This window comes from Nelumbo nucifera, chromosome 1 (assembly GCF_055504915.1).
Source record: "Nelumbo nucifera cultivar China Antique chromosome 1, China Antique-T2T, whole genome shotgun sequence".
NCBI lineage: Eukaryota > Viridiplantae > Streptophyta > Magnoliopsida > Proteales > Nelumbonaceae > Nelumbo > Nelumbo nucifera.
The window spans coordinates 159,927,467-159,999,555 of record NC_142649.1 but is presented as its reverse complement, the minus strand read 5'-3'; the positions used below and the strand labels follow the sequence as shown (position 1 = coordinate 159,999,555).

Here is a 72,089-nt window from a genome sequence, read left to right as displayed (position 1 = left end):
ACCACTCGACACTCGAGGTTATTCAAAAATCGCTGCATCGCATTCATGCTGACTTCCACTACCAAGCTATGAGGGCCTCAGTACGGGACTTTATCCAGAACTGTACAGTGTGCCAACAGCAAAAATGGGAAAATCTGCACCCCGCAGGCCTGCTCCAACCCCTCTCCCTCCCAACGCAGATCTGGGCCGATATTGCCATGGATTTCATCGAAGGGCTTCCCAAAGTCGGGGGGAAGTCAGTCCTGTTCGTGGTAGTGGACTGGTTCTCCAAATATGCTCACTTCCTCCCTTTATCCCATCCTTATACTGCAGTCTCGGTCGCCCATACCTTCTTCACCCACATTTTTTCGCCTACATGGACTCCCTGAATCCATCGTCAGCGACCGGGACCCGATCTTCACAAGCACATTCTGGAAGGAGCTCTTTAGATTACAAGGCACGGCCCTCGCCTTTCCTCAGCCTACCATCCACAGTCAGACGGCCAAACAGAGGTGGTGAACCGGACAATTGAGATGTACCTTCGCTGCTTTGTGGGGGACCAGCCGCGCCGCTGGGTGGAGTACCTCCCATGGACTGAATACTGCTACAATACATCCTATCACTCCTCCCTTGGAATGACTACCTTCAGAGTTGTGTACGGTCGAGATCCTCCATGCCTTTTGTCCTACGAGCCGGGCTGAATGCGGCTGGAAGATGTGGACCGCAGCCTCCAAGCTCGTGATGCCCTCCTGGCCGAAGTCTCCTTGCGCCTACAGCAGGCGCAGGCACGTATGAAACATGCCTACGATCAGCAGCACCGCGAAGTCACCTTCGAACCAGGGCAGTATGTTTGGCTGAAACTCCGACCATACAGGCAGCTGTCCCTCAGGCGCCGGGGGGCCCCTAAGCTGGCCCCCAAATTCTACGGGCCCTTCAAGATTCTAAGGAAGATAGGGAAGGTAGCTTATCAACTCGAGCTCCCGGAGCACAGCAGGATCCACGACATCTTCCATGTATCCCTCTTAAAGCTTTATGTTGGCACCCATCCCGACCATGTGCCTCCCCTACCCCCCTTGCAGGAGGGCAGACCTATCCTCCAGCCCCTTGCCCTCATCCGGTCCCGCATCCATCAAGGCACCTTCGAGGTTTTAGTCGAATGGGAGGGACTACCCCCAGCAGAGGCGACCTGGATTCCCTGGACCGACCTCCACAACGCTTATCCAGACCTCGAGCTTGAGGACAAGCTCGTAGTCCAGGAGGGGAGTGATGTTATGAGCACCCGCACCACACGGCAGCAGTTGAGGCAGCAGCGCGCACACGATAGGCACCGCATAGCAGCGGCACCATGAGTCGCGTGCAGCACCGTGCGCACGCACCGCACGGCAGCGGCACCGCACGCATGCACCGCGCGACAGCGGCACCACGCGCAGCACCGCGCGGCGGCGGCACGATGAGCTGCGCGCACGCACACCAGCAGTAGCAGTAGAGCGGGGCCCACACGACAGCTCATAGGGTGGGCCCACCCTTATCCGGACACGACAAGAGAACGCGCCTTATCCCTTATCGCTTATCCCATTCTCCCTTATCTTATGCCCTATTCTTAGAAGGAATTGTAGTACCATTAAAAGTAAGTAGTCTAATTAGAAGTAGGAGTTTTGAGTCCGTTTAGGACTAACCTAGCCGAATCCAACAAGGAACCCTCCTCTTGTAATCTCCTATTTAAGGAGATGCAATTATTGAATGAGGATATCAAATATTCAGTCAAGAAAGAGAGTAAAGGAGAGTTCGGTGATCTCTTGGACAAATCACCCCTGAGATAGTCAAAATAGGGCCTGTACGCAAGGCCAAGGGCAAGGAGAGATCTGAGGTTCCTGCGGTGGAGCGACCCGTGACGCGATCCTACGCTCGGGCCCATAACATATAGCTTCTAGTTTCAAAAGAACTCTTCATAGGTACTACAAAATTCGGTAGATTTTGTGAAAATTAAACATCTTTAATATAATTACAACCACCAACTTGTCTTAGAATTGATAGACATGAGACAAAGAGAGTTAACTTGTCTTAGTTCTGCAAATTATGATTAACTTTCCTCATGTAGAAAGGCCAAAATAAGGGGGAAAACTATATATTGGAACACAGAGAGTTAACTGAAGTTGGATAAGGTCAGTCGATCAACGTACTGAACCCAATCCAACCAGTATAAACTTGCCTAAATCTGGTCCAACTTGTTTAAACTTGCCTGAACCCAACCCAACCTAACTGAACATAGATGAACCCAACTAAGCCCAATCCAACCTATTTAAACTTGCTTGAACTCAATCCAACTTAGCCCAACCAAACTTAACCTAGCTAAACCCAATCCAACCAGTTTAAACTTGCCTAAACCCAGTCCAACCTGTTTAAACTTGCCTAAACCTAGTCTAGCTTAACCCAACCATAGCTGATCCCAACCTAACCTAGCTGAACCTAGATGAGCCTAGCTGAAGCCAATCCAACCTATTTAAACTTGCTTGAACCCAATCCAACTTAACCCAACCATAGCTAAACCTAGTTGAATCGGACCCAATCTAGTTAAACTTATTGAACCTAGTCCCAAACTTAGCTAAACCTAGTCCCAAGTCACAACCTTAGCTGAACCAAGTCCAAACCATAGCTGGACCCAATCCAACTTGTTGAACACAACCTAACTCAACATATGTAAACTTAGTTGAACCTAGTTAGAACCCAAAACTTGCTCGAACTTAATCCCAATCACAACCCTTTATCCGCTGCAAACTATAACAGTAGATCAGCCTTGAACCAACTATCCACACTCCTTATAAATGTTGCAAGTCATAGAGTTAACCCCGCCTTGAACCCACTACTCACAAACCTTATAAATGTTGCAAGTCATAGAGTTAAACCAGCCTTGAACCCACCCTTATCAGCCCTTCTCACTACTGTAAATTATAGCAGTAAACCAGCCTTGAGCCTACCTCCTTAGACCCCCCTTCAACTGCTGCAAATTACAGTAGTGAACCAATCCCAAAACCTCTCTATCTGCTGTAATTTACAACATATAAGCCAGCCTTAAATCCACTCCCTTTACCCCAGCCATCTGCTGCAATTTGCAGCAGAAAACCAGTAGTAAAACAGTCCCAAAACCACTTCTTTTAACCCACCTTGTATTGGGAACATCTCCCCATGAATAAAAAATGCAAGTACGAGAGATGTTCCTGATGTGTGGCTAGGACATATTGTAAGGTCAGTGTGAGGCGCATTCTATAAGGAGAAGATCCGGGCTTGTTCAAAGTAATGCCCCCAAAAGTTGTCACTTATAATTTGTTACCCAATGACCAGGTCAAGTGGATCAATGGTTTAACTGTCCAATTCGAATGAGTTTTTGTTAAGTTAGCGATTTTCTGTAAAACATTTAATTGTTTATTACTAAAGATCAAGAGTTTGAAACAAATACCTAATTGTCCATCACTATAAATAAAGAAATTGTGACTGACATTAAAGTATTCGTCACTATAAATCAACTTTTATAATTTTGTGACAGACATTAAAGTATTCGTCACTACAAATCAACTTTTATAATTTTGTGACAGGCATTTCTATGTCTGATGTGTGTGCAAATTACACATAAAATTGTGGTGTTTATGCATGGTTTTTGTGCTGATTTGTGTAAATTTTTACCCTAATTCAGCTTAATTTCAGGAATTTATCCAAGAAGACCAGCTTAGAGAAAAGAAAGGACAAAACCAAGGAAAAGGAGCCAAATTGGAGGTAATTCAGCCCGGCTGGAACAAAAGCCTAGCTGAGAGATCAAAGGAGGGCCATTCGGTCCATGAAGCCCATGCTGCATTCTTTGGGTGAACCCAAAGAGAGAGCCCAGCCGCAGCCTTCGTCGCTCATGGAGAACGTGTTTGCTCAAGTTGTAGGACATCGGTCTTCCCGTGATGTTTGGAACGCTCTTGCTAAGTCCTTTGCAAATTACTCACACTCCAGGCTGATGCAGTATAGAAGACAACTTCATAGTCTCAAAAAAGGAGGTACGTCTATTTCTGAATATGTTCAGAAAGCTAAATCCAAAGCCAATAGCCATGCAACTGTCGCAGAACCAGTAAAGATGAGTGACTTGATTCTTTATATACTGGCTGGATTAGGATCAGAATATGATTCTGTATTTTACTGCCATTACTAATAGGTCCGATATAGAGGACCTCAATACTGATGATGTTTTAGGCATTCTTCTTGGCCATGAGGGCTGGCTAGAACAGAATGCTACTATAGTTGATAACTCACCCCCTACGGCTAATATAGCTAATTTTAAAAACAAGAATCAAAATAACAATCAATATCCTTCTTTTGGGAACACCCACGGGAGAGGTAGGGGGCACGACTCTTTAGAAAACTGCATGAATAATGGTGATAGAGGACGTGGTAGTCAAATTGTGTGTCAGCTTTGCAACAAATCAAGACATGGAGTTGTCGAATGTCATCGGCGTTATGATCTCAATTACAAGAATGAGGAACCCAGAACCAGCCACCTATAACAGTAACATTGCTTCCTCTCAGTCTGCATTCGATCCAACTTGGTACCCAGATAGTGGTGCCTGCATCACATGATGCCTAACATTGACAATTTGCAAGCTCGATCTGAATATGGAGGGTTAGTTCAAGTCAAAGTTGGTAACGGTTCAGGTTTGGAAATTAAAAATATTGATTCTTCAACTCTTCATACTACTACTCATCAGTTTTTTTTAAATAATATTTTCCATGTGCCGGAACTATCTAAAAATCTGTTGTCTGTTCAAAAATTTGCTCGTGACAACAAATTATTTTTTGAATTTCATGGTGATTATTTTCTTGTGAAGGATTATACGGGGAACATCCTAATATGAGGAACCAATAGAGGCAGGTTATATCAGTTTCTGGGTGAGGTGACTAACACAAATCAGTCTTATGCATAAATTTGAGATCATGTTTCTATTGATGATTGGCACAAATGCCTTCGGCAATCAACAATGCGAATTGTGAGGCAAGTTGTCACTCAGTTCGGATTACCGTATGAAGGTCAATTGTGTTTCAGCCCTAATTTAATTTATGAGTCATGTCAAGTCAATAAGAGTCATAGGTTATCTCTTCCTTTATCTTCTTCAGTTGTTTCTAGTCCACTAGATTTGGTGTTTTCAAATGTATGGGGACCAGCTCCAATTTTATCTAATGCAGGGTTTCGTTATTATGTAATTTTCATTGATGCGTATAGTAGATTTTCTTGGTTGTTTCTGTTACAATGGTAGTTGGATGTTTTTAATATATTTTTATCCTTTAAGCGTCATGTTGAAAATTTATTTAACACCAAAATCAAGTCTCTGCAATCTGATTGGGGTGGAGAATATCAGAAACTTTCCTCTTACTTGGACTCCGTCGGCATTACTCATCGACTTGCCTTTCCACACACACATGAACAGAATGGTTGTGCTGAACGTAAACATTGCCATATCATCGAAGCAACCCTGTCTTTACTGGATTCCTCGTCTCTCCCCTTCTCCTTCTAGGCAGATGCCACCCTTACAACTATTTATTTAATTAATCGGTTTCCAACTTCCACTTTCCGACACAAATCTCCATATGAAGTATTGTTCGGCTCTCCTCAAGATTATAGGTTCCTCAAAATTTTCGGGTTTGCTTGCTATCTTCTACTTTGCCCTTACAATCGGCACAAGTTTGATTATTGTTCTCAGTAATGCATCTTTCTTGGCTACAATGACAAACACAAAGTGTATCGTTGACTGCATCTTGGAACTGGGAAAGAATATATTTCCAAACATGTTATCTTTGATGAGCATCATTTTCCGGGGTACTCTGCGGCTGCTCCCACCGAACCTGTCCAATTAATTGGCGTTTATCTGCAGCCACCAACTACAACTGCATCTTCACCCTCCACTTCATATTCTTCGGCTCCCACTTCGTCGGCTACCACTTCACTATTGTAGAATAATTCTATTATTCCGCCACCATCTGACGGCCCTCACCATTTGGCAGCTTCCTCAATAGGCATGTCTTCTCCTGAAGTTGGACCTCGTTGCACCCGTCCTGTGCAAGTCATTCTTGATGTAACGGTTCCAGTTGCTCCCCAACAGTTTCGCCAGCATACTATGGTTACTCATTTTATGGATGGGTCTCTTCCTCCCCGTTCTCATCTCACAGTCAAGTATCCCTTACCATAATCACTATTAGTTTAGTCATGAGATGATACTACGGAACCTACTAATTATTCACAAGCGGTAATATCCGCTCATCGGCATGATGCTATAGTTAAGGAATTTAATGCTCTTGCTTCTAATGGTACTTGGAGCCTTGTTCCCTACTCTTCTCACATGAATGTGGTAGGGAGCAAATGGGCCTATAAGATAAAACGAAAGGCAGATGGTACTATTGATAGGTACAAGGCAAAATTGGTGGCACAAGGTTTTACTCAAATTCGCAGGGTTGACTTTACTACTACTTTTAGCCCGGTTGTAAAACCAATGACCATCCATACCATTCTCTCTCTTGCAGTGTTAAATCAGTGGTGTATTCATCAGATTGATTTTGATAATGCCTTTCTGAATGGGGAACTTCGTGAGGATATCTATGACAAATAGCCTAAGGGTTTCGAAGATCCCATCTTTGATGAGCATCATTTTCCGGGGTACTCTGCGGCTGCTCCCACCGAACCTGTCCAATTAATTGGCGTTTATCTGCAGCCACCAACTACAACTGCATCTTCACCCTCCACTTCAGATTCTTCGGCTCCCACTTCGTCGGCTACCACTTCACTATTGTAGAATAATTCTATTATTCCGCCACCATCTGACGACCCTCACCATTTGGCAGCTTCCTCAATAGGCATGTCTTCTCCTGAAGTTGGACCTCATTGGACCCGTCCTGTGCAAGTCATTCTTGATGTAACGGTTCCAGTTGCTCCCCAACAGTTTCGCCAGCATACTATGGTTACTCATTTTATGGATGGGTCTCTTCCTCCCCGTTCTCATCTCACAGTCAAGTATCCCTTACCATAATCACTATTAGTTTAGTCATGAGATGATACTACGGAACCTACTAATTATTCACAAGCGGTAATATCCGCTCATCGGCGTGATGCTATAGTTAAGGAATTTAATGCTCTTGCTTCTAATGGTACTTGGAGCCTTGTTCCCTACTCTTCTCACATGAATGTGGTAGGGAGCAAATGGGCCTATAAGATAAAACGAAAGGCAGATGGTACTATTGATAGGTACAAGGCAAAATTGGTGGCACAAGGTTTTACTCAAATTCGCAGGGTTGACTTTACTACTACTTTTAGCCCGGTTGTAAAACCAATGACCATCCATACCATTCTCTCTCTTGCAGTGTTAAATCAGTGGTGTATTCATCAGATTGATTTTGATAATGCCTTTCTGAATGGGGAACTTCGTGAGGATATCTATGACAAATAGCCTAAGGGTTTCGAAGATCCCACCAAATCGACCCATGTTTCCAAGTTGAACAAAGCTCTATATGGGCTTTGTTAAGCACCATGAGCTTGGTATGCTCGTCTCACTCACCAATTAACGTAGATGGGTTTTAGAGCTTCTACTGCTGATACTTCTCTATTTGTGTTTTGCTCCAAGATTGTTACTCTTTATCTCCTTATATATGTTGATGATGTTTTACTTATTGGGAACTCCCAAAGTGCTATCCATGGCTGGATTCAGGAGCTCTCTCGCCATTTCTCTCTTAAATATCTGGGTCTTGTTGCATTTTTCCTCGGTATTCAGCTTATTCGGCATCCTAATGGGGTCCTTCTCAGTCAGCGTCAGTATATTACAGACCTACTGCATTGAGCTCACATGGAAGCTGCTAAGCCCATTTCTTCTCCTATGGCAGTTCATCCCAAGCTCTCACGACATGGTGGTTGTCCTCTCGATGATCCTACAAAATATAGAAGTATTGTTGGCACTCTTCAGTATGTGGCGATCACTCGAACAAGCACCTCATTTGCAGCAAGCAAAGCCTCTTAGTTTCTTCAATCTCCAGTTGGCGAACACTGGGCAACCGTGAAACACATCTTGCATTACCTTAAGCATACTATTATGCATGGTTTAAACCTCTCACGAGCGTCATCTACTTCTCTTTCTCTTCATGCTTTTTCAGATGCTGACTGGGCAGGTTGCCCAGATGATCGCAGATCTTCCGGGGGCTTTGCTATCTATTTAAATCCTAATTTAATTGCTTGGAGCTTTCCCAAACAAGCTACAGTTGCACGTTTCAGCACTGAGTCTGAATTTCGTGCTTGTGCCACATCAACAACTGAAGTTCTTTGGATTACATCTCTTCTTCGAGATCTTGGGGTTATACTCTCTGAGGTACCTACTATTTGGTGTGACAACATTGGTGCCACTTATCTTACTGCCAACCCTGCCTTCCGTGGTCGGACTCAGCATGTTGAGGTTGACTTTCATTTTCTGTGGGATCTTGTTCTTGCACGACGCCTATGTGTTCATTTTATCTCTTCAAAAGATCAGGTTGCTGACATTCTCACCAAGCCTATCGCCGGTGATCGCTTCTGCTTCTTGAGAGACAAACTCCATGTCCATGATGAGTATGGAGCTTGAGGGGGGCGTATTAGAGTATATCCTATTGTGTATATCAGTTAGGATAGAAGTCCATCCTTAGGATAACAATTATCCTTAGAGATTTAGGATATTTGTTATCCTAATGAGATGAACATTGTTGGTTGTTATCTCTATAGGACACTATCTAAGATAGAGTTTCCTTTCATGCAAAACTCTTCTATTATAAATTCAGTTCAAGGCCAATGGGCAATTCACTATTTCCAATTATTCTTGGTGTTCTTTAGTTCCTAACTGACCTGATCATAATTATTCAAATATTTCTAGTACTAGGGTTCAAAATATTCTTCTGGATTTTATCCTTGGTACATTATTACAGAAATATCAAAGAAGGTTAACCAGAATTTGCACTTTGTTTTGTTTGTTTGAAGTATAAATGAAGTAAAATAAAGTCTGAAGCAAAATCAATTGATACTTTGATTGAGTAAAAGTGAATCAGAATTTAGGCTCCATTTGGGAGGAGTGCAAATACAAATATTTAGAGCGCATAACCTTGTATTTTGTATTATTTTCTATATATTTATAATATACATATTTGTATTTATACTCTTTCCAAACTGAGCTTTACACTCTATTAATTCCTTTACATTTGTATCAGTGAGAACGAAATTGCATCGTAAACAACGGGAGCATAAATCATTCGTTTCGTGGGGCTTTGAGTGGTCAAGGGACCGAGCTAAATCAATATCACCATTCATTTGCTATTATAAAATGTTGGTCCCAGCTATAAGGGGCCTTGCGAGGATATAAATGAGAATATAATGATGATTACCCAAGGGAGTTATTTTCTATACCATTAGGCCACTCAGTTCTAAATAAATAATTTATTATTTGTTTTTGTCCTTTTATTTTTCTGCATGAAAAAGTGGGACTTATGGATCACAAAATGTCGAGAACCATATGGTCCGTGATCAAAAGCTAGTGGTTGCCAGGCGGCCTGTTGGTTATGCATGCAAGGTTATATATATGTGATATTATTTCTGTTGGATGGAGTGTGTAGTCTTGATTCATTCATAAATCCGGTTTATTGTGTCATGGTCTAATTCAGTGTTTTAGAACCGTTGTTGATGTAAATGGTTAGATTGTTCAGCCCGAGAATCGTTCAGGCAACTGATTTTATTTTACCTTAACCCAGTCCTTGGTCAAAAACCATTGATTTGGTTAGTGATTTGTTGACTCGAACAGTTCAATTGTCAACCGAAAAACTGATGGCCATAACGGTTCTGATTCTGGATCTGTTTTTAAAACCTTGGTGTAACTCTAATTCGTGGTTGTTATTAGATGATAGACTCTATCTCGTCAAAATATCTCTTCAAATATGCACACAATACAGTCCAAATTTATTGCACTTGTTTGAAGATATGCACACAATGCAGTCCAAATTTATTACACTTGTTTGATATACAAAACTATCAATACAGGTTCCCTGAACAAAATGGGTATGCGTTCGTTCAAAATGACATGGTAGCCATGCAATGTGAAGAGTGACTAGCTGAAGAGCATCTGTGAAAGCTTTCACTTCCCAATCCACCAAGCCTCTCTATAAATACTGGACCACTCCCTTCGCAGCTTCACCACGGCTTGGTAGTGCAAATTCTCTCTTAACCTTTTTCCATAAATCATGGCTAAATCTTGCTTGCTTTCTCTTGGTCTTTGTCTCTTTATTTTGTTTCACGGTTGCCTAGCAGCTGGGCGATATGATTTTCATCAAGGCCAAGGTCAGAATCGGCCTGATCACCAGTTCCATGGAGAACAAAATGAGTGCCAAATCATTAATCTTGATGCCCTTGAACCATCTCGTAGAATTGAAGCTGACCAGTTCAAGTGTGCTGGGGTTGCAGCTTATCGGGCCCAAGGGACTCTCCTTACCTGTCTATCATAATGTGCCTAAGATCCTCTACATTGTCCAAGGCTAGCTCACTAAATCCCTCTTTACACATCTACTTTATATATATGTTATATTTTATCATATACTACAAATATTTGTTATGACTTGTGTGCTTGTAATCCATGTGTTCAGGTAGGGGAGTTGTAGGATTATCAATCCCTGGGTGCCCTGAAACATTCCAATCATTTCAACAAGATGATCAATTCGAGGAAGAAGGTAGAAGAAGCCAAAGATAGGAGGATGATGAAGACGGTAACAGTCAAAGATCACAAGAACAAGATGGTAAAAGTCAACAGTCTGAAGATGAATGAAGTAGAAGACAGAAACCGAGGAACAATATAGCAGAAGCCAAGGAAGTAGAAGTCAACAATCAGAGGATCAAATCACTAGAAGCCGAAGATCCGAGGGTAAATACAGCAGAAGCCAAAGATGTGAGGAAGATCAACGTAGCAAAAGCCAAAGATACGAGGATTTTCACCAGCAGTTGAGATTCTTCAAGGAGGGAGATATAATTATGGTGCCAAGTGGAGTTGCCTACTGGGTCCACAATGATGGTGATACACCAATTGTTGCATTCGCCGTATTTGACACCAGCAACAAATTCAACCAACTCGACCGGAAAGTGAGAGTAAGGAAGCTAACTCACTATCATACATTATATATTTGTTTTATGCACAAAAGCACAATCCGAGGCTTACAACAGATTTTCTATTCAAATGTTTGTTAAGAATTTCTGGCTTGCTGGTAACATACAAGAAGAAGAACAACATCATCATCAAAGAGGATCTTCGTCATCCAAGAGTAAGGAAATTGGGCAAGAGAGTTCGAACAATGTTTTTAGTGGCTTTGATGGAAAGATATTAGCTCAGGCTTTTGGAGTGACAAAGGAGACGGTGAGAAAGCTACAAAAGAAAAATGACCAGAGGGGACCTATCATCCAAATTGAAAGGGGACTTCAGGTGATAAAGTCAATACCGAGTGAAGAGCAAGAAAGACAACAAGAAATTAATGCAAATGGTTTAGAGGAGACTCTTTGCAACATGAGGCTCAGACAGAATATTGGGAAAGCCACGAGTTCCGATGTATACACTCCTTTTAGGGGACGAGTGACCAACGTTAACAGCCAAAGCCTCCCTATTCTTTGCCTCTAGGAACTTAGTGCTGAGTGAGAACATCTCTACAAGGTTAGGTTCTAATAAACATAATCATCGTTTTTGTATGGTATAGTTTGATTGAATGATTATTTACTTTTACATGTATTTGTGCTTTATGGAACTTACTAAATTGCCTTTGATGCATGATTTGTATAGAATGCGATAATGTCTCCTCATTGGAACGTAAACGCACACAGCGTGATGTACGTTCTTAGGGGTGAAGCCCGGGTTCAGATCGTTGGAAACTCTGGTCAGACTGCCTATGATGGACAGCTTTGTGAAGGCCAACTAATCGTCATTCCTCAAAACTTTCCTGTAGTGAAACAGGCAGGAGACAATGGATTTGAATGGGTTTCAATTAAGACCAGTGACAATGCAGTGATAAGTCCACTTGTTGGAAGGACTTCTGCCATTCGGGCCTTGCCAGAAGAGGTCCTGGTAAATGCTTACCAGATTTCCAATGAAGAAGCAAGGAGGTTAAAGTACAACAGAGAGGAAACGTGTGTCCTAGCACCAAATTTTGAATCCAACGGAAGGTTTTCTGTAATGCAAAATAATAGCCATAAAGGAGAGTTATTTCAAGAGTAATAAAGCATTATAGGCACGGAAGTAGGTACGTATTTATAGATGTTTGAACTCTTCAACTTTGTATTATGAGTTTTTATATCTGGCTTTGGGTAATAAATAAAGGAAAAACTTTCTTTGGGCTGTCCAATTTTGTTTCAATTTTATTAGTTGATTCTTCAGTAGTTCTGTGTGCGGGTAAGCAATGCAGGGGGTGGCCTAGCATGGTTGCATCATTTCATTGCAATCCGATCAAAACACATACCTAAGTAATCGGCTTTAATTTCCTGGATTTGGTTGCTGGCCTCATTGAGGCATTTTTTCGAACAGTGGGATTTACCGGTGGGTAAGCAGGGCAAGGGTGGTCTAGCATGTGGGCTGGGTTTGCCCAAGTGGAAGGATGGCATACACAACTCATGGGGGAGGGGGTCTTTTCCTTATGCTGCACTTGGGGAAGGAAATGTTGGGCCAAGCTACGCAACCTAGCATATTGGGATGAGTTGGTGTGTGGGTTGGAGAGGATTTTTATGGACTTGGTCCATTGATACAATGGCGGCTATCTCTACTTTCCAATCCAGAACAATTTGTAGAGGAAAAGGCTAGGGTCGTGCCCTGTAATCTGAATAGCTCATTCCAGAAGGTGTTTGTGAAAACTGCATCCCTGTCACTGACGATGGACTCGGGCAGCCCATGTAGGCGGAAGATGTGTGTGAAAAAGGCGTGGGCCATAGAAACTGCGCTGTAGGGGTGGGACAATGGAATGAAATGAGCATATTTGGAGAAGCGGTCCACCAATACGAATAAGATGGATTTCCCACCGACTTTATGCAAGCCTTCAACGAAGTCCATAGAGATATTGACCCAGATCTGCGTTGGGAGTGAAAGAGGCTGCAGGAGTCTTGCTGGGTGTAAGTTCTCCCACTTTTGTTGCTGACATACGGAGCAGTTCTGGATGAAATCCCTAACCGAGCCTCGCATATCATGCCAATGAAAATCTGCACGGACGCGGTGTAACGTCTTCTGAACCCCTTCATGGGTGGCGTTGTGGATGCTAGTGAGGATAGCTGGAATCAAGGGACAATCTGTTGGGAGATATACCCTTCCTTTGTACAGCACAAGTCCCTCGTGGATGGTCCAGTTTGGTTTGGTCGTGCCAGACTGCAATTCTTGCACTAGGTCTCTCCATGTTGGTGATTGGGGCAACACACTCCTTAGGTCCTCCAGTAGGGTCACGCAGGGCTGGGAGACTGTGTAAAGGTGTGCCGTGTCCTCTTCACGCCTGGACAGCGCATCAGCGGCCCAGTTAGGGGCTCCTGCCTTGTGGTCTACACGGAAGTCAAACCCTAGCAGTTTGCTTGCCCAGTGCTATTGGGGTGGAGTAGTAAGTCGCCGCTCTAGAAGGTATTTGAGGCTGTAGTGATCTGTCTTAACAACGAAGGGCCTGCCCCACAAATACGGCCTCCAGTGCTGGATGGCCTTGGCTAGTCCGATCAATTCACTCTCGTAGGCCGATAGCTTGAGGTGCCGATCTGCTAGTTTGTGGCTGAAGAAGGCTATGGGGTGCTCTTGCTGTTGCAGTACTGCGCCGATGCCTATGCCAGATGCATCACACTCCATCGTAAACTCTTGGTCAAAGTTTGGTAGCTGCAGCACTGGGGTAGTGGAGAGTGCGTCCCTTAGGTTTGTGAAGGCGGTGTTAGCTGCTTCATCCCATTGAAATGCATTCTTCTTCAACATCTTGGTTAATGGGGCCGCCAGGAGTCCATAGTATCTTACAAACTTGCGATAGTATCCCGTGAGCCCCAAGAACCCACGGAGAGCCCTAATGGTCTGAGGCTTGGGCCACTCCCGAATGGCTTGAATCTTGGAATTATCTACCGAGACTCCTTCTTTGCTGACTATATGGCCTAGGTAAAGGACCTGCGGCTCTCCGAAGGAGCACTTGGTACGTTTTAGGAAGAGCTTGTGCTGTCGTAGCAGCTCCAGGACTGTCCTTAGGTGACAAACGTGCTCCACCCACGAAGTACTGTAAATTAAGATGTCATCGAAAAATACTAGGACGAACCTGTGGAGGTGGGGCCGAAATACCTCGTTCATCAGGGCCTGGAATGTAGATGGGGCATTGGTGAGACCAAAAGGCATGACCAGGAATTCAAAGTGGCCGTGATGCGTTCGGAAGGCTGTTTTCTCCACATCTTTAGGGGCCATTCAGACCTGGAAGTAACCTGACCTGAGATCCATCTTAGAAATGTACTGAGACCCGTGGAGCTCATCTAGAAATTCGTGTACCACCGGGATCGGGAACTTGTCCTTGACGGTTCTACTGTTGAGCTCCCTGTAGTCCACACAAAATCTCCAGGTGCCGTCTTGCTTTGGCACCAACAAGACTGGTGAAGAGAATGGAGAGCGGCTGGGGCGTATGATTCCCTGTTCCAGCATCTCTGTACATTGCCTCTCTATCTCATGCTTCTGTAGGTGCGGGTAGCGGTACGGCCTCACGACAACGGGTCCTGCCCCTGGTATTAAGGGAATCCGATGGTCACACGACCGGCCAGGTGAAAGGCCCTTAGGCTCTGAGAACATGTCTGAAAAATCGGCAAGAAGCCTCTTCATTTCTGTAGTATGCACTTGTGGTTTTCTTGCTCTCATCTTGGTCCCTTTCCAGGTGACCTGTTTCCCATGTAAGTCAAACATCATGGTCAAGGCACTGAAATCCCATAGGATAGGGCCGAGGGTGATGAGCCACTTAATTCCAACATTATGTCAAACTCATCTAGGGTCAGTACAAATAGATCTGCGAGGAATGGTTCAGAATCCACCTAGATTTGGACGCTTCGGCAGATCCCTGGACTGTGAACTCTCTCCCCATTTGCTACAGCCACCTGGAGCCGCTGTCTATCTTCCATTGGTAGCTTCAGTTGGAGCGCAGCCTGCTTGCTAATGAAGTTGTGGGTGCTCCCTGAGTCAACCAGAACCCGTACGTGTTTTCTTGCCACCTAGGCCTGTAGCTGCATGGTTTGGGAGTTTTGGACTCCAGTGATGGCATGGAGGGAGATCTCGGGTTCTACCGCTTGTTCCTCTTCTTCCTCCTCCAGTTTGTCTACCAGAAGGCAGAATAACCGCTTGCAACGGTGGTCGGCTGAGTACAACTCGTCACAGTTGAAGCATTGGCCCTTGGCTTGGCACTCTACCATCTCGGCCCTGGATAAGCGTCTGATGGGAGGTGCTGTCGTGCTGCTACCCATGCTAGTTGCAGATCGGGTAGTGTTGCTGGTGAAAGGGCGTTGCTCCCTGTTGGCAGCCATTGAAGGTCCTCCTGCGGTAGACCTTGGGTTCGCCCAAGTCGTTGCGGGACGCCCCATGCTGGGCGGCCCTCGGCTGATCTGCAGCTTGCGCTCGAAGGCTCGGGCCAGATTCATTGCTGTGACCAAGTTGGGTGGGCTCTACATCTCCACATCAACTCTCAGAGGTTCAGATAGGCCGGCTGTGAACATATCCACCTGCTGGTCTGGCCGAACTGAAGAGGCTCTGGCGAGAAGGGTCTGAAACTGCCGCTGATACTCCGCGACGGTCCCGGTCTGCTTGAGGTTAATTAGCTCCCCCAAGGGGTTGCTTGTTGATGGGGGCCCGAACCGGAGGAGGCAATACGACTTGAACTGGCCCCAACTAAGGCCTGGTTCTTCCTGCTCCACTCGGTAGAACCAGAGTTGTGCTTCATCGGTCAAGTGGAATGCTGCCAGGCTGACCTTGTCCTTCTCTTCCGTGTGCTGATTACGGAAGAATTGCTCACAGCGGTACAGCCATCCAAGTGGATCACCGCTGCCAATGTATGAGGGGAACTCCAGACGACTGTATTTGGGTATGATTGTTGTTGTCGGGGTGTCGTTTTGTCACTCACCGGAGCCCTCTGTCCGCTCTGGGTGGTGGTTGTTGTGTGTGTGGCTGCTCCTTCAGGGCTCCCTTCCCTGGTGGAGAAGTATAACTCCAGTAGACGTCGAAGTTCCCTAACATCCTCTTTAACTTCTCTTACCTCCGCGTGATTTTCCACGAGACGGTGTTTTAGCTCGTGAACCTTGGATGATAGCTGCTCCATGTCGCCCATGATGCTTGGCTCTGATACCAAAATGTTATGGGCCCGGGCGTAGGATCTCGTCACGGGGCAGTTTGTGGGGAAAACTCCTTCCCTTCCCTTGCCCTTCCCTTTGCGAGTTGACCCTATGGTGGCGGACTGAGGGGTGATTTGTTCAAGAGATCACTTAACTCTCCTTGCTCTCTTTCTTGACTGAAATTTTCGATACCTTTATTGAATAAAATCAGCTCCTTAAATAGGAGATTACAAGAGGGTTTCCTTCTTGTATTCGGCTAAGGTAGTCCCTCTCTTATCGCAACTTAAACTTCTATCGAAACTCAAACTCCTACTTCTAAGGGGAACACAAAAATAGGGGATAAGCGAAAGGTACAGCTGGCATTGGCGAGCAGGGCTGCTGTGGCCGGATAAGTGTGGGCCCACCCGGATGAGCTGTCGTGTGGGCCCCACTCTACCGCTGGCGTGTGCGTCTCACCTTGCTGCTACTGTGTGGTGCGTGCTGCTACCGTGCGGTGCGTGCTGCTACCGAGCGGTGCATGCCGCTAGGCGTGCGGTTGGCAGACTGTACAGCGGCGTGCTGCCAGGCGGAGCATGCAGCCTGTACCGCGGCGCGCTGCTGCCTGTGGTTGCGACGCAATGTGTTGCCGGGTGTCGTGTCCGTAACAACATTTAAAAAAATGCAATATAATTAACATATTGATAAATAAATATTAAATAACATATATATCATATATAAATGATATATATATATATATATATATAATTCATTTGACCATAATTTTAAAAACCAATATTCAAACAATAAATTGGAATTGTATTTCCTCTTGGTAAATAAGTAATTTATATTATCTCATAAGTTAAATAATAAAAAATAAAAATATAGAATTTTTATAAATTTTATATAATAATTTGAACATACATTAATATTATATATTCTTCATATTAAAAACAAATATGTTTGAAAAATAAGAATTGTTGTTAGTAAAAATAGAAATATTGCCACGTGCAACACATGTACAACTTTATTAGTTAGATTAAAACATTAAACATGAACGATCTAGATCTAGCAAAGTGTGTGTCTCTAACATGAACGATCTAGATCAAGCAAAGTGTGTGTCTCTAAAACTTTTCATTATGGCACATACATGGACACACGTGCATGGCTCCATTCTATATCTCCTAGGCAAGGATCAAAATATCACAACGTATCAGGGCGCATTGGCTAATACATATCGTATCGGGGGCTTCCCAACATGCCCCTACAGGGAGTGTTTCAGGGTTTGGCCTAGTTCAAGGGATAAATTGACCCCTTTGAACCAGTTTCAAAGAAAAAGTAAAAAAAAAAGCGAGCAAATGTAAATACCGATACACCCCTACCTGTGTATCAGCCTGTATCGATATTTTGAACATTTCTCCTAGGTATTTAAGCAAGCAAGCTCCCGTTAAGAAGTTTAAGGAAAGTTTTGTAAGTTTCTCATGAGGAACCGTGTAAAAGAGAAAAGGGAGAAAACATGATATTTAATGGACAAATTTTTAAATTTCAGAACACTACTTTCACAAAAAAAAAAAAAAAATGCAGGCATGTGAAAGTTGTTTAATCAAATATCACATACCCATGAAATTTAATTATATTATATTCTAATGAAATCTGTCTAGCAGCTGAATTCGATCAAAGTCATGAACTTATTCTTCGCAGAGGTGTTTGGAGGCAATGAATTAAACCAAACATAAAGCATTATACGAATTGTTATCGATGGTTTCATAAATAATAGCTTGCAACTCGGTAGCCTATAGGAATCACGACCTGGCCTGACCAAACTTGAAAATAAGTCTACCAAAACATACTTGTCCACTTCAATCTAAACATTAATTTCCTTATTACATACCTTTGGAACTTGCATTGATTTCTTGGTAATAGTGTAACTAAATCATTCTTATGGTGGGTGGGGCTATGGGCGGCCCAAGAGCTGGACAGATACAAACGCATATGTGTCACCATTCATATTGCATGGCTACCAAATCTTTACGATTTGGCCATTCTGTTCCAAATAAATCATTTGTTCTTTCTCTTCTCTTCTGTGTCTTTTCTGCATGAAAAAGTAGAGGCCTCTGCTTATACTTGCTAGGTTAGGTTATATGAGATGCTATGTATATATTTCTGTTTTTCTTGGATGGTCCCGGTGGTACGTGTCTTTGATTCATAAATCAAAGACATTTTGGGTCATGGCCAAGACTGATGAATTAACGAAACATATCCGTGCCACCATATCTACTAGTAGTAGAGCTTTTTAATTTCAGATGATAAATATATAGAGAGAGGGATTTTATCTTATCATTAAATATATATCAATGGACACAAAACAGTAGTCCAATTATATATTTACACATGTTTGAAGTACAAAGCGATCAATGCAGGCATGTGTTCGCCAAAATGACAAGGTAGAACCATGCAATGTGAATGGTGGCTGAAGGGCATTACTCAGGTGTCAACCTCTAATGCACCCATCTTCTCTATAAATACCTGATCATTCTATTCGCCACTTCACCACGGCTTGGTAGTGCAAATTCTCTCTTCACCTGTTTCTATAAATCATGGCTAAATCATGTCTGCTTTCTCTTGGTATCTGTCTCTTTATTCTGTTTCATGGCTGTCTAGCTGTCAGGCCATACAATTCTCACCAAGGCCAAGGTTGGAGTACTCGGCCTGATCACCAGTCTCGAGGAGAGCAAAGTGAGTGCCAGATCAATAACCTTGATGCCCTTGAACCATCTCGTAGAATTGAAGCCGAGGCTGGCCAATTTGAAATCTGGGATGACAACAATGAACAGTTCAGGTGTGCTGGGGTTGCAGCTTATCGGGTTACTATCCAGCCCAAGGGCCTCTCCTTACCTGTCTATCACAATCAACCTAGGATCCTCTACATTGTCCAAGGCTAGTTCACTGAATCCCTTTTTGCATTGCTACTAACTTATTGTGGTCTATGCATGTTATATTATCATATACCATTCAATTAAACTTGTGTTATGACTTACGTGCTTGAAATCCACGTACAGGTAGGGGAGTTTTAGGATTATCAATCCCCGGTTGCCCTGAAACGTTCCAATTATTCCAGCAAGATGAACAATCCGAGGAAGAAGGTTGTAGAAGCCAAAGATCAGAGGATGAAGGCAGTAGCAGTCAAAGATCAAAGGATCAAGGTGGTAAAAGTCAACAATCGGAGGATCAAGACAGAAGAAGACAAAAATCTGGGGAACAATACAGCAGAAGCCAACAATCAGAGGATCAAGACAGTAGAAGACATAAATCTGAGAGCAGAAGCCAAGGAAGCAAAAGTCAACAATCAGAACATCAAAGTAGCACAAGCCGAAAATCCGAGGATCAACACTGTAGAAGCCATAGATCCGAGGACTTTTACCAACAACCAAGATTCTTCAAGGAGGGAGATATCCTAATGGTGCCAAATGGAGTTTCCTATTGGGTCTACAATGATGGTGATACGCCACTTGTTGCAATTGCCGTCATTGACACCCGTAATAATTTCAACCAACTTGATCAAAAAGTGAGAGTAAGTAAGCTGACTCACTAGCATTCATTTAAATATTTTATGCATGAATGCAAAATCTAACAAGGCTTATGACTGATTTTCTATTCAAATGCTTGCTAAAGAATTTCTGGCTTGCTGGTAACATACAAGAACAACAAGAGGAAGAACAACGAAGAGGATCTTCGTCATCCAAGAGTGAGGAAGTTGGGCAAGAGAGCTCGAACAATGTTTTTAGTGGCTTTGATGCAAATATATTAGCTCAGGCTTTTGGAGTGACAAAGGAGACGGTGAGAAAGCTACAAAAGAAAAATGACGAGAGGGGACCTATCATCCAAGTTGAAAGGGGACTTCAGGTGATAAAGTCAATATCGAGTAAAGAGCAAGAAAGACAACAAGAAACTAATGAAAATGGTTTAGAGGAGACTCTTTGCAACATGAGGCTCAGACAGAATATTGGGAAAGCCACGAGTTCCGATGTATACACTCCTTTGGGGGGACGTCTGACCAACGTTAACAGCCAAAGCCTCCCCATTCTTGGCCTCTATGAACTTAGTGCTGAGAGAGGACATCTCTACAAGGTTAGGTTCTAATAAACATAATCATCTTTTTGTATAGTATTGTTTGATTGAATGATTTTTTACTTTTGAGCTTTATGGAACTTACGTACTAAATTGGTTTTGATGCATGATTTGTATATATAGAATGCGATAATGTCTCCTCATTGGAACGTAAACGCACACAGCGTGATGTACGTTCTTAGGGGTGAAGCCCGGGTTCAGATCGTTGGAAACTCTGGTCAGACTGCCTATGATGGACAGCTTTGTGAAGGCCAACTAATCGTCGTTCCTCAAAACTTTGCTGTAGTGAAACAGGCAGGAGACAATGGATTTGAATGGGTTTCAATTAAGACCAGTGACAATGCAGTGAGAAGTCCACTTGTTGGAAGGACTTCTGCCATTCGGGCCATGCCAGAAGAGGTCCTGGTAAATGCTTACCAGATTTCCAATGAAGAAGCAAGGAGGTTAAAGTACAACAGAGAGGAAACGTGTGTCTTAGCACCAAATTTTGAATCCAACGGAAGGTTTTCTGTAATGTAAAATAATAGCCATAAAGGAGAGTTATTACAAGAATAATAAAGCTTTATAGGCACGGAAGTTGGTACGTATTTATAGATGTTTGAACTCTTCAACTTTGTATTATGAGTTTTTATAACTTGCTTTGGGTAATAAATAAAGGAAAAACTTTCTTTGGGCTGTCCAATTTTGTTTCAATTTTATTAGTTGATTCTTCAGTAGTTCTGTGTGCGGGTAAGCATTGCAGGGGGTGGCCTAGCATGGTTGCATCATTTCATTGCAATCCATTCAAAACACATACCTAAGTAATCAGCTTTAATTTCCTGGATTTGGTTGCTGGCCTCATTGTGGCATTTTTTCGAACAGTAGGATTTACCCGTGGGTAAGCAGGGCAAGGGTGGTCTAGCATGTGGGCTGGGTGTGCCCAAGTGGAAGGATGGCATACACAACTCAAGGGGGAGGGGGTCTTTTGCTTATGCTGCACTTGGAGAAGGAGATGTTGGGCCAAGCTACGCAACCTAGCATATTGGGATGAGTTGGTGTGTGGGTTGGAGAGGATTTTTATGGACTTGGTCCATTGATACAATTCGTTGAACAGGTGGCGGCTATCTCTACTTTCCAATCCAGAACAATTTGTAGAAATTGCTGGTTTTTAGTAGGGTTGAGAAGGGTAAAATGGGGTTTTAGAAAAAAAATAAATAGGCTACATAACTTCATATTTAACTGTTATTAACATTTTTGAAATAGAGGGTATATCGAAGTCTATTGGTGTCAATCCATATGGTAGGTATAGTCCATTTGCAAAACTCAAGGTATGTTAAGTTAGTTAACCAAAACCCATGATTTGTTTTAAGTCTTTTACCCTAACATAATTCAAGACTTGATAACTGGCCCGCTGAGCGGTTCTACCAATTAGGTTGACAGGTTGTTGATCGGGCCAACAGGTTTTAGGAGCATAGTGGATTAGATGCTTACACAAACAATGATTTGTGATGGGGTCAGTAGTCATTGGTTTGGTCTGGTTGGTTGGATCGTCGACAGATGAAAAGATATATAGGATTTAAAAAGATTTGAATAGCAAGTCTTTTTAGGAAGATCCTACAACAGTGTAAATAAGATATTGTATGATTTTGGGGTCGTGTCTCTAGGGATCTAGATCATTTGGTCCTAGTTTACCATGGTCATATGTCCTTTTAGCTTCTTATTCTTTCATTGGTAATTAGAAAAAGACCAAATTTTGGTCGTCCATCCTTTGAAAAATCCCAAAAGATCACACAAATATAATTACCAAGGGCATATGTCCTTGAGGGGAGTAAATGACTTTTAATTTTTGCCTCCGAAAAAAAAGCTTGCGGTGCTTTCCACTCCCGAACTCAAACCTTCAACGGGATGCGGTTTACCTTATATCACTGGACCCAAGAAGGGTGTTCGGAAAGGCAAAGAGGAGGTTACGGTAAGTGGTGGATTAGGGTATTTGGCGTTCCTCTCTCTGTCTGGTGTCCAACGGTCTTCAAGGAGATAGGAAATGCGTCTTATCGTTTGGAGTAGGGCGGTCTACGACATTCCCAAATGTGTTGAATAGGAAGTGAAAGGTACTAGGTACTTCTTGAGGGTTGTTGTTGAAGATCTGGAGTCCCGGTGTTTAGCCGAATCTTGGTGATGCTGCACATTCCGGGCACTCCTATCTGGCAGACGTCTGGCTCCTAGCTGGCGGCGAACGGTACCTGAGAAGAGCAAGGTGAAGGATTCCCAGGGGACTTGCCCAGTGGGAATACTCCGATGCTTAAATTAGAACACTTGAGAGAGCTGTATGGAATGCAGAGAGAGCTAAGAGTGCAGGTCGCACTAGATCAGTTAAAGTTCAGTTTCCTTCGCCCCTTCGACACTACGGTCTTTAAATACAGACGTTCTTGTAAAATCGGGTGTAACCGCCATTGGCCCTCTGGCGCAGCCTTTTTGTGCCAGGGCTGCGCAGGTAACCATTGCAAAGTACTGCCCAATCGGATGAGAGACCCAACCCGGAAAGGACAGACACACCACCACCTGTCGAGAGACGTGGGTGCAGTCTGCTGGGCTGGCAGGGACGGCACCGTCAGTCAGGAGACGTGGTGCAGTTTGACGGGTACGGTCTTGTCAGATAAGAAGCTTCCCGAAAACGCCACGTCGCTTAGTAGCGAGCTGCCTTGTAGCGAGCTATCTAATAGCGAGCTCCTGGAGGTATCCCGAGGTGGTTCCGCCTGAGGTTGCCTTTGTGGTCAGTCCTCTTGCCTAAGTATTGGAGCGAGCTGGTTATCCAAGCTCGCGAGTTGGGATAGACTTGGAGTATTCCCTTTCAACATACTGGGGTCCTTGAGCTCGCGCTGTAGCGAGCTCGTTCCGTGGCGAGCTGTAATGTAGCGAGCTGTCTTGCGAGGATCTTAACGAGCTCGTTACTCAGTCGCAGTCTGGCTATCATGCTGAGCTGTTGCTTATGCTGAGTCACGTCCACGTGTCGCCTTCTTAGGAGGTCGGGTCAAATCACACTCCATCAATTGCCCCCCACTCCTCGGGCTAAGGATTCTACTTTAGCGCGAGGAGTTCATGGAGTGTGACAAGTGGATTTGACCCGAAATTCAAACTTGGTTGACTGATCGCATTAAATACACACGCGGATGTCAGGCGATTTCTAGACTTTTCGAATGCCAAAAAACGCGCCACAACAGATCTCAGTTCTAGAAGACGTGCAGCCGGCATTACCTTAATCATGGAAGACGTGCAGCCAGTCACATTTCGGCTTTAGAAGATGTGCGGTCAGCTTGACTGCAAACCGTCAGATTCACCTTGATCTGAGCCGTCGATTCGTGGGCACTGTGGCTATAAATAGGAGTGCCCCAGGTATCATTTCCTTTACGCCAACTTGCCTTGCTTTCGGATTCTGAGGTCGTGCCTTCTTCTAACTGCTCCAGCTCATCTCTTGTTCACACCGTCTTTTCGGTTCAACTTTTCCCTGGAGAGTCTTATCACTTTGTCAGCATGTCTGGTTATCCGTACAACATCTTTCCCCGGGGCGGTAACCAAGACGATGCTCCTTCAAGCTCAAGGGGAGCTTGGGGGCAGGCTCCGGAGGCTCGGGAGGCCTCCGGCGAGACGGCTTCCACCTCCTGGGGTAGGGAGCCGGACAACTTTGGTCCTTCCTCCATGTCGATGGAGAGACTCAGGACCTTGGTTCTTCAATTCAACCTTCCAGAAACCTCATCTACAATCTCCCATCCGGTAACTACGCTTGGGAACACAGTCACGATGAGATCGTGATCTTCCAGGAACAGCTCATCGCTGGCCTTCGTCTTCCTCTACATCCTTTGATAGTGGAAGTTTTAAACCATTTTAACGTTACCATAGACCAACTTCACCCCAACTCAATCCAAAATGTAGTTGGGACTATTTCTTTGTTTTATGAATACTGTCTTCCTCTTGACCTCGACATCTTCTCCACCATTCTTTCTATCAAGAATGCTTCCCCCGGAGCGCCTCCAGAAAGGCGTCCCTATTACTTCTCTCCCCATCCCGGCCTCAAGCTCTTACACGAGCTGCCAAACCGGATCCCGGCTTGGAAGCAGGATTATTTTGTAGTTCACAACTCCGAAGGGTGGCCCTTCCCAACCCATTAGAGGGCCGCCATCTAGGATTCGGGGGCTGACTTGGATCCAAAAGTTCGGGAAACGCTGCAATCCTGGGCAGCGGTTGGCTTCCATTGGTCGGATTACTTGACCGAGGACAATCTCGCGCAGGCCGGCCTGAGCCCCGATAGGTTGCCTTTTAGGTCGCACAATGCCTTTTTTTCTTTTTCTTTTCTTTTTTTTTAAGCTGGACTAATGCCTTGTGATTTTTGGCAGCCAACATGTTTGGTGTAGATGCGCGCCGCCTTCTATCAAGCAACCAAAAGCGCAGGGCGAAGAGGTCGTGCCCTGACTGAGCTTCCACTTCCGGGAGCGCTGAGTTCGAGGCTGCTGATCCAACCATCGTTCCACCACTGCCTGAGGTCCCACCGGTCCCATTCGAGGGAGTAGCCGCGGTGGGTGGCGTAGAAGAATGCAATGTCCCGGCGCAAGGGCAGTACCCTCTGTCTGAGCAGTCCTACCCCTTCGCTTTCCCGCGATTCCCTACTGGTGGGTGGAAAAGCGTCACCGACTTCAACGTGGCTTCGCGAAGGAGTCGGAAGGCGGTCTCCCATGAGGAGGTCGCCAGCTGGGGAGGGGAGGACCCTAAGCAGCTTGCCAGGCTGGCCTCAGCCCACTGCATGGTGGTAGGGCGAGCTTGACCGAGCCCAAGGTGAAGTCCTTCAGGCTTGAAAGGGGAGCGAGGCCTAGGAACTGCTCGTCCAGGACCAGGAGGCGCAGATCGCCCGACTGTCTGAGGAGAGCACTCGCTACCAGGAGGAGTCGTCGAGGGTGGCAAAGGAGAGGTAACTTCTTCGCCAGCAGGTCCAGGACTTGGAGTCCATGCTTCAGGATCGGACTCGGAACTTCGACGCCATGGTGGAGGCTGAGCGAGCTAAGGCGGTGTGGAACTTCAAGGACTCTCAGGAATACCACGACCTCCAGGTGGAGTATGGCTTGAGCTCCTACCGTTCTGGATTTAAACTCTACCGTTGGCTGGTCTGGAAGAAGTTCTCCAGGCTCAACCTTGAGGGTATAACAATGAAGGGTCTGGGTCTAGAGACGGCGGACTTGGCGGAGGAGGAGGAGCCTGACTCTCCGGAGGATGACGAGGACGTGGAGGCGGTGGATCTTTGAGGCCGGGTGCTGGTCTTCTTTTTCTTTCTTCTGAACATTGCCAAGGAGGCTCTCCTAAGTTCTTGGGCACCTCTTGGTGGTGAAAAAATGGGAAGTGAAGACTTGCACGAACTGCGTGTTAGACAGTTTTGTATGCCCTTAGCTTCAATCATTTTGATGTACTTTTGTTATTTAGTGGAAATAAATAAAGTGCATGTTTGATTCATGTTGTTTGGTTTAATTTTGTGTAAAACCCTAAAACTGGACATTTGTAGAGACTCATGTTAGTTTTAAATGTTCACAGCCGTTGGATAAGTCTGGGGAGATTTATCCTGCCAAGGCTGATACTGGTGTGCCACCAAGTGTTGGGATGGCCTGTCTCAGCCATCAGGGTAAGACCCGAGGCACATACAGCATGGGATTACTTGAATCCTTGAACCGGACCAGATTTCCAGTCTTGCCCTGGACCTTGGAGATAGATGGGCAAAACTGGAAAGTTACACCTGACCCCTAGACTCGATTATGACACTTCACTAGGTGCTGGATCAGGCTGCCTTTGATATGCCAATCAGTGAGATCCTTAGTGGGGATCAAAACCTGGGTATGTTGGGGCAGTTTGAGAATTCATCTGAGTGGGTGGTCATAGTGACAGAATCAGCCACTTTGTCGGACAAAGGGTAATGATCCGGAATGCACTCTCTCTGATGGAAACCAAACTGCCGGCAGTTGATTTCAATCGTTGGAATTTTGTTTTTGCAAAATTAATATATTTACATATATATGTACGGTTTCAAAATGTTTGCAAATGGTTTTAATTCCCGGGATCCATGTGAGAGGAGAGTGCGGCACTGTTCCTTGCAGCCGAGGGAGAGGTCCTCTCTCGTCGGGCAGTGCTTGATCATTAAGGGCTGAGAGGTTAAGTGTAAGACCATTTAGGATAATACCTGATGGGCTAATCTTGCACCTGCCCACAGTCCCTGGGTTTTTATAAGATGGCTTGGCCCAGGGACCACTTAATGTAAGTGTTGGGCCCATAGGGTTCATACGATGGACTCAAGGGGTTCATTGAGATTTTCAGTGAATTCGGCTGGGCCTTGTATTAAAGGCTGGGCCGAACCCATGTGGCTGGTGTGTAGATCAATGCTTGGGTCCCACGCCATACAAAAAAGCCCAACTGGGCAGCAGATTGGAAACTAATTAAACACTGAATACTTAATGGGCCAAAAGCCCATTTCGAGGTGGGCTGATATGATCACCTATCAATGGGGCGAATTTGAGATTGAAGTTAGCAAAAAGGATTGGGCTCTTAGCCTTATCCACTCTTAGAGACCAAATTCAAATCAGATTTGTATCTGGTAACCTCCTGATAAGATCAGGAGTAAGCTAACTCTATCTGGGAAAGGGATTAAGATTATCCCCTATCCAAATACTGATTTGGATTGGGATAACTCCTAATTAGGAGATTTCTTAATCAAGAAGAAAGGGAGGAGATTTTCGAATGAACCAAGAGAGAGAAATCAGATTTCGATCCAAGAGGTTTTGGTAAGCAAGAAGGGTTCCTGCGAATTGAGATTAGATCTCATTCTCTCCAGAAAAGAAAACAGTTCAGCCTTTTCGTTTCTGGAAATCTCCTCCTGCCGCCGCCATCTGCATTATTGCAAGATTTGATCCTTGCAGAAAAGAAAGTCAAGAAACTAGTTCTTGACATCAGTCTTGCAAGAAAGACTGAAAGAATTCAGTGTTTAGTACATCCAGGGGATTCTTGTGAAGGATCCAGTGTGTAGGACGCACCCTGCTGGTTCTGTTCCATCCACAGCTGTGTCATCTTCAGCAGGGACAGATCTTGGAGCATTCTTTGGGCGTGAACACCAACTTTGGGAGATACTGCTTCTCCGGATCAGGTATAATCCTCCCATTTATCTTTTGGTACAGATCTGGTTTGATTAGGGTTCAAGTAGATCCTTGAATATTGTATTCTAAATTCAGGGAATATGATTCCCAGTTGGGAGAAGGTAGGAAATTTTGAAATTCGCCCCACCCATTCCGCAACCTTTATGGCGTCCATTAGATGGATCCTACCATTCTTTCACTGCGCCCAACTTCTTATCGATCCTGGTGCGAGGTTCCGGTACCTTGTGCGGACCACTCCTTTGAAGGTGGTGGAGAAAGCCACACACATACATGATTCACTAGCCCTTGCTAGGTGCATCTGTGACTAGAAGGCATCAACATGGTCATTTGGATCGAAGAATCCAGAGGAGGGAGCTTGAAGTCCTTTGTCATAGGAACAACAAGAAGTTCTGGCGACAGAGGGTAAGGAACTGAAAGGAGAGGGGTAGCTTTTACTTCTCCTGAGCTTACTTCCTCCTTACCCCTGAGCTTGGGCAGGACGCGTGTAGCAGTTTGGCGAGCTCGTCGGCGCCTCCGTTGTTGCTTCATCGGCTCAGCATTAGTGCTACTTGCTTCAGTATTACCGAGCTCAATGGACTCGGACTACTAATGATAGTTGTGAACCGAAGGGCCTTGCCTGTAGTCTGCGGCTAGGACCTCAAATTGGTTTTCTGCGAGCGGGAGCTCGAACTGAGAGTACTGGGGTGTTGTAGGTTTGACCGGCTAGGATGCCCCCGACCTGCCTACAGGCTGTGAGGCGGGGGTGGCCGACCTCTCCTTCCTATCGTGGGATGAGGCTTGGCTCTTGGAAGGATTTTGGGCTTGAGAGGCCTCTCCCCGGCGAGGACGTCCGCTCCGACAAGAGGGCTTGGCCTGCTTCGTGGCCGGGTGCCGAGGAGGAAGCGGCTGCTGGGCCTGAGGCAGTGAAGGGAACTATTGTTGGTACTGGTACTGAGAAACTTGATGCAACACTTGCTGTTGGTAGAGTTGAAACTGTTGGAATTGTTGCATTTGAGCTTGCATAGGTGCCACTGTGGAAGGGAGTGGAGGTTGGTCACTAGGGGGACAACGGAAGGTTCAGTGAAGGTTGCTCCAACCGTGGAAGGGAGTGGAGCGTTCACAGGTGCCACTGTGTGAGGCACGTTCAAGCTGGGAACTCCGTCCACAGAGAGGGGGACGGTGAACTGTCCAATGCAGACAGTGGGGAGCTGAGGTTGTTCCCCAGAAGCGTTCTGGTCGGCACCACGTCCGACATTGCTAGAGGAAGCCATGATTGCTGAGTTCTTAGAGAAAGTTGTAGAAATTAGAGGAAGGCTTTTTGAAGCGATCCCATAGACGGGGCCAAATGATGCTGTGAATGGTACATGAGAAGAGGTACATGAGAAGAGGAAGGTGAAGGATTCCCGGGGGACTTGCCCGGTGGGAATACTCTGATGCTTAAGTTAGAACACTTGAGAGAGCTGTAAAGAATGTAGAGAGAGCTAAGAGTGCAGGTCGTGCTAGATCAGTTAGAGTTCAGTTACCTTCGCCCCTTCGGCACTGGGGTCTTTAAATATAGATGCTCTTGTCAAATCGGGTGTAACCGTCACTGGCCCTCTGGCGCCGCGTTATGTTCTAGGGCTGCGTAGGTAACCATTGCAGAGCACTGCCCAATCGGATGAGAGACACAACCCGGAAAGGACAGACACGCCACCTCCTGTCGGGAAACGTGGGTACAGTCTGCTGGGCTGGCAGGGACTGTGCCATCAGTCAGGCGACGTGGTGCAGTCTGACGGGTACGGTCTTGTTATTTCTACTCACCCAACCGTTGTTGCAACTTGCAGCGGTGGTGGCAGTGACAAGAAGATAGGAGGGAGAGAGAGAGATACAAGGAACCGCCACCGTTGCAACTTGCAGCAACCGTGGCGGGAAGACAGGGGAGAGAGGGAGAGAGAGAGAGTGAGGGCGAGAGAGAGAAGGAACTGCCACCGTTGCAACTTGCAGCGGCGGTGGCGGGAAGACGTGAGAGAGAGAGAGAGAGAGAGAGAGGGGGCGAGAGAGATAGAAGGAACCTTCACCGCTGCAAGTTGCAGCAGCAGTGACGGGAAGATAGGGGAGAGAGAGAGAGAGTGAGAGAGAACCACCACTGCTGCAACTTGCAGCAGCAGTAACGGGAAGACAAGGGGGAGAGAGAGAGCGAGAGAGAGAGATAGAAGAAACGGCTGCCGCTGCAAGTTGCAGCAGGAGACAATGGATTTGAATGGGTTTCGATTATGACCAGCGACAATGCAGTGAGAAGTCCACTTGTTGGAAGGACTTCTGCCATTCGGGCCATGCCAGAAGAGGTCCTGATAAATGTTTACCAGATTTCCAATGAAGAAGCAAGGAGGTTAAAGTACAGCAGAGAGGAAACGTGTGTCTTGGCACCAAATTTTGAATCCAACAGAAGGTTTTCTGTAATGTAAGATAATAGCCATAAAGGAGAGTTATTTCAAGAATAATAAAGCTTTATAGGCAAAGAAGTTGGTATTCATAGATGTTTGAACTCTTGAACCTTGTATTAAGAGCTTTTATAACTTGCTTTGGGTAATAAATATAGGAAACTCTCTTTTAGCTGTCCAATTTTGTTTCAATTTTATTAGTTGATTCTTCAGTAGTTCTGTGCGTGGGTAAGCAATGCCGGGGTTGGCCCAGCATGGTTGCATCATTTCGTTGCAATCCATTCAAAACACATTGGTAATCAGCTTTAATTTCCTGGATTTGGTTGCTGGCCTCATTGTGCCATTTTTTCAAACAGTGGGGTTTACTGGTGGGTAAGCAGGGCAAGGGTGGTCTAGGATGTGAGCTGGGTGTGCCTAAAGGGAAGGATCCCAGGCTCATGGGGGAAGGTGGTCCTTTGTCTATGCTGCACTTGTAGAAGGAGATGTTGGGCCAAACTACGCAACCTAGCATATTGGGATGAGTTGGTGTGTTGGTTGGAGAGGATTTTTATGGACTTGGTCCATTGATACAATTCGTTGAACAGGTGGCGGCGATCTCTGTTTTCCAACTCAGAACAATTTGTAGAAATTGCTGGTTTTTAATAGAGTTGATAAGGGTAAAATGGGGTTTTAAAAAAATAAATAGGCCACATATAACTTCATATTTAACTGTTACTAACATTTTTGAAATAGAGGGTATATTTAAGTCTGCTGGTGTCAATCCATATGGTATGTATAGTCCATTTGCAAAACTTAGGGTATGTTAATTTAGTTAACCAAAACCCAAGGATGTGTTTAAGTTTTTTACACAGATAATATAAGACCCGATAATTGGCCCGCTGAGCGGTTCTACCAATTAGGTTGACAGGTTGTTGATCGGGCCAACATGTTTTAGAAGCATAGTGGATTAGATGTTTACACAAACAAGGATTGTGATGGCGTCAGTAGTCATTGGTTTGACCAACGGTGTCGGCCATCCTGACTTGTGCTGGGAGATCGAGTTGACCCCTCCAATTTTTATGGAGAAAATTCCTCACTGAAGAAGATAAGTTTACAAAGGCAAAAGAGGTATTGGGATCCCGGTTAGAGCTATCCGGGAAGAGGAAGCGAGTAGAAGAAGAAGTAACAAGCAGTAAACAACAGCGAAGGAGAAAGTCGCCAAAGTGAAGTCGGTTACCCCACAGTAGGCGAAGCAAATTGCCAAAGAAAAAGAGCAAATCTCCCCATCGGAGTTCGGGATCAGGCTGACGATTCAAAACACCGCCTATGCAAAACATAAACTTTACCACCCTAAATGCAAAAATGGGTGAAATTTTAATGCATATAAAAACAACTAAATATGTAAAATGGCCATTCAGGATAAAGTGCGACCGAGTAAATAGAAACCCAACTAAATATTGTCATTTTCGTCATGACATAGGTCATGACACTGAAAACTATAGAAACCTGAATGACAAGATTGAGGAGTTGATCTGTCGCAAATATTTGAGACAATTTATCAAAAGAGAAGAAATAGTTCAACCTGCCGAGTAGCACAGAGAGGCACCTCAGATGAGCAGGGAGCAGGAAAGAGACCAGCCTCCTCGAGATGCACGACCAACAGAGTGGCCCATCCATGGAGTAATTAACATTATCATGAAGGGTCGATTGTAGTAGGATGCATGACTTCGGCTGGTAGAAGCTCGGTCCGAGATCTTGAGCATGACAGTAATAACCCGTCGAAGCACCCCCGTAGAGAAGAAGTGGTATACTTCATAGAAGATGATACTTGTGGCATACAGTACCCACACGATGATGCCCTGGTAGTAAAATTAACAATAAATGATTTTGAGGATAAAGAATTCTGGTTGACTTAGGGAGCTGGCCGACATAATCTTCTAGGAAGCGTTCGAGCAGATGGAGCTCGGTAAGAAGGATCTACAGCCATCCAACATACCCTTGGTTGGCTTTAGTAGGGAGGTAGTCCGACCCTTAGGCCGGGTGAGGGTTCCAATTGTATCGAGATCGGTGCCCTTCTCGGTTTGGTTTGATCACGATTTCCTAGTGGTCATAACCCCTCACCATATAACGCCATCTTGGGTCGACCTATCCTACATTCCCTCCGAGCAGTAGTCTCAACCTACCACCAGGTAGTGAAATTTCCTACAACTGGAGGCATTGGAGTTATGCTAGGCAATTAGCTTATGTCTCGAAAATGCTACGTAGCAACTCTAAAGGCTAAAGGGATAATAGCCATCGACATCAACTTAGAGTCGCCCCTAGAGAACATCGATGAGTGAGCTCGACCCATGGAAGATACTATCCTAGTGTTGGTCTCAAAGGCTGAGCTAGAGAAGATAGTACAAATCAGGGCTCAACTCACCGAACCAGTGCACTTCAATCTAGTAAGTTTTTTACTTAATAATCTAGATGTTTTTGCTTGTTCGGTAGCAGAAATGCCCGGCATAGACCCCTCAATAATAACTTACAAATTAAATGTTGACCCCTCAATCAGACCAGTCCAATAGAGGAAAAGGAACCTCGCCCCAGAAAGATGGAAGATAGTAGATGACGAAGTAGGGAAGCTCCCTGCAGCAGACTTCATTAAAGAGGTCCAATGTCTAAACTAGATTGCAAACCTAGAACTTGTGAAGAGAGCCAATGGCAAGTGACACATGTCCGTCAACTACACAGACCTTAATAGAGCTACCCGAAGGATAGTTTCCCATTCCCAAGAATTGACTGCCTGATAGATGTGACCTCGGGGTTCGATCTGTTGAGTTTCATGGATGCATACTCTGACTACAACCAAATCTTGATGGACTCGGTCGATGAAGAAAAACCGCATTTGTAACTGAGATGAGCTTGTACTATTATAAAGTCATGCCCATTGGCCTAAAAAAATGTTGGGGCGACCTTCCAGCGACTTGTGAATAATGTTTTTTTAGACTTAATTGGAAATAAAGTTAAGTGCAGACATGTCAGGCATGTACACCCTACAGTGTCTACTCACCCTGGCTTACAGTAATGATTGTTCCTATTCGAGTTTGGGAGTAATCTGTACTTAGAAAAATTTCGCTCCTATATGGTCTAGCTCGCAAGCTCGGGAATAATCTACACTTAGACAAATTTTGCACACAGAAAGTTTTGCAAAATGATCGTGCGGGGCTACAAATCCTCGACATAACGTGCGACTGCCACATGTCCAGTCGCACATGGTGGGGCGTTCCCATGTGCGGGGCTAATGGGACGGCCGTTAGTTCATCATGTTAGCCCCAAAACGAGCCCAAACTTCCTTTCTCCTACACATCATTTTTAAAAATGACTTAGAAACGGAACCGTTTTGGCCATTGGTTTCCGGGTCAACGGTTTGACTGTTTGGTTTGAACAGATGGCCCATTTTGACAAATAAGTTAAAGAAAATAATTAAAAATAAAAAAATTGTCAAAAATCATTGAATGGGTCAACGGGTTGACGGTTCGACTTCTTGGGTCAATGGGTTGTTAACTTTTTTAATGGTTTTTGAACAAATACCGGGTTTGGGGTAAAACAGAACCCATTGCCTGGACGGTTCCCGGGCCAAACGGTCTGACCGTTTGGGTCAACGATGGTTTGAAAAACTTGCTCCCATATTCCTGCCCCGTCAACCTTAAATCGTGTTTGACCCCCGTTCTACTCTCCTCCGCCCGAGCTCGGATCCAACTCCTTCTTTGGCACCGACGATCGCTTCGGCCAATTCACTATCACCAGGTACGCTCCAACCCTCGTATTTTGTTTTGATATTTGATTTTTCATTTGAAATAAGAGAAACCCTCATTTGATATTTTGTTTTTCATTTCAAACTAGAGAAACTTTTTTCCCCTCTTCCAACTCCCTCTTCGGCACCGACAATCTCTCTGGCTAGTTCACTGTCACTAGGTACTCTCCAAATCAGTGAAACAAGGCACTCCCCTTATTTGAAATGAAGAAACTAAATATCAAAACAGAATATGAGAGTTGGAGAGTACATGGTGACGGTGAACTAGCCAGAGCGATTGCTGGTGCCGGAGAGGGAGTTGGAAGAGGGAAAAAAAGTTTCTTTGGTTTTAAATGAAAAACAAAATATCAAACGAGGGTTTCTCTTATTTGTAATGAAAAAAACAAATATCAAAACAAAATATGAGGGTTGGAGCGTACCTTGTAACGGTGAACTGGTTGGAGCGACCGTCGTTGCAGAAAATGGAGTTGGATCCGAGCTCAAGCGAAGGGGAGTAGAATGGGGGTTAGACATGATTTGAGGCAAGGTTTTTGAACCATCATTGACCTAGATGGTCAAACCGTTTGGCTCGGGAACTGTTCATGCAACTGGTTCCGTTGACCCGGGCGGTTGAACTATCGACCTGTTCAACGGTTTTGACCATTTTTTATTTTTAATTATTTTTTTTATTTTTAATTTATTTGTTAGAATGGCCCGTCTGCTTAAACCGGACGATCGGACCATTGACCCAGAAAATGGTGGCCAAAACAGTTCCGTTTTTGGGTCATTTTTTAAAATGTTGATTTGAGATTGAGGGGACGGGAATATGGGAGAAAGGAGGTTTGGGCTCGTTTGGGGCTAACAAGACAAGCTAATGGCTGTCCCATTAGCCCCACACGCGGGAACACCTCACTGCACGCGACTGGGCATGTGGCAATTGCACATTGTGTGGGGCGACAAGCGGTGGGGCGGAGATGCGAACTCAAACAACAAGGTTGGAAAGATCACCAATTTAGTGGTTCAAGCACTCAATTAGCTATTTAGCTTGTGAGGAGTGTCTTTGTGGGTAGTAGATCTGAGCTCAGTTGAAGACATTGGTGGATAGCTTATGGGTATTGAGTGTGGATAGCAGATTTGAGATCAGTTTAAGACATTGTGGATTTTACCATCAATGGAGATGGAATAAAGATGCTCATCATTTTAAACCAATAAACTATCTTCACTCTGTAATGCCTTCAATAAAAGCATTTTTCATTTATTTGTTTTTCACATTTCAAATAGTGATTGCAAGGAAAGTTTGGCTATGTCACTTGAGAAATATTGGATTTGTCAAAAATATTAGAAAATAAAGGCATCATATTTATTTTGAAAAATCTCAACACATTACTTACAAAAGGGAGGTCTTTGTTTGATGACATCATGGGAGGTTTTAGTCCATTTTGTAGATAGAGGGGAGGTTTCGGTATTTATGTGAAAATTCAAGGGAGGTTTAAGTCTTTTACCCTATAAAGTAAATATATTAGGTCTTTGTCTTCATTTCTAGTAGCCACCTCCCAACTCCAACCCCCATCCAAAAAAAACAAAAAAAAAAAAAGAAAAAGAAAAAAGACAAAACCAACATTGGACTTCAAACAACAAGGTTGAAAAGATCACCAGTTTAGTGATTCAAGCAATTAGCTATTTAGCTTGTGGATAGTGTCTTGTAGGTAGCAGATCTAAGCTCAGATTTGGGACTATATTTTTGCTATCAACTGAACTTAATTATAAGAGTAATGTTGAACCTGATGCCATATTAACAACAATTAATATAGAGATAGAAACTTTGCTTTAAAGAATAAAGTTAAACCACCTTATCATTAATTAGAAATTGGGTTTGCTTGAGGACTGGTTCTAACTTGTAACCTAGCCACACCTTAGCATTAATCATTTTGTGACAAGGGTGAAATTGAAATGGATTATAGCTTCTAGTGTAAGATTATAGCTTCTAGTTTCAAAAGAACTCTTCATAGGTACTACAAAATTCGGTAGATTTTGTGAAAATTAAACATCTTTAATATAATTACAACCACCAACTTGTCTTAGAATTGATAGACATGAGACAAAGAGAGTTAACTTGTCTTAGTTCTGCAAATTATGATTAACTTTCCTCATGTAGAAAGGCCAAAATAAGGGGGAAAACTATATATTGGAACACAGAGAGTTAACTGAAGTTGGATAAGGTCAGTTGATCAACGTACTGAACCCAATCCAACCAGTATAAACTTGCCTAAATCTGGTCCAACTTGTTTAAACTTGCCTCCAACCGAACTGAACATAGATGAACCCAACTAAACCCAATCCAACCTATTTAAACTTGCTTGAACCCAATCCAACTTAGCCCAACCAAACTTAACCTAGCTAAACCCAATCCAACCAGTGTAAACTTGCCTAAACCCAGTCCAACCTGTTTAAACTTGCCTAAACCTAGTCTAGCTTAACCCAACCATAGCTGATCCCAACCTAACCTAGCTGAACCTAGATGAGCCTAGCTGAAGCCAATCAACCTATTTAAACTTGCTTGAACCCAATCCAACTTAACCCAACCATAGCTAAACCTAGTTGAATCCGACCCAATCTAGTTAAGCTTATTGAACCTAGTCCCAAACTTAGCTAAACCTAGTCCCAAGTCACAACCTTAGCTGAACCTAGTCCAAACCATAGCTGGACCCAATCCAACTTGTTGAACACAACCTAACTCAACCTATGTAAACTTAATTGAACCTAGTTAGAACCCAAAACTTGTTCGAACTTAATCCCAATTACAGTTGAACCTAAACCTTTACATGTAAAGCAGCAGTTTTGGTTACTGACCCTTATATCCGCTGCAAACTATAACAGTAGATCAGCCTTGAACCAACTACCCACAACCCTAATAAATGTTGCAAGTCATAGAGTTAACCCCGTCTTGAACCCACTACTCACAACGCTTATAAATGTTGCAAGTCATAGAGTTAAACCAGCCTTGAACCCACCCTTATCAGCCCTTCTCACTACTGTAAATTATAGCAGTAAACCAGCCTTGAGCCTACCTCCTTAGACCCCCCTCCAACTGCTGCAATTTACAGTAGTGAACCAATCCCAAAACCTCTCTATCTGCTGTAATTTACAACATATAAGCCAGCCTTAAATCCACTCCCTTTACCCCAGCCATCTGCTGCAATTTGCAGCAGAAAACCAGTAGTAAAACAGTCCCAAAACCACTTCTTTTAACCCACCTTGTATTGGGAACATCTCCACATGAATAAAAAATGCAAGTACGAGAGATGTTCCTGATGTGCGGCTAGGACATACTGTAAGGTCAGTGTGAGGCGCACTCTATAAGGAGAAGATCCGGGCTTGTTCAAAGTAATGCCCCCAAAAGTTGTCACTTGTAATTTGTTACCCAATGACCAGGTCAAGTGGATCAATGGTTTAACTGTCCAATTCGAATGAGTTTTCGTTAAGTTAGCGATTTTTTGTAAAACATTTAATTGTTTATTACTAAAGATCAAGAGTTTGAAACAAATACCTAATTGTCCATCACTATAAATAAAAATTTTGTGACTGACATTAAAGTATTCGTCACTATAAATCAACTTTTATAATTTTTTGACAGACATTAAAGTATTCGTCACTACAAATCAACTTTTATAATTTTGTCACAGACATTTCTATGTCTGATGTGTGTGCAAATTACACATAAAATTGTGGTGTTTATGCATGGTTTTTGTGCTGATTTGTGTAAAGTTTTACCCTAATTCAGCTTAATTTCAGGAATTTATCCAAGGAGACCAGCTTAGAGAAAAGAAACCACAAAACCAAGGAAAATGAGCCAAATTGGAGGTAGTTCAGCCCGGCTGGAACAAAAACCTAGCTGAGAGATCAAAGGAGGGCCATTCGGTCCATGAAGCCCATGCCACATTCTTTGGGAGAACCCAAAGAGAGAGCCCAGCCGCAGCCTTCGTCGCTCATGGAGAACGTGTTTGCTCAAGTTGTAGGACATCGGTCTTCCCGTGATGTTTGGAACGCTCTTGCTAAGTCCTTTGCAAATTACTCACACTCTAGGGTGATGCAGTATAGAAGACAACTTCAGAGTTTCAAAAAAGGAGGTACGTCTATTTCTGAATATGTTCAGAAAGCTAAATCCATAGCCGATAGCCATGCAGCTGTTGCAGAACCAGTAAAGATGAGTGATTTGTTTCTTTATATACTGGCTGGATTAGGATCAAAATATGATTCTGTATTTTACTGCTATTACTAATATGTCCGATATAGAGGACCTCGATATTGATGATGTTTTAGGCATTCTTCTAGGTCATGAGGGCTGGCTAGAACAGAATGCTACTACAGTTGATAACTCACCCCCTACGGCTAATATAACTAATTTTAAAAACAAGAATCAAAATAACAATCAATATCCTTCTTCTGGGAACACCCACGGAAGAGGTAGGGGGCACGACTCTTTAGAAAACTGCATGAGTAATGGTGGTAGAGGATGTGGTAGTCAAATTGTGTGTCAGCTTTGCAACAAATCAGGACATGGAGTTGTTGAATGTCATCGACGTTATGATCTCAATTACAAGAATGAGGAACCCAGAACCAGCCACCTACAACAGTAACATTGCTTCCTCTCAGTCTGCATTCGATCCAACTTGGTACCCGGATAGTGGTGCCCGCATCACATGATGCCTGACATTGACAATTTGCAAGCTCGATCTGAATATGGAGGGTTAGATCAAGTCAAAGTTGGTAACGGTTCAGGTTTGGAAATTAAAAATATTGATTCTTCAACTCTTCATACTGCTACTCATCAGTTTTCTTTAAATAATATTTTCCATGTGCCGGAACTAGCCAAAAATCTGTTGTCTGTTCAAAAATTTGCTCGTGACAACAATTTATTTATTGATTTTCGTGGTGATTATTTTCTTGTGAAGGATTATATGGGGAACATCCTACTATGAAGAACCAATAGAGGCAGGTTATATCAGTTTCCAGGCGAGGTGACTAACACAAATCAGTCTTATGCATTAATTTGAGATCATGTTTCTGTTGACGATTGGCACAAATGCCTTGGGCATCCAACTATGCGAATTGTGAGGCAAGTTGTCACTCAGTTCGGATTACCGTATGAAGGTCAATTATGTTTCAGCCCTAATTTAATTTGTGAGTCATGTCAAGTCAATAAGAGTCATATGTTATCTCTTCCTTTGTCTTCTTCAGTTGTTTCTAGTCCACTAGATTTGGTGTTTTCAAATGTATGGGGACCAGCCCCAATTTTATCTAATGCAGGGTTTCGTTATTATGTAATTTTCATTGATGTGTATAGTAGATTTTCTTGGTTGTTTCCGTTATAATGGTAGTTGGATGTTTTTGATATATTTTGATCCTTTAAGCGTCATGTTGAAAATTTATTTAACACCAAAATCAAGTCTCTGCAATCTGATTGGGGTGGAGAATATCAGAAACTTTCCTCTTACTTGGACTCTGTCGGCATTACTCATCAACTTGCCTATCCACACACACATGAACAGAATGGTTGTGCTGAACGTAAACATCGTCATATCATCGAAACAACCCTGTCTCTACTGGATTCCTCGTCGCTCCCCTTCTCCTTCTAGGCAGATGCCACCCTTACAACTATTTATTTAATTAATCGGCTTCCAACTGCCACTTTCCGACACAAATCTCCATATGAAGTATTGTTCGGCTCCCCTCAAGATAACAAGTTCCTCAAAATTTTTGGGTTTGCTTGCTATCTTGCGCTTCGCCCTTACAATCGGCACAAGTTTGATTATTGTTCTCAGTAATGTATCTTCTTGGCTACAATGACAAACACAAAGTGTATCGTTGTCTGCATCTTGGAACTGGGAAAGAATATATTTCCAAACATGTTATCTTTGATGAGCATCATTTTTCGGGGTACTCTGCGGCTGCTCCCACCGAACCTGTCTAGCTAATTGGCGTTTATCTGCAGCAGTCAACTACAACTGCATCTTCACCCTCCACTTCAGATTCTCTGGCTCCCACTTCGTCGGCTACCACTTCACTGTTGTAGAATAATTCTATTATTCCGCCACCATCTGACGGCCCTCACCATTTGGCAGCTTCCTCAATAGGCATGTCTTCTCCTGAAGTTGGACCTCGTTAGACCCGTCCTATGCAAGACATTCTTGATGTAACGGTTCCAGTTGCTCCCCAACAGTTTCGCCAGCATACTATGGTTACTCATTTTATGGATGGGTCTCTTCCTCCCCGTTCTCATCTCACAGTCAAGTATCCCTTACCATAATCACTATTAGTTCAGTCATGAGATGATACTACGGAACCTACTAATTATTCACAAGCGGTAATATCCGCTCATCGGCGTGATGCTATAGTTAAGGAATTTAATGCTCTTGCTTCTAATGGTACTTGGAGCCTTGTTCCCTACTCTTCTCACATGAATGTGGTAGGGAGCAAATGGGCCTATAAGATAAAACAAAAGGCAAATGGTACTATTGATAGGTACAAGGCAAAATTGGTGGCAGAAGGTTTTACTCAAATCCGCAGGGTTGACTTTACTACTACTTTTAGCCCGGTTGTAAAACCAATGACCATCCATACCATTCTCTCTCTTGCAGTGTTAAATTAGTGGTGTATTCATCAGATTGATTTTGATAATGCCTTTCTGAATGGGGAACTTCGTGAGGATATCTATGACAAATAGCCTAAGGGTTTCGAAGATCCCACCAAATCGACCCATGTTTCCAAGTTGAACAAAGCTCTATATGGGCTTCGTTAAGCACCATGAGCTTGGTATGCTCGTCTCACTCACCAATTAACGCAGCTGGGTTTTATTGCTTCTACTGCTGATACTTCTCTATTTGTGTTTTGCTCCAAGATTGTTACTATTTATCTCCTTATATATGTGGATGATGTTTTACTTATTGGATACTCTCAAAGTGCTATCCATAGCTGCATTCAGGAGCTCTCTTGCCATTTCTCTTTTAAATATCTGGGTCTTGTTGCATTTTTCCTCGGAATTCAGCTTATTCGGCATCCTAATGGGGTCCTTCTCAGTCAGCGTTAGTATATTACAGACCTACTGCATTGAGCTCACATGGAAGCTGCTAAGCCCATTTCTGTTCCTATGGCAGTTCATCCCAAGCTCTCACGACATGGTGGTTGTCCTCTCGATGATCCTACAAAATATAGAAGTATTGTTGGCACTCTTCAGTATGTGGCGACCACTCGCACAAGCACCTCATTTGCAATAAGAAAAGCCTCTTAGTTTCTTCAATCTTCAATTGGCGAACACTGGGCAACCGTGAAACACATCTTGCATTATCTTAAGCATACTATTATGCATGGTTTAAACCTCTCACGAGTGTCATCTACTTCTCTTTCTCTTCATGCTTTTTCAGATGCAGACTGGGCAGGTTGCCCAGATGATCGCAGATCTTCCAGGGGCTTTACTATCTATTTAGGTCCTAATTTAATTGCTTGGAGCTTTCACAAACAAGCTACAGTTGCACGTTTCAGCACTGAGTCTGAATTTCGTGCTTGTGCCATATCAACAACTGAAGTTCTTTGGATTACATCTCTTCTTTGAGATCTTGGGGTTATACTCTCTGAGGTACCTACTATTTGGTGTGACAACATTGGTGCCACTTATCTTGCTGCCAACCCTGCCTTCCGTGGTCGGACTCAGCATGTTGAGGTTGACTTTCATTTTCTTTGGAATCTTGTTCTTGCACGACGCCTATGTGTTCATTTTATCACTTCAAAAGATCAGGTTGCTGACATTCTCACCAATTCTATCGCCGGTGATCGCTTCTGCTTCTTGAGAGACAAACTCCATGTCCATGATGAGTATGGAGCTTGAGGGGGGCATATTAGAGTATATCCTATTGTGTATATCAGTTAGGATAGAAGTCCATCCTTAGGATAACAATTATCCTTAGAGATTTAGGATAATTGTTATCCTAATGAGATGAACATTGTTGGTTCTTATCTCTATAGGACTCTATCTAAGATAGAGTTTCCTTTCATGCAAAACTCTTCTTTTATAAATTCAGTTCAAGGCCAATGGGAAATTTACTATTTCCAATTATTCTTGGTGTTCTTTAGTTCTTAACTGACCTGATCATAATTATTCAAATATTTCTAGTACTAGGGTTCAAAATATTCTTCTGGATTTTATCCTTGGTGCATTATTACCGAAATATCAAAGAAGGTTAACCAGAATTTGCACTTTGTTTTGTTTGTTTGAAGTATAAATGAAGTAAAATAAAGTCTGAAGCAAAATCAAATGATACTTTGATTGAGTAAAAGTGAATCAGAATTTAGGCTCCATTTGGGAGGAGTGCAAATACAAATATTTAGAGCGCATAACGTTGTATTTTGTATTATTTTCTATATATTTATAGTATACATATTTGTATTTATACTCTTTCCAAACTGAGCTTTACACTCTATTAATTCCTTTACATTTGTATCAGTGAGAACGAAATTGCATCGTAAACAACGGGAGCATAAATCATTCGTTTCGTGGGGCTTTGAGTGGTCAAGGGACCGAGCTAAATCAATATCACCATTCATTTGCTATTATAAAATGTTGGTCCCAGCTATAAGGGGCCTTGCGAGGATATAAATGAGAATATAATGATGATTACCCAAGGGAGTTATTTTCTATACCATTAGGCCACTCAGTTCTAAATAAATAATTTATTATTTGTTTTTGTCCTTTTATTTTTCTGCATGAAAAAGTGGGACTTATGGATCACAAAATGTCGAGAACCATATGGTCCGTGATCAAAAGCTAGTGGTTGCCAGGCGGCCTGCTGGTTATGCATGCAAGGTTATATATATGTGATATTATTTCTGTTGGATGGAGTGTGTAGTCTTGATTCATTCATAAATCCAGTTTATTGTGTCATGGTCTAATTCAGTGTTTTAGAACCGTTGTTGATGTAAATGGTTAGATTGTTCAGCCCGAGAATCGTTCAGGCAACTGATTTTATTTTACCTTAACCCAGTCCTTGGTCAAAAACCATTGATTTGGTTAGTGATTTGTTGACTCGAACAGTTCAATTGTCAACCCAAAAACTGATGGCCATAACGGTTCTGATTCTGGATCTGTTTTTAAAACCTTGGTCTAACTCTAATTCGTGGTAGTTATTAGATGATAGACTCTATCTCGTCAAAATATCTCTTCAAATATGCACACAATACAGTCCAAATTTATTGCACTTGTTTGAAGATATGCACACAATACAGTCCAAATTTATTACACTTGTTTGATATACAAAACTATCAATACAGGTTCCCTGTACAAAATGGGTATGCGTTCGTTCAAAATGACATGGTAGCCATGCAATATGAAGAGTGACTAGCTGAAGAGCATCTGTGAAACCTATCACTTCCCAATCCACCAAGTTTCTCTATAAATACTGGACCACTCCCTTTGCAACTTCACCACGGCTTGGTAGTGCAAATTCTCTCTTAACCTTTTTCCATAAATCATGGCTAAATCTTGCTTGCTTTCTCTTGGTCTTTGTCTCTTTATTTTGTTTCACGGTTGCCTAGCAGCTGGGCGATACGATTTTCATCAAGGCCAAGGTCAGAATCGGCCTGATCATATACTACTCCAAATATTTGTTATGACTTATGTGCTTGTAATCCACGTGTTCAGGTAGGGGAGTTGTAGGATTATCAATCCCTGGGTGCCCTGAAACATTCCAATCATTTCAACAAGATGATCAATTCGAGGAAGAAGGTAGAAGAAGCCAAAGATCGGAGGATGATGAAGACGGTAACAGTCAAAGATCACAAGAACAAGATGGTAAAAGTCAACAGTCTGAAGATGAATGCAGTAGAAGACAGAAACCCGAGGAACAATATAGCAGAAGCCAAGGAAGTAGAAGTCAACAATCAGAGGATCAAAGCACTAGAAGCCGAAGATCCGAGGGTAAATACAGCAGAAGCCAAAGATGTGAGGAAGATCAACGTAGCAAAAGCCAAAGATACGAGGATTTTCACCAGCAGTTGAGATTCTTCAAGGAGGGAGATATCATTATGGTGCCAAATGGAGTTGCCTACTGGGTCCACAATGATGGTGATACACCAATTGTTGCATTCGCCGTATTTGACACCAGTAACAAATTCAACCAACTCGACCGGAAAGTGAGAGTAAGGAAGCTAACTCACTATCATACATTATATATTTGTTTTATGCACAAAAGCACAATCCGAGGCTTACAACAGATTTTCTATTCAAATGTTTGTTAAGAATTTCTGGCTTGCAGGTAACATACAAGAAGAAGAACAACATCATCATCAAAGAGGATCTTCGTCATCCAAGAGTGAGGAAATTGGGCAAGAGAGTTCGAACAATGTTTTTAGTGGCTTTGATGGAAAGATATTAGCTCAGGCTATAGGAGTGACAAAGGAGACGGTGAGAAAGCTACAAAAGAAAAATGACCAGAGGGGACCTATCATCCAAATTGAAAGGGGACTTCAGGTGATAAAGTCAATATCGAGTGAAGAGCAAGAAAGACAACAAGAAATTAATGCAAATGGTTTAGAGGAGACTCTTTGCAACATGAGGCTCAGACGGAATATTGGGAAAGCCACGAGTTCCGATGTATACACTCCTTTTAGGGGACGAGTGACCAACGTTAACAGCCAAAGCCTCCCTATTCTTGGCCTCTAGGAACTTAGTGCTGAGAGAGGACATCTCTACAAGGTTAGGTTCTAATAAACATAATCATCTTTTTCGTATGGTATAGTTTGATTGAATGATTATTTACTTTCACATGTATTTGTGCTTTATGGAACTTACTAAATTGCCTTTGATGCATGATTTGTATAGAATGCGATAATGTCTCCTCATTGGAACGTAAACGCACACAGCGTGATGTACGTTCTTAGGGGTGAAGCCCGGGTTCAGATCGTTGGAAACTCTGGTCAGACTGCCTATGATGGACAGCTTTGTGAAGGCCAACTAATCGTCATTCCTCAAAACTTTGCTGTAGTGAAACAGGCAGGAGACAATGGATTTGAATGGGTTTCAATTAAGACCAGTGACAATGCAGTGAGAAGTCCACTTGTTGGAAGGACTTCTGCCATTCGGGCCATGCCAGAAGAGGTCCTGGTAAATGCTTACCAGATTTCCAATGAAGAAGCAAGGAGGTTAAAGTACAACAGAGAGGAAATTAGGTTGATCGGGCCAACAGGTTTTAGGAGCATAGTGGATTAGATGTTTACACAAACAATGATTTGTGATGGGGTCAGTAGTCATTGGTTTGGTCTGGTTGGTTGGATCGTCGACAGATGAAAAGATATACAGGATTTAAAAAGATTTGAATAGCAAGTCTAAATAAGATATAATATGATTTTGGGGTCGTGTCTCTAGGGATCTAGATCATTTGGTCCTAGTTTACCATGATCGTATGTCCTTTTAGCTTCCTATTCTTTCATTGGTAATTAGAAAAAGACCAAATTTTGGTCGTCCATCCTTTGAAAAGTCCAAAAGATCACACAAATATAATTACCAAGGGCATATGTCCTTGAGGGGAGTAAATGACTTCTAATTTTTGCCTCCGAAAAAAAAGCTTGCGGTGCTTTCCACTCCCGATTCGTGGGTACAGAGACTATAAATAGGAGGGCCCCAGGCATCATTTCCTTTACGCCAACTTGCCTTGATTTCGGATTCTGAGGTTGCGTCTTCATCTAGTTGCTCGAGCTCTTCTCCTGTTCACACTGTCTTTTCGGTTCAACTTTTCCCTGGTGAGTCTTATCACTTTGTCAACATGTCTGGATATCCCTACAACGTCTTTCCCCGGGGTGATAACCAAGATGACGCTCCTTCGAGCTCAAGGGGAGCTTGGGGGCAGGCTCCGGAGTCTCAGGAGGACTCCGGCGAGACGGCTTCCACCTCCCGGGGTAGGGAGCCAGACAACTTTGGTCCTTCCTCCATGTCGATGGAGAGACTCAGGACCTTGGTTCTTCAATTCAACCTTCCCAGAAACCTCATCAACAGTCTCCCATCCGGTAACTACGCTTGTGAACACAGTCACGATGAGATCGTGATCTTCCAGGAACAGCTCATCGCTGGCTTCTGTCTTCCTCTGGATCCTTTGATAGTGGAGGTTTTAAACCATTTCAATGTTACCCTAGACCAGCTTCACCCCAACTCAATCCGAAATGTAGTTGGAACTATTTATTTATTTTATGAATGCTGTCTTCCTCTTGACCTCGACATCTTCTCCACCATTCTTTCTATCAATAATGCTTCCCCCGGAGTGCCTCCAAGAAGGCGTTCCTATTACTTCTCTCCCCATCATAGCTTCAAGCTCTTACACGAGCTGCCAAATAGGATCCCGGCTTGGAAGCGGGATTATTTTGTAGTTCGCAACCCCGAAGGGTGGCCCTTCCCAACCCATTGGAGGGCCGTCATCCAGGATTCGGGGGCTGACTTGGATCCAAAAGTTCGGGAAACGCTGCAATCCTAGGCAGCGGTTGGCTTCCATTGGTCGGATTACTTGACCGAGGACAATCTCGCGCAGGCCGGCCTGAGCCCCGATAGGTTGCCTTTTAGGTCGCGTAATGCCTTTTTTTTTTCTTTTTTTTTTTTAGCTGGACTAATGCCTTGTGATTTTTGGTAGCCAACATGTCTGGTGCAGACGTATGCCGCCTTCTATCAAGCAACCAAAAGCGCAGGGCGAAGAGGTCGCGCCCTGACCGAGCTTCCACTTCCGGGAGCGCTGAGTTCGAGGCTGCTGATCCAGCCATCGTTCCACCAATGCCTGAGGTCCCACCACTGCCTGAGGTCCCACCGGTCCCATTCAAGGGAGTACTCCCATTCGAGGGAGTACCCTCCGTCTGAGCAGTCCCACCCCTTCACTTTCCTGCGATTCCCTACCGGTAGGTGGTAAAGCATCACCGACTTCACTGTGGCTTCGCGAAGGAGTCGGAAGGCGGTCTCCCACAAGGAGATCGCCAGCTGGGGAGGGATGGACCCTAAGCAGCTTGCCAGGCTGGCCTCAGCCCACTGCATGGTGGTAAGTGGCTGCTTTCTTCTTTTTCCTTTCTTTTTTCTTCATTTTTCTTCTTTTTTCTTCTTTGACCTCGACTTTTTGTTGGTAGGTGAGCTCCGCCATCCACGCCAGGGCCCTCCAGACCAACATTCACTCCGGCAATGCTCTCGCTCAAAGGTCAACCATGCAGAAGATCTAGGGCGAGCTCGACCGGACCCAAGGTGAAGTCCTTCAAGCTCGAAAGGGGAGCGAGGCCCAGGAACTGCTCGTCCGGGACCAGGAGGCGTAGATCGCCCAGTTGTCTGAGGAGAGGACTCGCTGCCGGGAGGAGTCGTCGTGGGTGGCAGTGGAGAGGGAACTTCTTCGCCAGCAGGTCCAGAACTTGGAGTCCACGCTTCAGGATCGGACTCGGAACTTCGACGCCATGGTGGAGGCTGAGCGAGCTAAGGCGGTGTGGGACTTCAAGGTCTCTCAGGAATACCACGACCTCTTGGTGGAGTATGGCTCGAGCTCCTACCGTTCTGGATTCAAACTCTACCATTGACTGGTCCGAAAGAAGTTCTCCGGGCTCAACCTTGAGGGTATAATTGATGAAGGGTCTGGATCTAGAGACGGCGGACTTGGTGGAGGAGGAGGAGCCTGACTCTCCGGAGGATGACGAGGACGTGGAGGTGGCGAATCTTTGAGGCTGGTTGCTGCTCTTCTTTTTCTTTCTTTTGAACTATGCCAAGGAGGCTCTCCTGAGTTCTTGGGCACCTCTTGGTGGTGACAAAATGGGAAGTGAAGACTTGTACGAACTGCACCCAGCTTCTTATCGATCCGAGCGCAAGGTTCCAGTACCATGTGCGGGCCACTCCTTTGAAGGTGGTGGACAAAGCCACACACATACAGTATTACCGAGCTCGTCAGCGCCTCCGCTGTTGTTTCGTCTGCTCGACATTGGTGCTACTTGCTTCAATATTACCGAGCTCAATGGACTCGGACTGCTGATGATAGCTGTGAACTGAAGGGCCCTGCCTGTAGTCTACGGCTAGGACCTCAAACTGGTTTTCGGCGAGCGGGAGCTCGAACTAAGAGTGTTGGGGTGATGCGGGCTTGACCGGCTGGGATGCCCCCAACCTACCTACAGGCTGCGAGGCGGGGGTGGCTGGCCTCTCCTTCCTGCTGTAGGATGAGGTTTGGCTCTTGGAAGGATTCTGGGCTTGAGAGGCCTCTCCCTGGCGAGGACGTCCGCTCCGATGAGAGGGCTTGGCCTGCTTCGTGGCCGGGTGCCGAGGAGGAAGCGGCTATTGGGCCTGAGGCAGTGAAGGGAATTGCTGTTGGTACTGGTATTGAGAAACTTGATGCAGCACTTGCTGCTGGTAGAGTTGAAACTGCTGGAATTGTTGCATTTGAGCTTGCATAGCTCGCATGCACTGCACACGGTCTTCCAACTGGTTCTGGTTGGTCACTGGGGGAACAACGTAAGGTTCATTGAAGGTTGCTCAAACCGTGGAAGGGAGTGGAGCGTTCACAGGTGCCACTGTGTGAGGCACATTCAAGCTGGGAACTCCGTCCATAGAGAGGGGGACGGTGAACTGTCCAATGCAGACAGTGGGGAGTTGAGGTTGTTTCCCAGAAGCGTTCTGGTCGGCACTACGTCCGACATTGCTAGAGGAAGCCATGATAGATGAGTTCTTAGAGAAAGTTGCAGAAATTAGAGGATGGCTTTTTGAAGTGATCCCATAGACGGCGCGAAATGATGTTGCGCAATCCGGGCACTCCTAACTGGCAAACGTCTGGCTCCTATCTGGCGGCGAATGGTACCTGAGAAGAGGAAGGTGAAGGATTCTCGGGGGACTTGCCCGGTGGGAATACTCTGATGCTTAAGTTAGAACACTTGAGAGAGCTGTAAAGAATGTAGAGAGAGCTAAGAGTGCAGGTCGTGCTAGATCAGTTAGAGTTCAGTTACCTTCGCCCCTTCGGCACTGGGGTCTTTAAATACAGATGGTCTTGTCAAATCGGGTGTAACCGTTGCAGAGTACTGTCCAATCGGATGAGAGACATGACCCGGAAAGGACGGACACGCCACCACCTGTCGAGAGACGTGGGTGCAGTCTATTGGGCTGGCAGGGACTGTGCCGTCAGTCAAGAGACGTGGTGCAGTCTGACAGGTACGGTTTTATCAGATAAGAAACTTCCTGAAAATGCCACGTCGCTTAGTAGCGAGCTGCCTTGTAGCGAGCTATCCCATAGCGAGATTGCCTTTGGGGGTTCCGCCTGAAGTTGCCTTTGGGGGGAGTCCTCTTGCCTAAATATTGGAGCGAGCTAGTTATCCGAGCTCGCGAGCTGGGATAGACTTGGAGTATTCCCTTTCAACATACCAGGGTCCTTGAGCTCGCGCTGTAGCTATCTCGTTCCGTGGCGAACTGTAATGTAGCGAGCTGTCTTGCGAGGATCTTAACGAGCTCCTTACTCAGTTGCAGCCTAGCTGTAATGCTGAGCTGTTGGTTATGCTGAGTCACGTCCACGTGTCGCCTTCTTAGGAGGTCGGGTCAAATCACCCTCCATCACTTGGTATGCAAAAAAGGGAATGAAACCTAAGGTCGACTGCTCCCCCTTTATTTAATAAACCAGACCTTCTGAAATCGGATTGCTAGCAGAGAGAGAGAGGGGTGGGTTTCCACTGGAACATGGTTCTGTGATCTTTCCCATCAGTGAACCCATCAGTGAACACCGCAAGTGAAGGAAAAAAGGAAGCCTCGTCAACCTCTAGTGACAGGGGAAAGAGAAGAGACAGTAGAAGTTTTGTAGGGGTTGCCGGCGCCGGGGGACGCTGTTGCAAGGATCGATCATTATTGTCCGTTCGTAGCGGAGGGAAGGACGTTGCGATGCAGGCTTTGACAAGCACGACGACGTAGATGGTTTCAATGGAGGACCAGTCGTTGGAGAAATTACAGATGTCGTTCTTCACAGCGCAACGTTCGGCGGGCGTCTCAAAATTTAAGAGATTCCTGCTCTTTGCAGGAGGGCGGGTGGGAGCGAATGTTTATTCGAGTTGGGGTGCAGGTAGATCTCTATGGGTCAACCCGATTACGTCCATTAAGCCGAGTGAAAGCCAAGTTAATGATGGGCTGGACTTGGCCGCTTCATTGAGAAAGCCCATGGCGTCGTACTCCCCGTACGTTCCTCTCAACTCAGTTTGGCAAAGGTTGCAGGGAATTAAGAACCCTCTGCAAACAACGAATGGCTTGTTTACTCGCCTTAAGTCTTCACCCAGGCCTGACTTTAGCGGATAAGGGCCACTTAGCCCTCCCTTGGAAAGAGGCAATTCCAACCCGAAGGAGGTCATGGTGTGGGAGGCTGGGATGATTTCACACAAGAAAGAGGGATGTGTGGAGTGGGAAATCGTTGAAAGTCAAGTGGAGAATTTTTTGTATTTTGGGAAGCTTCTAGGGGTATCCTTCTTTGTGGAGCAAGAACCTCAGTTGCGAGATTGGATCAGCTCCCCTTTCGTCCGTGATGTAAAGGATCATAACCCTCAGTTTGCAAGAAACTCGGAACCGGAGTCAGATTTGGAGACAGAAAGTTGTTGGTCAGACGTGAAGTCCAAACTATTGAGGGAATGTTATGATCTACCGGTTGTTAGTCCTCCTCGCAGAGCACATAACATCAGGGGAAGGGGTAGAAGAGGTAGAGGAAGAAATAGCTTGGACTGTTAAATTGAGGGTCTGTTTGCTCTTTCTTCTTTTGGAGTTCTCTTAGGCTTTGAGTTTTTAGGATAGGCTCAGGAGTTTGGTTTCAGATCTCCTCACTGGTGCATGTTGTGTTGTTTTGTAGCCCTTGAGCTCTGGGTGCGGGTTGTAAGTGGTTTGTTTTGGGCTTCTGCAAAGTTTCTATTTACACAAACAAGGATTGTGTTGGGTCAGTAGTCATTGGTTTGGTCTGATTGGTTGGATCTTGGACAGATTAAAAGATGTATAGGATTTAAAATGATTTTTATAACAAGTATTTTTAGGAAGATCGCCCAACAGTCTAAATAAGATGTAATATGATTTTGGGGTCGTGTCTCTTGGCATCTAAATCATTTGGTTCTTTGTCTACCATGGTCTACAAAGCTGTTAAGTAAAAGATTTTAGGTGTAAAAGGTAGAAAGCTTTCAGATGTTTTTCCATTTTAGGCTTTCATGAGCTTTTTAGGGCTATGTCCTTTTGGCTTCCTATTCTTTCATTGGTAATCAGAAAAAGACCAAATTTTGGTCGTCCAAACTTTGAAAAGTCCAAAAGACCACACAAAAAGAATTTCCAAACTCCTTTTTAGGTGGCGTTTGATAAATCTGAAAATTCTTATCTGAAAAGTTAAAAAGATATTAAAAGTTCTGAAATCTGAAAAGAGGCACAGATGTTTTTTTACTTTTTAGAGGTTTTGAATCCATAAGTTTGTTTGTATTGGATCAACCAATTACCATATGAAATTTACTGATTTTACTATTTTACCCCTAGAATATACTATTTGTAAATGTTGAGTTCAATTTGCATTATCTCATAAAAAATAATTTTCAACCTCAAAATAAAAAATAATAAATTAATAATTAATAAATGAAGCAATTAAAATTAAAAAAATAATTAATAACTATAAAAATATGAAAATAATTAATAATTAATAATTTACACAAATCAAAATAAAATAATTTTTTAAAAAATTAATAAATCAGTAAAAATTACTATTTAATAAAAATAATTAATAATTAGTAATGTTTAATAAAAAATAATTATTAAATATTAATAATTAATAATTAATAAAAATTAAAAATAATTAATGTTTAATAAAAATATTAAAATAATTATTAATTAGTAATTAATAAAAAATAATATATAATTAATAATATTATTATTATTTCTACTCACCGAACTACTGTTGCAACTTGCAGCAACGGTGGCAGTGACAAGAAGATAGGAGGGAGAGAGAGAGAGAGAGAGAGAGAAGAAATGAGAGCGAGAGAGATACAAGGAACCGCCACCATTGCAACTTGCAGCAACGGTGGCGGAAAGACAGGGGATTGAGGGAGAGAGAGAGTGAGGGCGAAAGAGAGAAGGAACTGCCACCGTTGCAAGTTGTAGCGGCGGTTGCGGAAAGACGTGGGAGAGAGAGAGAGAACCACCACCACTGCAACTTGCTGAGAGAGAGAGCGAGAGCGAGAGCGAGGGCAAGAGAGATAGAAGGAACCGCCACTGCTGCAAGTTGCAGCGGCAATGACGGGAAGATAGGGAAGAGAGAGAGAGAGTGAGAGAGAAAGAGAGAGAACCACCACTGCTGCAACTTGCAGCAGCAGTGACGGGAAGACAAGGGGGAGAGAGAGAGAGAGAGAGAGATAGAAGAAACGGCTGCCGCTGCAAGTTGCAGCAGGAGACAATGGATTTGAATGGGTTTCGATTAAGACCAGTGACAATGCAATGAGAAGTCCACTTGTTGGAAGGACTTCTGCCATTCGGGCCATGCCAGAAGAGGTCCTGGTAAAAGTTTACCGGATTTCCAATGAAGAAGCAAGGAGGTTAAAGTACAACAGAGAGGAAACGTGTGTCTTGGCACCAAATTTTGAATCCAACGGAAGGTTTTCCGTAATGTAAAATAATAGCCATAAAGGAGAGTTATTTCAAGAATAATAAAGCTTTATAGGCACGGAAGTTGGTATTCATAGATGTTTGAACTCTTGAACCTTGTATTAAGAGTTTTTATAACTTGCTTTGGGTAATAAATATAGGAAAAACTCTCTTTTAGCTGTCCAATTTTGTTTCAATTTTATTAGTTGATTCTTCAGTAGTTCTGTGGGTGGGTAAGCAATGCCGGGGTTGGCCCAGCATGTTTGCATCATTTCGCTGCAATCCATTCAAAACACATACATAGGTAATCAGCTTTAATTTCCTGGATTTGGTTGCTGGCCTCATTGTGGCATTTTTTCGAACAGTGGGGTTTACTGGTGGGTAAGCAGGGCAAGGGTGGTCTAGGATGTGGGCTGGGTGTGCATAAAGGGAAGGATCCCAGGCACATGGGGGAAGGGGGTCCTTTGTCTATGCTGCACTTGTAGAAGGAGATGTTGGGCCAAACTACGCAACCTAGCATATTGGGATGAGTTGGTATGTGGGTTGGAGAGGATTTTTATGGACTTGGTCCATTGAAACAATTCGTTGAACAGGTGGCGGCGATCTCTGTTTTGCAACCCAGAACAATTTGTAGAAATTGCAGGTTTTAATAGAGTTGACAATGGTAAAATGGGGTTTTAAAAAAATAAATAGGCCACATATAACTTCATATTTAACTGTTATTAACATTTTTGAAATAAAGGGTATATTTAAGTCTGCTGGTGTCAATCCATATGGTATGTATAGTCCATTTGCAAAACTTAGGGTATGTTAATTTAGTTAACCAAAACCCAGGATGTGTTTAAGTTTTTTACACTAAGATAATACAAGACCCGATAATTGGCCCGCAGAGCGGTTCTACCAATTAGGTTGACAGATTGTTGATCGGGCCAACAGGTTTCAGAAGCATAGTGGATTAGATGTTTACACAAACAAGGATTGTGATGGCGTTAGTAGTCATTGGTTTGGTCTGATTGGTTGGACCAACGGTGTCCGCCATCCTGACTTATGCTGGGAGATCGAGTTGACCCCTCCAACTTTTATGGAGAAAGTTCCTCATTGAAGTAGATAAGGTCATAAAGGCGGAAGAGGTATTGGGATCCCGGTTAGAGCTATCCGGGAAGAGGAAGCGAGAAGAAGAAGAAGCAGCAAGCAGTAAACAACAGCGAAGGAGTAAGTCGCCAAAGTGATGTCGGTTACCCCACAGTAGGCGAAGCAAGTCTCCAAGGAAAAAGAGCAAGTCTCCCATCGGAGTTCGGGATCAGGCTGACGATTCAGAACCCCGCCTATGCAAAACATAAACTTTACCACCCTAAATGCAAAAATGGGCAAAATTTTAATGCATATAAAAACAACTAAATATGTAAAATGGCCATTCAGGATAAAATGTGACCCAGTAAATAGAAACCCAAATAAATATTGTCATTTTCATCATGACATAGGTCATGACACTGAAAACTGTAGAGACCTGAAAGACATGATTGAGGAGTTGATCTATCGCAAATATTTGAGACAATTTATCAAAAAAGAAGAAATAGTTCAACCTGTCGAGTAGCACAGAGAGGCACCTCAGACGAGTAGGGAGCAGGAAAGAGACCAGCCTCCTCGAGATGCACAACCAACAGAGTGGCCCGTCAATGGATTAATTAACATGATCATGAAGGGTCGATTGTAGTAGGATGCATGACTTCGGCTGGTAGAAGCTCGGTCCGAGATCTTGAGCATGACAGTAATAACCCGTCGAAGCACCCCCGTAGAGAAGAAGTGGTATACTTCATAGAAGATGATACTTGCGGCATACAGTACCCACACGATGATGCCTTGGTAGTAAAATTAACAACAAATTATTTTGAGGATAAATAATTCTGGTCGACTTAGGGAGCTGGCTGACATAATCTTCTAGGAAGTGTTCGAGCGGATGGAGCTCGGTAAGAAGGACCTATAGCCATCCAACATACCCTTGGTTGGCTTTATAGTAGGGAGGTAGTCCGGCCCTTAGGTCGGGTGAGAGTTCCAATTGTAGCGAGATCGGTGCCCATCTCGATTTGGTTTGATCACAATTTCCTAGTGGTCATTACCCTTCACCATATAACGCCATCTTGGGTCGACCTATCCTACATTCCCTCCGAGCAGTAATCTCAACCTACCACCAGGCAGTGAAATTTCTTACAACTGGAGGCATTGGAGTTATGCGAGGCAATCAACTTAAGTCTCAAAAATGCTACGTAGCAGCTCTAAAGGCTAAAGGGATAATAGCCATCGACATCAACTTAGAGTCGCCCCTAGTGAACATCGATGAGTGAGCTCGTCCCATGGAAGATACTATCCTAGTGTTGGTCTCAAGGGCTGAGCTAGAGAAGACAGCACAAATCGGGGCTCAACTCACTGAACCAGTGTGCTTCAATCTGGTAAGTTTTTTACTTAATAATCTAGATGTTTTTGCTTGTTCGGTAGCAGAAATGCCCGGTATAGACCCCTCAATAATAACTTACAAATTAAATGTTGAGCCCTCAATCAGACTGGTCCAATAGAGGAAAAGGAACCTCGCCCCAGAAAGATGGAAGATAGTAGATGACGAAGTAGGGAAGCTCCTCACAGCAGACTTCATTAAAGAGGTCCAATGTCTAAACTAGATTGCAAACCTAGTACTTGTGAAGAGGGTCAATGGCAAGTGGCACTTGTCTGTCAACTACACAGACCTTAATAGAGGCTACCCGAAGGATAGCTTCCCAATCCCAAGAATTGACTGCCTGATAGATGTGACCTCGGGGTTCGATCTGTTGAGTTTCATGGATGCATACTCTGACTACAACCAAATCTTGATGGACTCGGTCGATGAAGAAAAAACCGCATTTGTAACTGAGATGAGCTTGTACTGTTATAAAGTCATGCCCATTGGCCTAAAAAAATGTTGGGGCGACCTTCCAACGACTTGTGAATAATGTTCTTTTAGACTTAATTGCAAATAAAGTTAAGTGTTACATAGATGATATGGTTGTAAAAACTGAGTTTTCAAATTCTTTAATTGGTGACCTAGATTGTGTTTTTAACGTCTTAAGGAAATATAACATGAAACTCAACCGAACAAGTGCGTCTTCGGTGTCATGTTGGGCAAGTTCCTCGAATACACAGTTAGTTGACATGTTATCGAGGTCAACCCAGACAAAATCTAGGCCATTCAAGATACGCGACCTCCCAAGTTAGTTAAAGAAGTGCAAAAATTAACAGGCCAAAGAGCCGCCCAGAACCGATTTATGTCTAAGTTGGTTGGACGTTGTCTCCCATTTTTAAGGCCATAAAAAAGAACCAAGACTTTGAATGGACTGAAGAGTGCTAACTCGCCTTTGACGAGCTAAAAGAATACCTCAGTTCGCTACCTATATTGACCAAACCCAAGCCCAGGGACGAACTTAAGCTCTACCTCTCTGTGATTGACGAGGTAGTCAGCTCAGTTCTTATTAGGGAAATAGAGAAAGTACAAAGTCCAGTTTATTATGTAAGTAAAGTATTGCACACTACTGAAGCTAAGTACCCAGATATTGAGAAATTGGCCTTCGCGTTAATGTTAGCAACCCGAAAGCTAAGACCTTATTTTTAGGCCTACACCATTGCAGTCTTGATCGTCCGACCTCTGAGGCAAATCCTCCAAAAAGCTGAGGTTTTAGGGAGACTTAAAAATTGGGCAATCGAGCACAGTAAATATGATATCCAATTTGAGTCGCGACCAACAATCAAACCATAGGTCCTAGCAGATTTCATTGTCGAATGTATGTTCAGCTCGCCGACCCTTGAAGTTGTTAAGCTAGTAACCACCTTAGAGGAATCAACCAGTGCAGCGCTTGTCCCGAACCGCGAAGTTCCAGCCTGGGATGAGGAGCCCTGGATCCTCCATGTTGATAGCTCGTCCAACTAGAGTGGAAGTGGAGCTAGACTGGTCCTCTACGGGCTGAGCGAAGTAAAGTTGGAGTACACCCTTCAGTTTACATTCCGATCTTCAAATAACAAAGCCGAATATGAGGCACTTATAACCGAGTTGTTGTTTGCAAAGGAGGTCGGGGCAAAGCGTTGTTAACCAAGTGAATGGACAATATGAAGCCTGGGAGCCCACCATGTCAGCTTACCTAGCCAAGGTAAGGGAGCTCCTGCCCAACTTCCACTCTTGGCACATCCAATAGATTCCAAGGTCAAAAAACATAAAAACCTATGCGCTCTTAAAAACTAGCTAGTGTGATCGACTCTACAAAAATGATGATTTACATAGAAGACCTACCACGCCCAACCATAGAAAGGGTGGCAGAAGAGGTTGCCACTGTCCTAGTGATAGAGCCGAGTTGGATAGATCCACTTGTTGATTATTTACTGCATGGAACCCTACCAAAAGAATGTAATGTAGCCCGGAGGGTAGGGTTATAGGCAGCTCGCTATGTGACCATAGGGGAATAACTATATAGAAGATCATTCACACTCCCTACCTACACTGCTTATGTCGAGCTAAAATGGACCAAGTGCTATGGGAGATCCATGAAGGTCTCTACGGAGGACACTTGGGGGGCAAGGCGCTCACCCAAAAGGTGCCACGATAAGGCTACTATTGGTCTACCTTAAAAGTATATGCAATTGAACTAGTTCAGAAGTGTGATAAGTGTTAATGACACGCCAACATTTTACATCAACCCACAACCGACACAAGATACCTTACTAGCCCATAGCCTTTCACGCAATGGGGGATCAACATATTTGGTCCCTTTCCACCCGCGACCAGGCAAAGGAAGTTCTTAGTCATGGTGGTCGATTATTTCACAAAGATGGAGTCACCACCCCTTTTTTAGAGGAAATGGGCCTTCATTTTTAGGTTTGAGAAATTCGATTTAAGTATTTGATAGTGACTCCATCCTCCATGGAAAAGGAACATAATCGAGAGATTTTGGGTCCCAAGGTTGGGAGAGGGAAGGTATTAGGCACGCCTCTCTCCAAGTTGTTGTAGCAACCCAATACGGGAGTTGTGCAGGCTCAGTTTCTTTTGGGTAAAAACATAAATGATTATAGGAATTTTTTAAATCCAGAGGAGCATGCTTCCAACTTCTCCTAAGACCGATTTTGAGGTGATGTTATTAGGTCCTAGGTATTGATTTTCCTAAGGCACTCGCCTCTCTGCCTCGATTCTCAGTCAAGAAGAAATTGCAAACGATGCTTCTCCAACATTTTAGAACCTCGAGCAACCTAGAAAAACTAAAAAAAGACTTACCTTTCGTATGTACCTTGTCAAAAGTTTTCCAATAGCTAGGATGAGATAAAATGAAGTAAAAATGAGTTCTTGATCTAGGGAGTGCTTCTGGTTGCAACAACTTCTGCTTGAAAATGGAAAAGACGAGTTTGGAATCTAAGGTTCAGAGTACCTCCGAATTTTGGATGAACAAGAAGCAGTATATGGGCGGGGAGAAAACTCTCTTCTCTCTCTTCCTCTCTCTAGGGGCCTCCCTCAGGTTTCCTCTCTTCAATCCCTCTCTGGTTTTTCTCCTTCCCTCTGGTTTTTTTCTCTTTGGTTTTCTCTTTCTGGGGGCCTTCCTTTGGTTACCTTCCCCATCTCCTCTTTTTCTTTCAGGTTTCCTCTCTTAGGTTTTCCTCCTCCTTCCTTTATCTTTCTCCCTCTTTTCCCCTTAGTCTCCCCCCTTTGAACTTGAATTAGATCAATATTTATAGAGAAAGGGAGGGTGTTAGGTTTGAATTCGTTCAGCTACACTGCATGGGATTCAATAGAGGTTTTTTCACATAAATAGGCAAAGATTCTTCAAAGAAATAGATGCCTAGCCAAGCTTTCCTATTTGGTTAAACATTTTCTTTGATTTGGGGATGATTTTCACGGGTTTTGTGTTTCTAATGGGAGCTTAGGGCATGCCTGTCATGGAATTCTCGTATTTGGGGCTGTTAATAGCAAAAAACATGAATTTGATAAACTTTTAAATGCTATTTTGTTTTTTTTTTGTCTCAAGTTGGGTCTATTTGGTATTTTGAGCTTTTTAAACTTATTAGGCTCTATTTCATTGGTCCAAGTGTTCTAATGAGTCAAGAATGGGCTTGACACCAGCCATCACTTTTTAAGGCTTCTGATTGGGATATATGACATGGCAATTTAATTTGGTGTGTCAAAATGGTATCTTTCTAATTTAACGGTCAAATGGATGAATTTGGATGTGAAATTTGATGTGCTAGGGTTTTTTGGGTCTGTGAACACAATGGTGATGTCTGGTTGGTCAAATAGGGCCAGCATGATTGAGATCTATGGCTGATAAGCTCAGATTAACGAAATTTATTGAAATAAAATCTTTGTTTGGTGAAGGGTCAAACGGGGGAATTTTGGGATAAAATTTTGTGGGTTAGCACTTTTCAACGTCATGAATCTAATGGAAGTGATGAATCTTTGATCAGAGGTATATTTGGACTGATTTAGTTCAGATCACAGTCTTAGCTTATGGTTTTCTAATCAACAAGAGGGTCCAAAATGGAATCTTACTTTTTAATGGTCAAATGGAGGTGTTTGGTTGTGAGATTTGACGTGGTGGGGTTTTTTGGGTCTTCGAATACAGTGGCAAGTTCTGATTGGTCATATGAAGTTGGGATGATGGATGAGAGTCAAATGGGGGAATTTCAAGCTATAATTTGGTAGGTAGGCATGGATTAGGGTGAGGAGCCAAGTGGATGGTTCTGATCTAAGAAAGATATGGTCGACATTGGTAATCATTCAGGGTCATCAGAATGGGATCTTGATGTTTTTACGGTTAATCACCGCAGATTTGTGGTGGGATTCACTAGTTGAATGCTTCCTAGTGATCTTTAGGTTTGATTTTGAAGAGTTGGAGTTTGAATATTACATAGATTGGCGTTGTTAGATGAATGGTGGATCTTTGGAGTTTAGTCATGAAAACTGATATGTAACTAAGTTATAGTTTTCCAAGTTTAGGGGTGGTGTTTGATTAAACGTTGATGTTGATCTAAAGGATGTTAATTGTCTTGTGGATTGTGTGAAATGAGGGTATTTTGGGTTTTGAAAGTCTCAAGTTGATTTGGTTATGTTTCTATGTTTCGGGGTCTAAGTGGAGGGTACAAAGAGGTAGGGTGAAGGGACCAAGCAAAAATTGGGTGTTGACAACTGGTATTTATAATCACTCAGAATGTGTAGAATTTTTTCTGGAAAAGCACCGTCTGTAGTTTCAGGCTACCTAAGGTATTAATCTCAAACAATGGTAAGCAATTTGAAGACATCAAGTTCCAAAACTGGTGTGCAAATATGGGCATACAACAGAATTTCACCTTGGTCGCCCACCCCCAAACAAACGGTCAAGCCGAAGTGACAAATAGGGCAATACTCTGTGGCCAAAGCTCAATTCTCCCAAGCTAAAGGTTTGTGGGTGGACGACCTCCCCAGTGTCTTATGGGCCATTGAACCACTATTAAGACAGTGACCAGTAAGACACCTTTCAACTTAACATACGGAACTGAAGTTGTAATCCCAACTAAAATTAAAGTGTCAACCTTACGTTCTGAGACATATGACGAGGAGACCAATGAGGATGACCTACGGACTAATCTTGACTTGGTAGAAGAGGTTCATGATTTGGCCTAGATTCGAACCGCAACATACCAACAGTGAGTAGCTCGGTACTATAATGCTTGAGTCAAGAGGTGCCAATTTAAAGTTGGTGACCTAGTACTCAGGAAGGTCATGGTACCTGAGCTCGGTGTAGGAAAGCTAGGTCCGAATTAGGAAGGCCCTTACAAAGTCTTTAGAGTAATCGGCGAAAATGCATACGAGCTCGAAACACTAGAAGGTACCCCATGTGTGGAATATAGACAACTTGAGAAGGTATTACCCATGAAGGAGTTCAAAAGTTCTGAGCTACATCCATGAAATTATAAAATTTTACTAAGTATGGAAGTGAAGCTATTCGTTCCAGTGACTTGGGTCGACCTCCCATCAACTTGGATAAATGAAACTTAAGGGATGCCAAATCGTTTTCAACACTAAAGCACCCGGGCTGACCTCCCAGCATCTCGGCCAAATGAATCTTAAGAGATGCCAAATCGCTTTCAGCACTAAGGCACCTGGGCCAACCTCCCAGCAACTCGGCCAAATGAAACTTAAGGGGAAACCCAAATCGCCTCTTTGGCTCTAAGGCCCCTAAGTCGAATTGCTTCTATGGGCAAAGATAATTCATACAGTACATTATCCTAGTAGAATTGGGAAAAGAGACACAATGTGTACTGAAATAAACTTCATTGATTTGGGCAAGAGTGAGTACATAAAAAAAGGGGGAAGCAAGTTTGTAGAATTTAGGGGGTATGCAGGCCCTAAGAAACAAGTCTATAAAAGTTTAACAAGAACACATAGGCTCTAGGAATCAACAACTTCAAAATAAAGAGCTCGGACCACCTTAACCACTACCCGTCATCACCTTGCAGCCCGTTGTCGACATCGTCTGCCCCTTTGTCCTCTTCTTCGCCAACCTCCTCATCTTCCTCATCAGGACCCAAAGGCTCCTTGTCGACCTATACCACTAGCTCATCCGACACATCCTTAACAGATAGATGGCCAAAATCGAAGCCAGGGTGCAGGGTTTTGAGGTAGTGGCGACAAAGTTTGAAATCTCTCTTCATAGTGGGAATAGCGTTAACAACCTTCTCCTGGGCATACTCAGGAGACAAATGGAAATGCTTGACAGTTGCAACCTCATCTCGATGGATGTCTTCAATGTACTTGGTCTACCGTTCCTGTAACTAGCAATCCAAAGTGGCAATGGTCCCCTTGGCCTCCATCTCATGTTGCATGTCGGCACTTAACCTAATGAAGCGTTGGCAATCCTCCTCAGCATTGAGCTAAATTCTCTGCATCTAAGTCTGCAAGGCATCCATACTTGCCTACATTTCATGCATCTTTTGTTTTTTTAGCTGAAGTAACCTGGTTCAGCAGCACCTGACCCATAGTGTTCGCCTACCAAAGAAGAAAAGAACAGTTAGAACAAAGATAGCAAGACAAGATAACTGAAACATCGGAGAGCAAAAACACAAACCTGGAGGATACACCGAGTCATCCTAGCACTGATCTCAGAAGGGTCCATACCGTTGTAGCATTGCACATCTTCTGGAAGGAGGATACCTCTCCCCATGCAAAGAGCTATCAGGGGATTGGAAAGGTGGTTGAGTATAGAGACATCGATGTTGGGGACAATACGGGGCATGTCCGAGGTGTAGGGGCCAGCGGGACGCTCCTTTTAGCTGACTTGGAATGAGGAGGTGCAGTGTCTGTAGGGACCTATCCAGGCTCAATGTACATTGGGTCACCACCTCCCTCGAGGTCGATGACATCAGAAGCATAGGCTGCTGACCTCACCTCGGTACTAGCCAAGGTACCCTCCATCAACGTGCAATCGACGACCTTCCTATTCTTCCTAGAAATTTTTTTCTTTGCCCCCACCAAAAGAGACTCCATTATCACCATATCTGAACAGGACAAAGGGAATATTAGCCAAGAAAAAAAAAATTAAATTTTAAAACAAATGCAAAGGACATGTTGGTTGACCTACCTATGTGACTCAGGCTAGCCCGGATAAGCATATACTCGGCTAAGAAATTCCCTACTTGAAATTGCTGATGCACGAGGCATTGAACTTCAAGATGTAGACCCTCATCGAACTCTACATTGACCTACCAATAATCCCTTCTCCATACAGCGGTATCCATATTTCAGCCAACTCTATGAAAAAGGAAGAAGTATTTGTTCTTCCAATCTTTGACCTTAGAGGGAAAGCCGACCAGCAGCTTGTAACCACGACGAAAGGGTAGGTAAAAATAGCAGGGCACGTGGGGGACCTTCTTCATAGTACATAGCCCGGAGAAAATTTCTATATCTAAGGGGAAGTTTAGGTGATGACATAGGGAGATCAATCCTACAAGCGTCCGAACAACATTGGAATGGAGCTGACCTAGAGAAACAGCAAAAAATGAAAGCACCATGGGAATAAGGGGGTGCAAAGGAAAACGGAGGCCAACGACCAATGCCTCCTAAAAGACATAGACCTCAACTTGGTCATGACTCCATTGGTACTGATCTGGGTCGGGCTGAATACAATCGAACTTGCTAGGGATCTGATACGCCGTATATAGCTCAACTATATGCTCTCTACTCAACTTGGTATGACCGAATGGGGTTTCCACCTCTTGGGTGTCCACCTCCACCTCTTGCTGAGATGACGAGGCCTCGATCCGAGAGCCTTCCTAACCTTGCAATGAGGCTTCTCCTCTTACCCAACAGAAATTTAAAGGCCTACTCTCAGAATGATCTGAAGACATTGTTACAAGGGAAATAGACTCACCAGTTGTGGGGTGATAGAAAGTCGGCACCGGCGGCAAACAAGCTTTGATAGGTGACCAAACGATGGTACTCTAATAGTGCTCTCCTCCAATTGGTCACCCTCTCCCTCAGTGAAAGCTTCAAATCAATGTGAGTGGGACCCTAGTGGGGACCCCCTATTTATAGCTTACTTGCGGGAAAGATTGACAGCCACGATGCACTATTGGTGAATCGACGACCAAGAAGGCAACACCGCATGCGGATTATTTGAATTTTGAATTTCACGCGCCCATCTTATGTGCTCCTTTTAAAATTTTAAAATTTGAATTTTGCCACAGTCTTACTTGTCCTCAAGCCAGATCAGGTGGGCGAGCCGAGCGACTTATGAGCCAGCCGGACAAATTACCATATTGAGAGCTACTCCCTTCGCTGAGCTGACGTCAACTCAGGAGTGGGGGCAATTAATAAGGGGTAATTTGGTCCTCTGAATTACATCACGACACATGGCTTCCAAGTGACACCTCGGCGTTGAGTAAGCAGATCACCTTGGTAGGTCGGCTGGTAGCACCTCACCTAGGGCTGACCTAAGGTACCTCAACCTGGCCGACCTAAAGGACCTCTAAATGAAGAGCGACCTCCCTTAGGGACTGGCCGAGCTAAGAAGGGTACGATCGGTGACCTGCAAGGCATGCTTGCTAGCTTATTACATAGATCTGTTACCAGACCGAGTCCTTCGGAGTATTAATGCTCGACCATTAGGGCAGCCAACCCGTACCACCCGCATTAGAGTCAATCGGATGAACCTCAGCCCTCTACGCAGATTATATAATCGACGTAAATACACTCTCCCAACTTAATGGAAATGGCTCTTCGAGAATATAGGACCCATTACAGGGGGTCTCTAATCTCTCACACATATATAAAGGCACCATTCTCCTTAGAGAAGATACGTGTGATTAAGCTCTCGCACTCTCTAATATTTCTAGCATTCTACAGAACTCTTCACTGATTTAAGCATCGGAGTGCCCATCCCAAGTAAAACAACCCAGGAACTCTAACACCTTTCTTTTGCAGAACTACTTAGCTCGGCTAGACCTAGCTCGGCCAAACGTAGCTCGACTACCGATAAAGGAAATTTCCAACTCGACATCCAAGTCACCTACCAAGCAAGAGCCACCAAATCGTGCACCATCAATAATCATACAATTTAAGGAAGAGTATCTCATTGTTTTAATTTGTCATATGTGATCTAATTCATTCACTTCCAGGGTGATTCCGATGCTTCATCATATTCCAGCCAACAATACCCAAATCAAATCCATATTTGGGTATAGAAAAGCTTAATGTATTACTACTTAGATTGCATCTAGATGCACCTCAAACACATTCCTTATAATATATTCCTCATTTTGTAGTTTAATTTATTAATGATATATACTAATCAAATTAACCCATGTCCCACAAAAATCCTATGGATGAATCATAGAATCCCTCTTGTTCAATTTGGAAGTAGTACAAATATAATATGTAGAGTGCAAAGTCTTGTATTTTATATTATTTGTACATATTTGCATTGTATTAAATAGGATGGGATTGATCAATAAAAAATATTTTTATTTATGACAGAAATGGAATACAAAACTTAATAATAATAATAATAATAATAATAATAAAATAAACGTAATTTTTATTTTAACAATTCTATTTATTTAATATGATGGATATAAAACATTAGAAATGTTTCCTAATGTTTTCGAAAAAATTTTGTACTTTTTTATTTTTTGTGTCCTATCTTTTTTAAATATTTATTATTCAAATATGACATCATGAGTTTCTTTGAAAAGTTGGATCATTGACCCACTATCTAAATAAGAAAATATCTTTGCTTTTGGATTAGTTTTAAATTATATATTTCATCTACAATATATAAATAATTTCTACTTATCGTACTTAATTTTGTTTGACATAATTAATATATAATTTTTTATATACTCTTTTAATTACTTGTATTTTTTTAAAGATTTCTTATTTAACTATCATATCATCAATTAATCCATTTGACCCAAACCACTAACCCACCACCAAAAAAGAAAAATATTTTGATTTCTATATTGATATTAAATTTTGTATTACATTTCCATCATTGATAAAATTATTTCTTATGTATAATATTTTTTTTTGTTCAATATAATGAATGTATAATATTATATATGTACCCAATATTTTATTTTTTATAAATATCTAACATTAGATATGTGCCCAAATGTTTCTCTATTTTATTTTTATTTTTTTGATTCTCTATATTTTTATTTTTGAAAAATTTATTATTTGACTATGGCATCATTCCAATTCCAGGTTGATTTTAAATTTGGCATTTCATTTTCATCATTAATAAGAATACTTCTGACATTTTATACTTATTTTTGTTTAGTATAATAAATATACAATATTAGAGATATATCCAATTCTTTTTCTTTTTATTTTTATTATATTCATAATTTATTTTAATTATTTATTAATCCATTTGACCCCATATGGTAGAATTGCTTACCCATCACTGGGAGGGAAGAAAATAGTTTCATTTTTAAATTCCTTCTCAAAAATATTTATTTTTATACTATTAAAATTAATGTTGTGTATTTAATTAGTAGAATTTAATGATGAGAAAAATATATCTTAAATATAGGATTTAATGAGAGAATATACCTTGGATATGAGATTTTATGAGTGAAAATTGGAAAATGGTTTTATTTCCAATTAGTTTTAAATTTTACATTCTATTTTCATCATTAATAAAAACATTTCTTTTTTAGCATATTTATTGTTGTTTAATATGTAAAATATATGATGTTAAAAATGTTTCCACTTTTTTAGTTTGTATATGTTTTTGTATTTTTACTATTTTTGAATTTTATTATTTAATTGTGGCAATATGGATTGTCGCATTTGACCCAAAATGATTTAATTTCTTACCACCACCTAGATGAATTTTTTTGAGGTATATCTTAAAAGTATAAATTTTTGTGTTATTAGAATTTTTAATTTATTATGTATGGATCTAATTAATAGACTTTAATGATGACAAGAAACAAAAATGCCCTAAATATAGGATTCATTGAATATCTTAAAATTATCTCTTTTCAACTCATTTAATATAAATAACCAATTATCCTATTTGCCCTTATTTTTTATCAATAAATTTAAATATGAAAGGATAAATTTTGTTCTAAAAAATTGCAAAAATATTATTGAGGAAATTCATAGTTTTTAAAATAGTATAATATATAATTTGAAATAAGTGTTCATTATTAATTGTTTTAACAGTTAACGATTCTTAAAATTTAAGTTGTGTATTTTAATGGCACCTGATTAAAGTCCTGACCATTGGATTGAAATAGTAAAGTGCCTCATTGTGATGCTAACACATGTACACACGTATTTTCTAAAGTATGTCATTGGGTGGTAGCACACGTACCAAAAATGCAAGTGTCATGTTATATGATCAATCAATCAAATTCATGAACCTGTATTCAAGGACTTTTGGGAGCTGATGGGACCAGATTTAGTACTTATGGTCTAGGAGTTTTTTAGTAACCATATCTTTATTTGTCTCATTCCTAAAAAAGTTGACTGTGCGAAGGTTCAAGATTATCGATCAATCAACCTCTACAATGTCACTTACAAAATCATAGCAAAAGTAAATAGCGAACCGTATTCATACTATTCTAGATAAATGTATTTCACCCAACCAAATGGCTTTTGTCTTGGGAAGGCAAATGGCGGAGAACTCAATAATTATTCAAGAAATGTAAGCACAAAAAGAGAGGTACTGGCTACATTGGACTGAAATTGGACATGTCCACGGCTTATGACTGTTTGGAATGGAAATTTTTTCTTAACATCCTGTCCCTTCTCAGTTTCTCATATGGCTTCTGGCAACTAATAAAAGAATGCATTTCCACTGTTTCTTTCTCTCTTCTAATCAATGGTACTTCTGACGGTCACTTCTACCCCTCTAGAGGTTTAAGGCAAGGTGATCCTCTATCCCTTTACCTTTTCATCTTAGCCATGGAAGGCCTGTCTAGACTTCTCTATAAAGCTGAATCAGAAAGAAAGATCCAAGGCATTTCCATTTCCTCATCCTCTCCCAAAATCTCCCACCTATTCTTTGCCGATGACATTATGATTTTTCTCGGAGCTCATAGGGAAGAGATTGATGATCTCAATCAAATACTAAGTTCTTTTCAAACTGTCTCCAGACAAATGATTAATATGGATAAATCAAGGGTTTATTGTAGTAAAAGTATCCATCCAAGACTTCAAAGGCTAATAAGAAGATAGTTAAAAATGAAGTCTACCCCTTTTTTGGTCTAGGAGTAAACATGCTCATCTTTCTTATATCCTAGACAACATTAAAGCCAAATTAAATAGTTGGAGAGAAACAGCCATCAGTCAGGCAAGAAAACAAGTGTTAATCCAATCTATGCTCCAAGCTACTCCCATTCATGCCATGTCTCTCATCAAGTTTCCAAAAAAAAAGGAAAAAACCATTGACCAAATAGAAATAGCAATTAAAAATTTCTGGTGGGGAGTTTCTAAAGAAAAAACTCATCCCTATCGTTGGTGTGCCTGGAATAAATTGACCCTTCCAAAATCTTTAGGAGGCTTATGATTCAAAAACCTAACCTTGTTCAACCGAAGCCTCTTGAAGAAAGTAGCATGGAAATTTCTTAATGAACAACATAAACTATGGGCTCAAATATGAAGTTCGAAGGTCAATTTATTGGAAATCCATAAGTCCAGAACTTTACAGGGTCAATTTATTGGAAATCCATAAGTCCAGAACTTACTGACCAAGCTTCTAAAAGTGGTGCTCTAGTAAATGAAAATTCTTGCTTTCCAATTTCACAACGACCCTAGATCCAAAGAAATCATAAATTTTCTTGGATTCCACTCCCCTTGGCACCAAATTTTAGACAGATAAAAATCTTTCAGTTACTCCATAATGGCCAATGGAATGTTGCACTCATAAACTCTTTATTTTCCCCGACTGAGGCTTGTCACATTTTGGAGACACCCATCTTTCTGAATTCCAACTCGACTACTTGGATATGGCTATCTCATATCTCTAGCAAATTTACAACAAAAAGAAAATACACAAATAAAATCACTGCCTTATCCTCTCAACTTTCTCAAAATCTCAGTTTCTGTATCAGAAAAATTTGGAAGTTGAATACTGCTCCCAGATTTAAACTCTTTCTCTGGAGAGTTCTAAATGATTTTGTGCTTGTAAAAGAGAAGCTCTGCTTAGAAGATGATAAAAAAAATCTGTGTTCTTTGTGAAACTGAAACCAAAACTACAGTTCATTTATTCCTAAATTGCCCATACACTCAAGCTATTTTATTTGTCAATCCTTGGAATATAAATTTTCTAAATGTCTTTCAAAACCCGTGGGCTACTAATATTCACAACCTTTTTAATCAGGTGAATAATAACTCTTTATCTATGCAATTCTTAACTGGTTTGCTATTGCAGTTTATTACATTTGGTTTGCTAGGAATTAGAAGTGCTTTAAAGATAGAGTAATTCAACCTATTAAGCTCATTTATCAAATTAATCACTCAATCATATCTTCTAGTTCCTCCCAAAATACTGTCAACTCTCCAGCATCAAGAAGCTTTATGGACAAATGTCCTCTTACTATTAATGCTACAACAGAACTCATTGTTTTCTCTGATGCAGGAAAAACCACTGATAATACATATAGTTATGGATTTATAATACTTTCTAGGAATCTAACTTGCTTAAAAATTTTTGGTGGCAGAACTGACCAAGTATCCTCAGTTGTACAAGCTGAACTTTATGCTATCATGCAGGTACTGTTAGAACTGACCAAGTATCCTCAGTTGTACTGTTAGAACTGTCCAACTGGTCATGCCAAGAAAGAAATCAGATCTTCCCTGGTCTTGCCTTTGGCTTTTGCATAGGATTAGGGATTTATCTGGAAAATATTTGGGTAAACTTTTCTTTTGTATATCGAAACTTTAATAAACCTGCCTATAAGGTATCCCAATTAGCAAAAATTCACTGTTTATCTTCTTTTACTTATACTTATCAAGGTGGGATACCAAGGGTAGAAGACTATGTATATGTTGTTTCTCCGTAATATATAATTTGCACTTTTTTTTTCAAAAAGAAAAAATCAAATTCATGAACTTGAATCTCTAATTAATGAAATTAAATTGCTTCCCCTAAGGCACCAAACAGACAATATAAAGAACATAACCCTTCCAGGTAAGGGACTTCTAGGGTTATCAATCCCCGGTTGCCCGGAAGGCCGGAAACATTAGAATCATTCCAAGAACATCAGCAATCCAATGGTGAAGACAGCAGAAGTCATGGATCAAAGGATCAAGGAAGAAGAAGTCGGCAGGGATCAGAGGATCAAGGAAGAAAAAGTCGACAATCAATACATGAAGGTTCTGAGGAGCAAGAAAGTGAAAGTCATCGATCGGAGGAACAAGGAAGTAAAACCCAAAGATTCGAGGATTTTCACCAGAAGTTGATATTCTTCAAGGAGGGAGGTTTCCTAGCTTGTTGTGCCAAATGGAGTTGCCTATTGGGGCTACAACGATGGTGATACACCGATTGTTGCAGTTTCCGTCTTCGACACCACCAATCAATTCAACCAGCTTGATGAGTGACTGAGAGTAAGGAACTTAACTCACTGTCATAAATATTCATTTTATATGAATAGTAAGAGGCTTACAAATGATCACATTTTTATCTGCATGTATGTTAAGAGCTTCAAGCTTGCAGGTAATGTAAAAGAACAAGAAGAGCAACAAGAACAAAGAGGATCATCATCATCATCATCATCATCCCAACAAGAGAAGGTTAGGCAAGAAAGCGCCAACAACATCTTTAGTGGGTTGGATGTGGAGTTACTGGCTCAAGCTTTTTGGCGTGAGAAAGAAGACGGTTAGGAAGCTACAGGGAGAAAATGATGAGAGGGGACCTATCATTCAGGTTGAAAAGGGACTTCAGGTGATAAGGTCAATATTGAGTGAAGAGCAAGAACAACACAAAGAAAGGAATGCAAATGGCTCAGAGGAATCTCTTTGCAATATTAGGCTCAGACGGAATATTGGGAAAGCCACGAGTACTTTCAGACGTATACACACCATATGGAGGACGTCTCACTACCCTTAATAGCCAAAGCCTACCTATTCTCTGCTTCTTCCAATTTAGTTCTGAGAGAGGATATCTCTACAAGGTCGGATTAATGCAATAAGCACAATTCTCTTTCTCTCTTGATAGATTCTCTGTCTAGTTTGATTGATTCATTTTTTACTTTTGCATTTGTTTCTTTGAAGAACTTATTTTAATTGGCTATATATGAAATTTTGTACAGAATGCTATATTGTCTCCTCATTGGAATATACGAACATAGCGTGATATATGTTGTCAGGGGTGAAGCCCGAGTTCAGATTGTTGGAGACTGGTCAAACTGCCTTTGATGGACAGCTTTGTGAAGGACAAGTATTGATTGCTCCACAAAATTTCGCCTTAGTGAAACAAGCAGGGGAGAATGGGTTTGAATAGGTTTCATTCAAGACTAATGAGAATGCAATGACAAGCCCACTTGTTGGGAGGACTTCGGCCATTCGGGCTATGCCAGAAGAGGTTCTCATCAACTCCTATCAGATTTCCAATGAGGAAGCCAAGAGGTTGAAGTACAACAGAGAGGAAACTTTTATCTTGGCCCCAAATTAAGTCTAGCTAGGTCCCGTGGAAGGCTTTCTGTGATGTAAAATATTAGCCAGAGGCTAATTAGTTTAGTTAAGACAATAAAGTTCTGAGTGTGGAGATTCAATCTTAGAACTTTTTATTCAGAGCTTTGTAAGTTGCTTTTTCAAGGTAATAAAATAAAGCATAAACTTTTTCAATTTTGGACTCTTGGCTCAACTTAATTACTTGGTAGCTAGTAGTCCTTTAGTGCAACAATGACTTAGCTATAATTAACTAGCACTACAATAACAAAACATGACCATAATCCTTGTTAGGATAGGTTACATTAATATTTTAGGTTGTTAAGTTAATTTGGATTGAAGAGATTGGATCTAGAAAGATTGGGTAAGCTTCCAATTAGAGCTTGTCATATGCCTCGTACATGCATGTTTATGCAGAGAGAGAGAGAGAGAGAGAATGAAGTTGGTTTAGGGTGCATGTGATTAAAAAATGAAATAGCTAGGCAACCCAAATGTATGCTGCCTAGACAATGGTAGAAGAAATGTAGCATCGGTTAATTAGCTTGTGAAATACACATCCATCACCAGTATCTCTATGAGTTCAATTTTGCTCCTTTCAATCATGCATTCATGCCCCGCCCATTTGCATCCTTCACAGAAAGCAAAATTGAACTCGTAAATACATCCTAGCTAAAAGATAAACTGGAAGAACACACCAATGATCATGATCTTCCTGCTCTCCTATATATCACCAACTCTTACCTTCTCTCCCCTTTACAAAGATATCTGCACACTGCCATGAAAGCGGGGAACTTTAGAATGTGAAATACAGCAGAAAGGTGTCTTGTAAGTGTTCATCTTCATTGATTCGACAAAAGATAGCAGAAACCAGCATCTCTATGAGAACTCATCATTTACATCAATCCTTCAGACTCTCAGATGCTTATGATGACAAGATATAGGTTCTGTAGAGGCCAATCATTCATTTCTTTACAATCAAAATACATTCCAATTTCCAATTTCCACATTCTCCAGAAATTTATTCCAAGCTGCACTCCTACGAGACCAAGCTTTTGAAGTCAATCCACACCTATGATGGCCATATTTTGAGGTTCACTACATCATCAAAGGTTCCCAAAATAGGCAACTACATTTTATCTTCTTCACACATGCAAGAAAAGTATGATATTTAGGAAAGTCATTAAATCTCCTAGTCTTGTTTTTGTTTTTTTAACCAAAGAATAAAAAATGTTATAGATTCTAGTGAAATCTATTTCATTTTTTACAGAGGGTCGCTTTGTTTGTACAGTAGTAATAGATAAATCTAATTCTGAACAGAATCTGGATTAATTCTGCAATCAAAAAACCACACAAATCCCTTATAAACTCCAAAACTATAATTCATCGAGATCTCCCTTTCTTTCTCTTTTTTAAGGAGACTATATACCAATTTTGTCTCAAAACAATGCAAGTTAGAAAAATCAATTGACTAAAAGGAAAGTTAACCACGAGATCACATCTATACAACCATTGGCCTCACTTTCTTGCGACCCTTGAAATGCTAGCATTCAAAATTTCAAATCATAAAAT

At 42.6% G+C, this 72,089-nt stretch overlaps 1 protein-coding gene, 1 long non-coding RNA gene and 3 pseudogenes across 5 annotated transcripts; all 5 read left to right on the top strand.

Moving 5' to 3' along the window:
• The first annotated feature begins 10,197 nt into the window (after nt 1–10,197).
• On the top strand, nt 10,198–12,378 carry LOC148804060 (cocosin 1-like; annotated as a pseudogene). Its single transcript, XR_016083005.1, has 5 exons — nt 10,198–10,501; nt 10,642–10,725; nt 10,833–11,137; nt 11,238–11,693; nt 11,820–12,378. The product of XR_016083005.1 is annotated as a cocosin 1-like (transcript).
• A 6,480-nt stretch (nt 12,379–18,858) lies between these two features.
• On the top strand, nt 18,859–21,119 carry LOC148804059 (cocosin 1-like). Its single transcript, XM_088894982.1, has 4 exons — nt 18,859–19,246; nt 19,369–19,880; nt 19,982–20,437; nt 20,561–21,119. Exons 1-4 carry the CDS (start codon nt 18,907–18,909, stop codon nt 20,954–20,956), a joined length of 1,704 nt encoding a protein of 567 aa, XP_088751108.1. The 5' UTR covers nt 18,859–18,906; the 3' UTR covers nt 20,957–21,119.
• A 3,723-nt stretch (nt 21,120–24,842) lies between these two features.
• On the top strand, nt 24,843–55,389 carry LOC148804057 (uncharacterized). Its single transcript, XR_016080503.1, has 2 exons — nt 24,843–24,950; nt 46,577–55,389. It is a non-coding gene; the product is annotated as an uncharacterized LOC148804057 (long non-coding RNA).
• LOC148804058 (11S globulin seed storage protein 1 pseudogene) lies at nt 43,429–50,675 on the top strand (annotated as a pseudogene). Its single transcript, XR_016080502.1, has 3 exons — nt 43,429–43,935; nt 44,036–44,491; nt 44,618–50,675. The product of XR_016080502.1 is annotated as an 11S globulin seed storage protein 1 pseudogene (transcript).
• Nucleotides 55,390–69,125: 13,736 nt separating the features above from the next.
• Nucleotides 69,126–70,689, top strand: LOC148804056 (13S globulin basic chain-like; annotated as a pseudogene). Its single transcript, XR_016082999.1, has 3 exons — nt 69,126–69,309; nt 69,568–70,024; nt 70,163–70,689. The product of XR_016082999.1 is annotated as a 13S globulin basic chain-like (transcript).
• The last annotated feature ends 1,400 nt before the right edge of the window (nt 70,690–72,089 follow it).

Coding starts and splice junctions, on each gene's coding strand:
- LOC148804059 (XM_088894982.1), top strand. CDS start 18,907: ATGGCTAAATCATGTCTGCTTTCTCTTGGTATCTGTCTCTTTATTCTG. Junction 19,247..19,368: donor GATCCTCTACATTGTCCAAG/GCTAGTTCACTG, acceptor ATCCACGTACAG/GTAGGGGAGTTTTAGGATTA. Junction 20,438..20,560: donor AGAGAGGACATCTCTACAAG/GTTAGGTTCTAA, acceptor TTGTATATATAG/AATGCGATAATGTCTCCTCA.